The sequence below is a fragment of the Lissotriton vulgaris genome, chromosome 10 (genome assembly GCF_964263255.1).
Source record: "Lissotriton vulgaris chromosome 10, aLisVul1.2, whole genome shotgun sequence".
NCBI classification, from domain to species: domain Eukaryota; kingdom Metazoa; phylum Chordata; class Amphibia; order Caudata; family Salamandridae; genus Lissotriton; species Lissotriton vulgaris.
Genome location: NC_141698.1, coordinates 651731940 through 651804028, shown reverse-complemented (window position 1 = coordinate 651804028; position 72089 = coordinate 651731940). Strand labels below are relative to the sequence as shown.

Sequence of the window (72089 nt, the reverse complement as noted above, 5' to 3'; positions counted from 1 at the left end):
CTGCTACAACAGACCTTGATGGAGTTAAAAAATATGAAAATAGCCCAAGAAGATGTGCACAAGAAAACTGAATCACAGCTGTGTTCAATCCAATCTCCTATTCAACAGCTTGCATCATGTATCGGTGATGCAGAACAGCGGATTTCGCATCTTGAAGACAGCTTGCCAGGTCAAACAGTTCAGGTGACTAAACTACAAACTGAGCTGGCCGACCTCCAAAGTAAGGTCAACGATGTGGAAAACCGGCCACGAAGATCCAATCTTTGCATTGTAGGACTGCCTGAAGGGCGTGAAAATGGCCAATCGGTAGCTACTGTAGTATCAGATCTTATAATCAAATATGTTTGTCCCAAAGCAGCAACCCAGAAGATCAATTTTACAATTACATGGGATAATCGTGTTCCAGCAATCCAGTATCAAATGCCAAGTACCCTTGAACCATCATTGTAAACTTTGGTGACTTTAGAGTTAAGGAATGTAATTTGGCATGTGCTATTCAAGACAAGATATATCAGACGCCTGACAATTTCTCGTTTATACTATTTTCAGATATATCTGCATTGTCAGTGCTGCGCCGTAAAGAATTCAGAGGCATGATTAATTGTTTTCAGCAACTTGGTCCTCGGATGCTTGATTCCGTTCTGGGAAGGACATGGCTTTTGTAGTTCGGACTGGACTGTTCCCATGGGGCACAGGGTCAGAGCTGATTTGCATATCGCCATTGTCTAACCCAGGGTGGTGTGGAGTGCAAAAAAACGATGGATTTGGGCCCAGATCTTTGGACTGGGGTGAGTGTGTGACATTGATCCACATTCGGTCCATCACCTGTTGTGTTTGCATATTCCGCCCTAAGTGCGCTGGGGATGCCCAGACGTGGGTCCCAGGCACTCCACACCACTGGAGTCAAGCTAGCCGGGCTGATGAGAGGTGTTACCTCGAAATCGGTCCGGTCCTCGGATGCTTGATTCCGTTCTGGGAAGGACATGGCTTTTGTAGTTCGGACTGGACTGTTCCCATGGGGCACAGGGTCAGAGCTGATTTGCATATCGCCATTGTCTAACCCAGGGTGGTGTGGAGTGCAAAAAAACGATGGATTTGGGCCCAGATCTTTGGACTGGGGTGAGTGTGTGACATTGATCCACATTCGGTCCATCACCTGTTGTGTTTGCATATTCCGCCCTAAGTGCGCTGGGGATGCCCAGACGTGGGTCCCAGGCACTCCACACCACTGGAGTCAAGCTAGCCGGGCTGATGAGAGGTGTTACCTCGAAACCGGTCCGGTCCTCAGATGCTTGATTCCGTTCTGGGAAGGACATGGCTTTTGTAGTTCGAACTGGACTGTTCCCATGGGGCACAGGGTCAGAGCTGATTTGCATATCGCCATTGTCTAACCCAGGGTGGTGTGGAGTGCAAAAAAACGATGGATTTTGGCCCAGAACTTTGGACTGGGGTGAGTGTGTGACATTGATCCACATTCGGTCCATCACCTGTTGTGTTTGCATATTCCGCCCTAAGTGCGCTGGGGATGCCCAGACGTGGGTCCCAGGCACTCCACACCACTGGAGTCAAGCTAGCCAGGCTGATGAGAGGTATTACCTCGAAACCGGTCCAGTCCTCGGATGCTTGATTCCGTTCTGGGAAGGACATGGCTTTTGTAGTTCGGACTGGACTGTTCCCATGGGGCACAGGGTCAGAGCTGATTTGCATATCGCCATTGTCTAACCCAGGGTGGTGTGGAGCGCAAAAAAACGATGGATTTGGGCCCAGATCTTTGGACTGGGGTGAGTGTGTGACATTGATCCACATTCGGTCCATCACCTGTTGTGTTTGCGTAAAGAATTCAGAGGCATGATTAATTGTTTTCAGCAACTTGGTGCCCCAGCGGATGTTATCCAACAATCAAAGCTGGAAGTTTTATATAAGGGGACGGCACACATTTTCAGTCGATTGAATTGGCCCGGGAGTTTCTGCAGTCTCTGTAGCACTGGTGGGGGGCAGGGTTAGCACTGCCAAATAATACTTTAAGTTCCCTTTTTTTGTTTTTTTTTTCTTTTCTTTTTCTTCTCTCTTTTGTTTCATGAGTAATGCTGATCACGTAATGGTTGTTTTGCTAGTGTGGTCAATCAGCTGTATGGCTGCCAACCGCCCACTTAACTGCACTGGACGCCAAGTTACAGCACCCCTATTCAGGGTTGGGGGGTAGGGTTGGGGTGTGGCTTGAGTCGTAGGGGAAGGGTACTTGGGAGTAAGGGTGTGTACCTTCCAAGGAACCTCAGGCGGCGAGGGTTCCCTTGTTGGAGGAAGGTGGAGTGGGGTCATGGGGTGTATGAATAAGGGGCAGCGGTGGGTGATGGTTGGAGAGAACTAAAAAGGGGAAACAATCATCAGGATTGTTTAAGTCAAGCAGGATGGTTAAAACCTTGGGAACTGATGGAATTTCTTATTTAGTTTACGTCAGGGAGCGCCACGGAGGTCAGGGAGTAAATCTTAGCATTTTATAATGGAATAGATTAGAATAGCAGGGTCAGATTGAAGCTTCATGACCAAGTTATTCAATTGATCAGTTTCTACAGGCCAATTGGAGATAATGCAACATCATTAGACTAAGTCTAGACCATGTTGGTACCCCTCACGGGACGTATTCTTATAGAAGGAGATTTTCATCTTATTCAATGAGCGGGGTTGGACTGCTCTCACTCAAACAAACATGAGAATAAGCCAAAATCAGTTCAGGCTTTGGCTAGTCTTTTACGAGATTTCGCACTAATTGATCCTGGAGAGCCGTCTGCCCTGCCAGACAGAAATAGACCTGCTTCTCCAAACGTTTTAACTCTGCTTCACGTATCAACTATTTTTTAATATCTTATAATTGACAAAAAGTAGGGACTGGTATTTTGTCAAACCCCTTTTCGGATCACTCTGTATGATACGTCGATCTTAAAATATGTGACTCCTGTACAGTAAGGCCACGCTGGTCTTTTGACAAATTCTTACTGACACAAGAGGATTGAATTGCTACCATTCACATTGGACTGGTGGAGTTTGGGCAGTGGAATACTAACACTGCAGCCATTTACTCTATTTGGGGTGCTTGCAAATTATTTATTGGGTGGGAGGTCATATCTTACACTGCTCAGAGTAATAGAGCTAGACGCAAGGAAAATCTGGCTCTGCAATCTGAGCTTGTAGTGGCAAGGTGCTTAGATGCCAGGGTGTATACAAAGGCATTTAAGGATAGATTGGCTGAAACCCGCAAGAGGCTTCAGAATACTTCCTCTCTTAGGAGACAGTGAACCAGTGCACCTGTTTTCAAAATCACTATGAAGAGAACAAGCATACTTGTCACTTCATGGTCGTTAAATAAGAACCAAATTCAAGAACCATTAAAGAGATCTGGGATGGAGCTTCTAATTGTCAAGTTTTTGATTCCCACCAGACAGTAAAGGTGTTTGTGGAGCATTATGCCCAGCTCTATACCTTGGATTGCAACCCTTTGACTCATGCAATCGAGACCTTTATTCAATCTATTGTACTCCCCTCTCTTGAAAATGATACATAGATAATGATTAAAGCCTTCAATATACGGGAGGAAATTTTAGAATCTATAAAGCTGCTTCCAAGTGCTAAAGCTTGTGGCAGCATCTGCCTACCATCTGAGATTTATAAAATCTTTGCTCAACAGATTGTTGATTTTTTGGTGATGCTATTTAATGTTCTTTTAATTCGGGCGAGATCTCTGTGGAATTTACAGAGGCAGTGATTGTCAGCTTTCTAAAGAAAGATAAGCTATCAGAATAACCTGGGTCTTATCACCCGATAAGTCTTTTGAATTCTGACTGTAAACTATTTGCGGAGATAATCACATTAAGACTGGCCCCCGCCGCTTCATCAATAGTACATCAAGACCAAAAAATATTTTGCCGGGTAGAACTTTATCAACCAATACTAACTTTATAATAAAAGCAATAGACTATTATTCTAAGGTTGAAGCAGCAATAATTAGGATGGATGCCCAAAAGGCGTTCAACCGTGTGCAGTGGGACATCCTATTTATGATCCTCCAGTGTTTTCGGATTCCCTTCAAAATGGTCAAACCATTGAGGACTCTCTATTTAAAGGCCAAGGCAAAGATAATGGTAAATTCAATGCCAGCAGGTGTTATTTCCATCTCTCAGGACATGAGGCAAGGGTGCCCAATGTCACTCGTACTGTTTGCTCTTTTTGTTGAACCTTTAGCAGTGGCCCTTTGGCAGGATCCGGAGATTAGACCACCATTGCCAGATGCTCCAAATCTGAAGTTATTTGCTGAAGATATCATTTTGTACTTGGCTGGTAATAGCTGCAACATAGACGATGCCTTTCGTAGAATTCAATCGTTTTTGGAGATAGGGGGGTAAAAGATCAAGCAGGCTATGTCTGAGGTGCTTCTTCTCCTTGCCCCCCCCCCTACGATTCTTCCTATAGAAGTGCAGCAAATGTTCTTTTTCACTGTGGCAAGGCTGGCCCTGCTGTATGAAAGCACTGGACTACATTATTACATTTTATAATGTTTAACATTAGTCTGGATAAGAAGAACAATTGATTGACAGAATGCAGAATAATGTCATACATTCACCCCAGTACAGAGTTCTGGGCCTAACTCCATTGTTCTTTTGCTCTACATGCCATTCGAGTTTGGACCCAGCCATATGCAAATCAGTCTTGACCCTGCCCCCAATGGGAACAGTCCAGACTGCACTGCCAAGCCAGGTCCTCCCTGGACTGGAAAGAAGCATCCTAAGACCGGTTTCGGGATTTCACCACTCTTCAACCAGGATAGCTTGACTCCAGTGGCATGGAGAGCACGGGACCCACGTCAGGGCATACCTGTTCCACTCAGGGTGACAAATGCAAAAAGAACAGTTCTTCTTTTTTTCCATTTAGAAATGATTACTAATTTTTCTGGCACCACAATTATTATTATTTTTTTTCTCTTTATTGATATAGATTCCACATATCTTATATTTAATCATTGCTGCCCATTTTTAATGTGCTATTCGTAGCACTCTTCCATTGAGGAACCAGAATTCGATTTAGGCCTAGTAGAGCATGTAGTTACTTTTAGTAAATAGCGTGATGTACCTAGTAGGCTAATGTAGAGACACAAACACCAATACGCAAGCCATATGTAATAACATAGGATTAGTATACACTGTATTACACGTTTCCGCACCCAATTATACTCTGTACTGTTTGGCTTGACCGGCGCCATTTTGTGGCCTGGTTCACTCGAGAGATTAACGAAAACCTGGCATTGCATTCAGCTCAAGCCGTTCTCCTGAGAAACAGTACCACTGTAGCAACCTGCTGCTTCTGCACGTTAGGCCTGTCAAGGTTGTAGGTGGGGGTAGGCTGGATAAGCACATTCCGAGGGGTGCTGCGTTGACTCTCTTGGAGTTAACAGAAGGGAGTTACCCTCACGACCTTGCTATAATGAGATGAGCTAAACCAAGAGCGCTTTGTCTCCCATATATGGTCCTTCCCCTGCACCGACCTGTACCAACTTGTATTTTTTTCCTTCTTAGGTAACGGTTTCGAAATGTAACAGTATATATGTGATGGGTTGAAAATGTGGCAGCAGTCTTCTTGGCAGACCTCGTGGGGTTAGGTCGCAAGGAGCTCCTCTGGCAGAGTTTGTTTGTTATAATAAACGATTGGACCTTCAACACTGCCAACTGACTAATTATTGGTAATTGGTATTGGGCTATTTGTGAGTATGGCTCTAGGTGGGTTGTAATTTATTTTTCGGTACTTCACCATGTCTATGATGATGCCAGTCACATGACACGGAAGCCGCGCCGGCAGCTCTCATCATGTATTACGCCAATCATCATTGGCGTCCCCGCAGCCTCACGGCATTTAAAACCGCGATATTTTCGCTTGTCATTCTTTATCCCCATGAACACCAGACTGCCCTTATTCAAGGACAGTCCACAGCACGTACCATCATCATGAAAACAAGGTAAGCGCCAATAGCTCTGCATCTCAAATCGGGCAATAATACTCCAGTCATGTATCCTAGATGACTGTACTAGCCCCCTAGACAGAGCGTTTTGAAGGATGCATAGTACTGTAACAATAGACAGCACAGTTGATGTTGTTATGCCCTACGTAACAAGCTCATATCATCCTGTAGAGCTCTATATTATACCCTTTGTTAATATATACAGAGTATACCCTTCTGCCTCTGCATTAATGAGATCACACCTTTAAGATTCTTCTGGCACAACTTATACCAAAAGTTAACATATAGCTGTAAAACCTCCTAAAGATGTAGTAATAACTAGCCTGACATTGGATGTGCTGTCATTTTTTCAGGGCATCCATCCCTATATATGCATCGCATCTGCCAACCCATTGATTTTATATATCTACAAATGATGCTTTCACTGCATGATTGTCCATTTCCATAATAAGGTAAAGCATATACATCCTTAGCAACCCTAATAATAAATTTTTGTAAATATCCCTCTTGAAATAATATTCATTATCGTTATTATTTTCTTATTTATAGATTTTATTCTATACCTTCTGATACCTGTATCACACTAAGGACTATTTGATTCTACCATTGCTTCAGGACCAAATTATACATCGAGTAATTTGACATTAAAAATCGTCCTGAACCACCCTTATCTATATGACATAATAAGGTTTGTTACCATACGTATAAAATATAGTCTGCTTAATTCGTTGAAATCTGAGTTTCTCTATATAAACTAACGCTTAAATCTATTTATTACCCAATAATATTAGGTGTTATTTTATACAGAAGCATCCATATTTTAACATATATCCAGGCTTGCTGTATTAGTTATACAGGTACTACATATAATAGCCACCTTTATTTATACACTCTCTGCATGACACCGTTTATTCTGGGTCATTTGGGACTTATCTTTTTCCATCTATTGATCTACACCTAAGCTCTTTTAGTTGTTTATATAGGACCTATTACTTGATATTCATGAGAGAAGTATTGTTGATATATTTACTAAGATCAGCATATCATTGACTTACTCAGAAATCTATTTCTGTGTAAATATATTTCACTTTATCCCAGCTATCTTTATATCTATCGCTCTTCCATATTCTCTTATTCTATTTACACTAAGATGCTGTATTTTGCCATCTGTAACTGATAGAGCATTATATACCCCTATGGTCATCATAGTCATACAGGGAGTATAAAACTTCTATAAAATATATATACATCAATGATCTGTTGTTTCACTTTTTAAAGCATTTGTTACTTCGAAGGCATACTAAAAATCATCCCCTCTTTTTAAATATGTGTCCAATTTCATGATTGTTCTGTAATTAAAACTCAGACCTTATTAATTGTATTACTATGTCAAACATGTATAGGACTATTGACTTAAGTAATGTTTTTATGAATTTTAGGAATTTGTGGCCTTACTTCCTGACGAAGGCGTCTCTAAACGCCGAAACGTGCGTCAAATAATATACAGCTCAGCCACAGCACTAATTATTGGATCATATTCTTTTCAAATATAATTGTCATATACATGTTTTGTATTTTTAAACCTTTTTTAATAGTGAATATTATATGTTGAATGTTTATATTGTTTTTAGTCTCCAAATATTGAATAAAACCTAATAATTTGTCTTCCTATAAGATAGTTCCAATTTCATTGTTCATGTTTGTTTGACATTTTTTGTACATGATTTATGAGACACATATTTTGCATTTGTTTATGGTGATTTATTACTGTTTAGGAAGATACTTACATTGTGCAGAAAAATGTCATACATTCACCCCAGTACAGAGATCTGGGCCTAAGTCTATTGTTTTTTTGCTCACCATGCCATTACAGGTTGGACCCAGCCATATGCAAATCAGTCATGACCATGAGCCCAATTGAGAACAGTCCATTCTGAACTGCCAGGCAGGGTCCTTCATGGACTGGATACATGCAACCTAGGACAGGTTTCTGGGTTTCACCCCGATTCAGCCACGATAGCTCGACTCCAGTGGCATGGAGAGCACGGGTCTCACATCTGGGCATACTCGTCCCACTCGGGTGACAAATGCAAAAAGAACAATTGATGGACAGAATGCAGAACAATGTCATACATTCACCCCAGTATGCCCTATGTGGGTTGGTATGCCCAGACGTGTGTCCCTTGCTCACTGTGCCACTGGATTCAGGCTATCCTGGCTGATGAAGGGTGACATACCCTGAAGCCAGTCCCAGGATGCTTGTTTCCGGTCAAGGGAGGACCTGGTTTGGCAGTTCAGTCTCGACTTTTACCATGAGGCATAGGGTCAAGACTGATTTGCATATGGCTGGGTCTAAACTGGGGCGGCATGGTGAGCAACAGAAAAAAGGATTTAACCCAGATCTCTTGACTGGGGGGAATGTAGGATTCATTCAACATTCTGTCCATCATTTGCATAACTTCAGTTTGGGAGCAGCTACAACCATGATTCAAGGACTCAATTCCATAGTAATTTACAATCCAATGTAATGATACTTTTGGGAAGTTGTCATTTCTTTGCCTAAGCCAAATGTGTATTCTGCCAGTGTCCAGTGTCACCTGACTCTAACCCTGGCTCTGCTGTGGAATTGTGTGCATTGCTCCCAGACAGTGGACAAAAAGTTTGGATTGAGACTACTCTGTCACTGGCAGATGTAGCTCACACCTAGACCTTGCTTCCTTTGTCTTCCTAGTCGTTTTTACTCCAAACCCAGCGAGGGGGGGAGAAGGCTTTCCCAAAACTGGCTTAGAGCAAGCACAAGGAAGGGTCTACCCATTATCATAGCCTAAGGGTGGGCACAGGGAGCTTTGACCTAGGGAAGAAATGTTCTGTCATGTTGAATTTCCATAGAGAAGAGCACTGTGTTACAGTTTAAAGTCAAACGCACAGGAAGTGCTGTAAAAGTGGGTAGGGTCATCCGCTGAACTTTTACCCTGTTAGTTAGGGAGTGGCCAGGAGTTTCCCCCACCCACAGGCTGGCACAAGTCATAAATGTGGTGTCCCCAGTACCCTGCTCAGATCACTTCTGGACCTGTGGAAAAATAGGAGAGGACTGGACCTGCAGTCTGTGACCTGAGAAGAGACCTGAGGACTGGACTTCCACTTCTTCTTTTAACCCGCACAAAGAAGTGGACGTCAAGAGTCATAAGGCTGCCCCAGGGTTTGGGTTATAGGCACAACAAGCTTGAAGAGGTTGTTTCCTTCATTCCAGTCTGACCAGTTCCAACTGGACCTGCCCAAGACCCTGCTGGTGGCCTCTGTTAAAGATATTCTTTACCCCTAAATGCTGTCCACAAGGTCCTGGACCCTTGGCAGGTGTCATAGTGTACTCCTCTTATCCTTTCCTGACTGCTGGGACTAAGAAAGGTTTTGCCTACATTTTGCTCTGAGAACCAATGTGGGATCAGACCAACCTGCCACACCAAGCCAATGAAGGTGCATCACCACTGAGCCAAAGATCCAGATTGCTCATGCTATGTTCTTTGCAGCAGCAAATCTGATTTGGCAAGCCATGCAAAGGAGGTGTTCGCCCTTGTGGAGCCAGCTGTGGCTACAGCCTGCAAGCCTTGGCCTACTGTAAAAATCCAAGCTCCAAAAAAAGGAGTGACTATGTCCTAAGGTAGAAATCTTCCCCAGGCAAAGCTGAAAATAGTATCAGGCCAGAGAGGGAACTTCTCTGACTCAGAAATTCAAAGCAGGGTCTGGGCAGGTCCAGTTGGAACTGGTGAGCTGGACTCTTCAGTAAAATTAGCATCTTGGATCTTTTGTGTCCCTGTAGCTTAACTGGGTGTCAGTCAACAGACCCTTGGAGCCCACTTCTCTGTTCTGGGTACAAGTAGGAGCAGATCCAGCCCTGAGGGTTATCCTCAGAGGCCACAGTAGCAGGTGCAGTCCTTCTTCTGCCTTCCACGGGTCCAGGGGTACAGGGTGCCACATGTATCCCTACTGCCAGCCTCTGGTGAGGTAAATTACTTGCCTCAATACCGGAAGCTATCTTAAATCTCCTATTATGAAAAGCGAGGAGGAGAAGGCTCTTCTAGATTTGACCAACAACATAGTGTACAGGTACAGAATCAGATAGGTCTAGCAATGGTTTGCCCAGAATAATTTCTGAATACTTAATCTCACATCTGCTGACATTATTTACTCATAAATGGAATTCAGGAATATGTCTGGAAACTTTTAAAAAGGAGATGTATGCATTTTCCTAGAGCCACGTGAGAATCCAGTGAAGTATGGTTACTATCAACCCATCACAGTCCTTCACACAGATTATTAGATTTTATGAAGATCATAGCAAACCAGTTGCCGCCTGGTATTGAAGGTGCGTGGGCTTGGATTAAACTGGCTTCATATCAGGAGGATTGTTGCCACCCAGGCTCACTTTCTAACAGAAGCTATTTCTTATCTTTCAGATGAAGAGAGATAGGGTCTGATTGTCTTACATGGCACAGAGAAAGCCTTTGAACTGGTGAACTGGAAGTTTCTATGGTTTGCATTGTATAAGCAAGAAATTCCATCCTGGTTCACTGGTCCTATTTCGGGTTTATATATTCAGGTGATTTTGTCTACTCAATAACAAATGGGTTCAGAGGAGAGAAGCCTTTTGTTAGCCACAGCACAAGGCAGGGATGCCCACTGTCCCCTTTACATGTACATGGAACCCTTAGCTTTGAGATGCTTGGATCCCTGGTGATGTCATCCTCTCTCCTCAGGCAATTTTGCTGCAGTTTATTTTTTTGGCATTGCTTCCATTTATACCTATTATTGTTTAGTTGAGGTTTCCTATTTGTTAATTGGTCTACTTCAGAATGTGATTCTTTATGCTGTGATTTAGAATTGTTTGGGCTTTGTGCGATTGGGTAGGCATTACTTTTCTAATTGTTTCTGTTTTCAATTTTTTTTAATTTCTTTTTTATTTTTTTTATTTTTTTTATTATTCATCATCAGAGAGTACAATTCCACATGATTACAATCAATTATTTCATTCAAGATATACATTTCTTTTAGCAGATATGCATCATTGTGAACGAGAGATAAAGTTTAATTTCACAGGTCATATAAGTCTTTGCACATACGAGCTAAAGTTCATGAAAACAAGAAACAGATAGTAAGAATTGTTACAATATTATAAACTAACATTGTAGAATAGATTACCCCTCTATTCTTGATTTCCAAAGCTCCGCCGATGCCCAAATCCGTTTGCCTAATTGCATCGCTTTACGACCTTTTTTTTCATACAATGATCTCTCCAATGTATACATTGATAGCATTCTTATAAGCCATTGGTTAAATGACGGGGATTAGGATCCTTCCATAGGGTAGCTATACAAAGTCGGGATATAGCCATTGCAATGTATATAAATCCTTGATGGGGGATATCCTGCCCATCTCTCCCTACACCCAAAATCATAATCTCGTTTGTTAAGACAATTGATATCCTTAATTCATCCCTAAAAAATATTTCCATCGCCTTTTTGAAAGGATTTAATTTTGGACATGCCGAAAACATGTGGATGGTATCAGCTTGTGTGCTTTGACATCTGGGACAAGATATTCCACTAATTCCCCCCCATTGTGCTATTTTATGCGGCGTATAATATAATTCACGGAAGGTTTTATAGCATTGAGCTTGTAAATTTGCAACTTTAACAATAGAGTTAGCAAACTGCAGTGATTTTTCCCCCTCGTTTCCCGCTAAGTTTAGCTCCGTCCTCCATTTAGCGAAGATTTTAGTTCTATACATTCACTCAACACCCCATATAATTGTGAGATTGATCACCCCTTCTCGTTTTGAATATATTCCATCAAGTCCTCTCTTTTAAAATTATCTCCCCTAGGCAGTTTCCTTTGCAGCGACGGCTCGTGGAGGGAGTTACGGTGGGGCAGGAGGGCGGGGAGGGGGAGGGGCAAGGCGGAGTTTGCTAAAAACCGGCATATGGATAATTGCAGGTAAGTAAACAATTTAATTAATAAAACGAATTTCGTAGTGCGCCTTGCATCGCAAAATGCAATGCAGTGCGAGCTACGAAATTCGTTTTATTAATTAAATTGTTTACTTACCTGCAATTATCCATATGCCGGTTTTTAGCAACCTCCGCCTTGCCCCTCCCCCTCCCCGCCCTCCTGCCCCACCGTAACTCCCTCCACGAGCCGTCGCTGTTCCTTTGTATTACTGATCTGATCTGTAGGTATTTGAAAAAGTCTCTCCGATCTAACTTAAATATTTGACAAGCCCTTTCAAATGAGATTATGCCCCTATCATCTATAATATCTCCTATAGTGCAAACCCCAGCGCTATCCCATCTTTTCATAACTTGAGCATGGAACACTTCAGGGTGTAGCTTTTTATTATATAAAGGTGTATAGTAACTCATCCGTCCCAGCTTGATTTTTTTCCGGACCATAGACCATACCGATTTGGCTGCTGCAAATACCATAAACTTTGTTCTTTTGTAGTAGCTAAATTCTTTAAATGTAAGTAATCCTTTATTGGAATCTCTAACTAATAAATCATATGTGTCTGGTATATCAAATCCGTCCCGCCATCTGTCGTTAGTGTTCCCCCCAAGTAGTCTTCTAAGATACTGTAAAGATGCTGCCAGATAATATTCTTTAAAATCTGGAACTGCTAAACCTCCCTTTTCCTTAGATAGAGCCATCTTTTTTATGGACCTCCGAGTTTTACCATTTGCCCATATAAATCGATTACAGACCTTTTCAATATCCTTAAACCAATTATTATGAAATATTAAAGGGATAGTTCGCAGGAAATATAGCATTTTTGGAAGAAACAAAATCTTAATTACATTACAGCGTCCGATTATTGTAAGATGTAGATTATCCAACCTATCTAGATCTTGTTTAGCCTTTCTGATTGCCGGAGTGAGGTTTTCCTTACACTAGCTTGGGCAGGTTAGATGTTATAGTTATACCCAGGTAGACAGCCGAATCTGTTACTCTAGCATCGTCTATTATAGCAAATTGGTTAATAACTATCTGTGTTTTAGACTGGTTCAATTTGTACCCAGACCAATACCCATATTTTTTTGCCTCTTTTACTATTTCTACTAACGCTGTTGCTGGGGTAGATGACGTGATAGCTAGGTCATCTGCATAACCCAAAATTTTTGTCTCGTAGCCATTCAATACAATAGGACATATGAGCGTATTTCTTTTTTTTAATTTCTATTATAAATCATTCTGGAGAGTTAAGAATGCTTATATGTTATGTAATTTGATATGTTGTATCAATATTGTTGTGTACTATATGTTTGTTGTGGCTATTTTGACTATTTTCATTCATTTTAAGCATTCTCAATATTTGTATATCAATTTTGCTTAGACGATTATTATATATACACTACTGTTGTTGCTGATGTTGTTGTACTTTACATAGGGTCATACATAAACTGTTTTGAGAAAAGAACTAAATCTCCTTGAATATGGAATAGCCTCAGTTAATTACTGAAAAGGTTGTTTCTTTAAGTACAATTTCTGAGCCTATTCATGTCTGGAGTGCATACTTTTATTTATTTGGACTATTCTTTTAATCTTTTTATGATCAAAACACACCTAAGAAAACAAGCATTGGCAACACCAATAGGTCTGGCTTTAGTATGCCAAAGCAATAAAGGATGGGCATTTGCACAGTCTGTTTACATATGTTGCATGAACAAATGCTATTACCTCACCAGTAGGGTAATTTCACTTTGTTCAAAAACACACAAACGTTTATCGGAATGCAGAGCAAATCAAACATTCACCCCAGTCAACAGATTTGGGTTAAATCCATCCTTCTTTGCTCACCATGCCACCCAGGTTTTGACCCAACCATATGCAAATCATTCTTGACCCTGTTCCTCACTGGAACAGTCCAGCCCAAACTGCCAAGCTAAGCCCTCCCCGGACCAGAAACAGGCATCCTGGGACCGGTTTCAGGGTATTACGCCTCATCAGCCAGGCTAGCTTAAAATCAAGTGGCACAGTGAGCCCTAGACCCAAGTCTGGGCTTACCCAGCGCACTCAGGGCAAGAAAGCAAAAGACACACAAATGATGGACGGAATGCAGAGCAAATCAAACATTATCCCCAGTCAACAGATCTGGGTTAAATCCATCGTTATTTACTCACCATGCTGCCCCAGTTTAGACCCAGCCATTTGCAAATCAGTCTTGACCCTGTTAATCAAGTCCGGTCAAAGTGGAAAATGTGTGCAGACTGTTTCCCTACCAGTTTGACTTCTATAGAACTTTTCTATGCACAGTGTCAAAAGTATGCAGAACTGTCCAAGTTTACCTTTTGACACATACATTGTTACAAAACTCCTTATTTTTGAACAAATATATGCAGAATTTTTCTCTGCAAGTTTACCTTTTGCAACACGGTCTCAAAAGTCGTGAGGCTTTTTTTATATATATATATACATTTACAAGGCTGTATGTGTGGCTTTGGTTTTACTTTTAAGTCTGGCCTGGCCCGGTTTTTGCTTTTAAAAATCAGGTCACCCTAAACTTGGCCCTATTGTTTATTGCATCAGAGTTTACATCACCCCTGCTACGTCACTGTGGAACCCGACCGAAACTAGCAAGTGTGTCCACAGGCTTCTTGGCACTTGTTTTTTCTTCTCTGGGTGGATGCAACCATTTTTACGGGGGTGAATTTTTAGCTGGAGTGTGTTTACCAGTTAGACCTGATTCAGTGCTGCGTTTGCGCTTCATCCCCTGCTAATCTCCGGGTGACTGCGCTGTACATATGGTGGGGCCACTGTGCTGTTAATGAGAGGTCTGCCTCGGTTCGCGCCTCTAAACACCGCCAGTTGACTGGCTGCTTGTATCGATCAACTTCGGGGATCAGGACACAGCTAAAAGCTTTGCATTATCCCACACCATCAGGAGCATTTTTTTTTTATTCACTGACATTATTTAATCATCTGTTACATCAACGCGCGCTGTTCCCGGCGACCACATCAAACAGCGCAGCCTCTCGACGGGCCTGCGAGCTTCTTTGTAGCTGTAAGCTCACGCCAGAAAACTCGGCATAGTTGAAACTGTGACAGCCCGGCTCCTAACCGCTGGCGGGCCCCCTCTCCCAGGTGTGGTAACCCGGCAGGGGCTGCTCGCAGGGTGCGCTGAGTAATTTCGTGATTTGTTATGCCGTTCAATTTCAATCCAGCATTACTTCTGCGTCAACGCAACCTGTTTTTTTTGTATGTTGCACTTAAGTATTTCGTGGAAGAGGGGCTCTGAGCTTGGCGCAGAGTTCCTCAAAATAAGAACCGTTTGCCGCGATATGTATGTTTCCGCAAACATGTCCACTCGCAGTTACCAAATAGTTTTGTGGGGAGGTGCGTGTGCTCCAGACCCGTGGCGGACACTGACAGGGCACGGCACATTTACAAAGCCCGTGGCCCCCACCAGGGCACCCCCGTCAGCCAACCTGCCCTATCTTCCCCATCTCTGTCCGTCTCTCAACACCTTTGTCTGACGAGTGGCTTTTGCGAGGTCGGGCTAAAGAAGACATCATTTGCCACCACGCTGCACGAGGTAAACCATTAATGTACCTTTAATCACCCCCTCCTCCCCCGGGTCGATAGCTAGGCGAGCGTGCTGGCTGGCAGGGTGTTAAAAGTGTTAAATGCTACATACAAACGCATGTCATTTGACGGACCGCAAAAAAAGTGCGTCACTGCTGCAAATCCTGGCTCTGCCCACATCTTACCCTCACACAGTAGGCTATCTGTTTCTTTACAGCCATGGAACTGCCACACAACAGATATATCAGTAATTAAACGGTTTGATCTTCATATTATTTAAAGAACGGTTCATTTCCTGTAATTCAGGCTTTAATACGCAACTTTCTGAAGTTGTGTGAACGTTTGTGAAATATTTAAACACCTGGCTCCATTGTGTTTAGCGCGGGGGTGTAAAACAGCGGACACGTGTTTCGCTCCGGGCTGGTGGGCTGTGAGATTTATCAAGGAGTGATTCCTTCAGGAAGTACATTTTCTTGGTTGTATTAACGTGACGTCAGTTTCGGTAAAAAAAAAAGTCAAATATTTGTCAGGTAATGTTGAGAATGACTCTGGTCTAAGAGTTATGCAGTGTTCTCTGCCTAGAGAAGGCAGTCGCTGTCATTTCAGTTGAGTTAAATGGAACCATTTTGGACTCAGTGATTTCTTAATCAGTTTGGAATGAGTATTTGTTCCCCTATCACCATCCGCGATCATGACAGGGGAATTAGTCAGTTCTATTCAAACAAAGGTGTAAAAAGTTGCACCACATGCAGTTCAGATAGGTTTCCACTTTTTTTCCATAGAGTGGGGTGGGCAGGGACTTACACACAAAGCTGCTTAGCTGGAATTATGTTTTCAATTGGCAGATAGATTTTTTTTGCGGCTGGAAGGTTTGGTTGCAAGTTCGTTTGATGTTCGTCTGCTCTAAAGACAGGAGGTGGGGTGGGGGGGGGGCTGTCTTCCAAGTACCTCTGTATATTATTTCACAGCAGCAGCATCACAAAAATGTTACCATCTCTGCCAAGGTTTGAAGCCAGCAGCATGTCATTGATGTCATCCCAAGAAAGTGGCTCCTCCCAACAGTCCAGGTAAAAGCAAAAGAAGGGGGTGTCTTCAAAGATTCTGTTTTCTTTGTGGAGGGCTCATAAACATGGGAGATTTCCTTCGCCTGGGCCAATCAGATGGCTCGCCTTCCAGCTATAATATCGCTCTAAGTGAGCTCTCCTCTCACAAGCCTTTCTAGCTCGGTAGCGTCCATTAAAATCAGATCTCGTCTGCTTTTTTTTTTTTTTTTGTTCCCTGATCGCTGCCTTCACACCCAACTCCGATGTGTTCGGCTGCCAGCGCCCAGAGAGCCGGTCTTTTAAGCACCTGCGCGGATAGGGACCGGCGGATGGTGCAGCACTGAGCGGGCAGCGGGCAGGGGACCAGGTGGTACGCGCGAGGAGCCGGCAGCACCAGAGCGGGGGACCCCGGGTGGGGGGAGTTCGCGACCCCGGTATGGACGAGATGGCACTCCTGAGGCGAGTCCTGCTGGCGGGGTTCATCTGCGCCCTCCTGGTGCCCTCGGGGCTGAGCTGCGGGCCGGGCAGAGGCATTGGCACAAGGAAACGCTTCAAGAAGCTTACCCCACTGGCATACAAGCAGTTCACCCCCAACGTGCCCGAGAAGACCCTGGGGGCCAGTGGACGCTATGAGGGCAAGATCACGCGCAACTCGGAGCGCTTCAAGGAGCTAACCCCCAATTACAACCCCGACATTATTTTTAAGGACGAGGAGAACACGGGAGCGGACAGGCTGATGACCCAGGTAGAGCCAAACAAATTACAATTTTCTGATTTCTAAAGGGCATGGGTGTTTTATTTTATTTTATTTTTTACCCTAATCTCTGAACTAAGTATCGGGTTTAATGTGCGTAAAACCGGCCAATATCAGAATGATGCATTTTGAGTGTTCGAATTATTTTTCAATTAGGTATCATGGTTTTGTAAACATTGCTTGTGTTATAATTCATGTCTCTTTTGAGGAACATAAAAACGTAAAATGGGGTATGGGTTTCGCCTAACTTGGGTTAGAATCACTGTTTATTAATCCCTAAATTGCACTTTGTATTTTGTGTGGCTTTAAAAGTGAGCTGCTGCCTATCCGCCCTCCTCCCATCTGGCCAAGCAGACTTCGCTCGGATTCTTAAGTTTGATTTAACCATGTTCCAGTTTGGCCCTACACAGAGGGTAGCTGGGCAGAATCGACCCCTTCCCTCCTGAGCCGGTGGCCCTGGCTGGCTCGGCAGCCGCCTCTCTGGCTTTGCTGCGCACCGGAGCGTGAACGCATAAATGCGCCTTTAAGATGCTCTGGTCTTCCCTCCATCTGGGAGGGACCTGCGGTTATCGGCATTGCTTCACTTCTGCTTTAAATCAGATTAGCCGAGATGCGCGCGGATAAATATTGAATAAGGCAGGAGGAGAGAAGCAGGGGACCGTTTTTCCCTCCAGATACAGTGCGCGTTCTGCGCAATTGAGGTCAGGGGATGCGCACCGCGGCAGGCAGGCTCAGAGCCCCTTGAAGATGCGGGCTGAGCAAGCATCCTGCCGCTGGACTCGGTCAGCCGAATGATCTTCCCTGGTCCTGAATTTCTGTCCAGGTGGCATTAAAAAGGGGGAAGGGGGTGTCACCCGCAGGGTTCCTTGGCCAGAGCAGAGATTCCCATTGGATGCAACCGGGTGTGCCTCTGGGTGTCTGCTGAATTTGTAGCACTCTAGGGTTGCTAAGTAAGCCGTGGCTTGCTGGCTCCGCACCTCAGGTGGGAGCCGCTGCCCGGTCATCCCTTCACTGGGTGATGCCCAGGTGTGCCTCCTTACCCAGGCGAGACCGAGGCTTCCCTCTCCTGGAGGTGCCCGGCTGCCCTCCGTCCGCCCATGCACGTCCTTCCCCCACCCTGGTAGTTCCTGCGCGCCCCTGCTCACCTGCAGTGGGTCCCCTCTTCCGCTGTTAGCTGGGTGACGCACGCGGACCTCTCGTGGGTAACCCCGGGGCTCCTTCCCGAGGGTGAGGCCGGAGTTCCCCTCCCGCGCCTGATGTCGGAGCTGCGCCTCTCTGGGTGATGCGCGCGTTCCTCTACCAGGGGGATGCTTGCGCTCCGCTTCCTTTTGATATGCCGAGGGCCTCTCCCCTAATCGTGTCAGCCCAGGCACCCCCAGAGCCCTCTCTTCCCAAGCTCGCATCCTCTGCTCAGCTTTCAGCTTCCATCATATCGACCGGGCCGGCTGGACAGTCCAGCAGACGGAGGCTGGCACGAGAGGCGGGCTGGATACACCCCATCCGAGTGCAGCACCGAGGGTCTGCAGAGGATGTCTGTGCGGTACGAGCAGCGGGACGGACCGGAAGGCAAGCCTGGGCGGTGGGCTGATGCACCTGTCTCGTGCTGCCTCCTTACCCTTCCTGCAGCAGGGTCTCCAGGAGACATTTGCCTCGCAGCCATGCTGAGGGAGCGAGTAATTATCTCCCCTGCAGATCTGTCGTCCCTTCTGCATTCGTCCATCTCCGAGCCCAGGGCAGCAGAGCGATGATTGGATGCTGTGCGGTCTTTGCAGTTAGACCTCGGCATTCTCTCTCCTGCATCCCCTGGTCCCCAGGAAGGATGGAGCAAGTCTCCGCAGCCCGGGGCGATGGATGGATGGTGTACGGTTTGTCCCAGTCAGGCTTGTCCTCCCACCTTGCGCCCTGCACTCCTTTTCCAGCCTGGATGGACTGTACCTACCTCCATCAGAGACAAGCGCGCATCAGCCAGGGTGTGGAAGAAGCAGGCGCTCTGCGTCCTGTGGCATCTCCCGCTCCGATCCCTCCCCGCTCCCTCTATTCCCAGCCAGAAATGACAAGTGCGCGCCAGCTCGGGCGGCAGAGCTGCAAGTGCGCATCTTCCACCGAGATTTCTTGCACGCATGGCTTCCCCACATCGGTCTCACCATGCCTCCGCGAGGGGTAAGTGCAGCCCACGGCAGGAGAGCAGGCCCCATAGCTGGGGAGTGGGAGGGCGCCCCCCCCCCCCCCCCGAGCATTAATGCTCCCAGCTTGGATCACCTGCTGTCCTGGGGCAGTGAGGGCTCAGAACTGTCCAGCATGACCGAGAAGAGATACCTTCCGAGGGTGCTCGTTTTTACTCCTTCCGGGGAGGCAGCATGCTCAGTGAGTTAACTGTCAGCACTACTGAACTTGCAGGCGATGTTTGGAGTACTGCTTGACGGAAGACTCAGCCCCACCTTCCGTAAAATAAAACCAGCGACCTCAAATTGATTATCTGTAGGTTGCAGCGCATAGAAACGGTATGAAGCGCTTCGGAAAAGTCATGTTATCAGTAAACCTCCGTCCTTTGTCGCCCAACACTAACTAAATACGCCTAATTAATGGAGGTACCGAGGTGTGCGAGACCAGAGCTGAAAGTTCCCTTTCGTCGCGATGCCACCGTCGGTGCACGCACCGGGGCCCTCCTGCTAGAAGCAGGGCGTCGGGGCGCCTGGCCCCTGACGCGGCCTCCTCTCTGCCAGCCTGCGCTATCAACGGCTGAACTTGTGACCCCAGTCGTCCTTCTCCAGCCTAACGTCTGCGCACTTGCATTTTGCTCCCCCCTCCCCAATAACACTGTACTATACCCACCTGGGGGGGTGCCGCGCGAGCACCGGTACTTGTCAAGGGCGGCGCCTGGTACCACACGAGCGAACTTCCGAGAGGACTTTCCTCCTCAACGCACAACTTTTCCTACCGTTGCTGCCCTGCTATTAAAAGTAGAAAAAAGACTCGCGCCGAGTCCTAAGTGCCCGCTCGACTTTTATCATCCACTGCGCTCTTGTTCGCCAGAGTTCTTGGCAAGCGCCAGTACCTGCCTCACAGGTCTATCAACAGTGTAAAATCTCTGCTGAATGGAGCTGTTCGACTTTCAAAATATTTGTTGAATGCGTTAGCTACTCGTTAATATTAACTTAAGAGGGAAAACAAAGAGGGGCCGGTAGTTTGTTCCAAATTTAACAGGTGATAAGGGCGAGTATTTTTTTCTCTAAATAGCAGCTCTAGGCTGGCCCGGTGTGTGAACTAGATAAGAGGCGAAGGAGGGCCGGCTGCCGGGGCAAAGTTCTCTCGGCTGCAGAAGCGGTGAGAGTTAAGGCTGCAGTTTTATTCGCCTTGGGCTGCGGTGTGGGGCTGGGAGCCTGAGGGGTGGCCTGGTTTGCAGAGAGAGTGGCGGTATCCCCGGCAGGCCCCCCGAAAGGCCTCCCCGGGAAGACCCGAGTCTCCAGTGGGCCAGTCAGCTTTCTGCATAGCTCCCTTGTGGCCCCTTATCATATGGGCCACCACCTGTCACTTATGGATTTTCAGTCAAAGGCACTTTGCATGCTGGGGTTTTGCTGCCCCCAGTGAACATGTGAATGGAGCATACAGTGTGTGGCACACAGCTGGCTTATGACACACCCGACCCACGTCTTGGAAGCCCTCTCCCCATCTCCTCTGACACCCCCTTCTCCTCTGAAAACAGGGACCTCCCTTACACTAGGTCCTTAACATGAAAGGACCCCTGAATCAGCGACACTACCAATATGGAGCGCATCCCCGAATACTGTACCCTCTTGGACACCAAGAGGCAGCTGTGATCTGTTGGGTCCCCTAACACGGAGAACCCCCACACCCAGAGCTCTTGACACGACCCCCCCCCCCCCTCACTGACACTGGGAGGCTATGGGCCCCCTCCTCCCATGCCGAGAGCCCCTGATGCCAGAACTCCTGACCCCGAGAGTCCAGGGGAGTGACGCAGGCTCCCCCCCAACCCCTTCAAGGCTGGCCCCATGCAGCCAAAGACCGATGGATATCTGTGAGTTATGGGAGACTGGGGGGGGGGGGGGTCATCACAATCTGCAGGGGGCCCCTTCATGTTGTGTTACGTCACTGCGAGATTGCCTGACACCGAGTGCCCCTCGCACTGTCCGCGAGAGCCCTGTGATAGAGACATCCCATCACAGTGGCCCCCTCTGACACCGAGAGCCTCCCGGGGCCCACACTCCCTGGGCATAGAGGCTAAGGGCCCTCTAATACCAGAGCTCCTGCCGCCAAGAACCTTTCATCACACTGTCAAATTAGCGGCACCTGACACCGAGGGCCCCCTCACACCACGAGGTTACGGGCCCCTGACACTGAGGGCCTCGTCACATGCTGAGGTTACAGACCGCTGACACCGAGGGGCCCCTCACACCGCGAGGTTATGGGCCCATTATTCCGAGGGCTTCCTCACACGCTGAGGTTACGGGCCCCTGACACTGAGGGCCTCCTCACACACTGAGGGCCTCCTCACACCCTGAGGGCCTCCTCACACCCTGAGGTTATGGGCGACACTGAGGGGCTCCTCACACCCTGAGGTTACAGGCCCCTGACACTGAGGGCCTCCTCACACCCTGAGGTTATGGGCCCTTGACACTGAGGGGCTCCTCACACCCTGAGGTTTCAGGCCCATGACACTGAGGGCCTCCTCACACACTGAGGTTATGGGCGACACTGAGGGGCTCCTCACACACTGAGGTTACAGGCCCCTCACACTTAGGGCCTCCTCAACCCTGAGGTTACAGGCCCCTCACACTTAGGGCCTCCTCAACCCTGAGGTTACAGGCCCCTGGCACTGAGGGCCTCCTCACACCCTGAGGTTATGGGCCCTTGACACTGAGGGGCTCCTCACACCCTGAGGTTTCAGGCCCCTGACACTGAGGGCCTCCTCACACGCTGAGGTTACGGGCCCCTGACTCTGAGGGCCTCCTTAACCCTGAGGTTGCGGGCCCCTGACACTGAGGGCCTCCTCACACCCTGAGGTTACAGGCCCCTGACACTGAGGGCCTCCTCACACCCTGAGGTTATGGGCGACACTGAGGGGCTCCTCACACCCTGAGGTTACGGGCCCCTGACACTGAGGGCCTCCTCACACGCTGAGGTTACGGGCCCCTGACTCTGAGGGCCTCCTTAACCCTGAGGTTGCGGGCCCCTGACACTGAGGGCCTCCTCACACCCTGAGGTTACAGGCCCCTGACACTGAGGGCCTCCTCACACCCTGAGGTTACAGGCCCCTCACACTTAGGGCCTCCTCAACCCTGAGGTTACGGGCCCCTGACACTGAGGGCCTCCTCACACCCTGAGGTTACAGGCCCCTGACACTGAGGGCCTCCTCACACCCTAAGGTTACAGGCCCCTGACACTGAGGGCCTCCTCACACCCTGAGGTTATGGGCCCCTGACACTGAGGGGCTCCTCACACCCTGAGGTTACAGGCCCCTGACACTGAGGGCCTACTCACACCCTGAGGTTATGGGCCCCTGACACTGAGGGGCTCCTCACACCCTGAGGTTACAGGCCCCTGACACTGAGGGCCTCCTCACACCCTGAGGTTACAGGCCCCTCACACTTAGGGCCTCCTCAACCCTGAGGTTATGGGCCCCTGACACTGAGGGCCTCCTCACAGCCTGAGGTTACAGGCCCCTGACACTGAGGGCCTCTTCACACCCTGAGGTTACAGGCTCCTGACACTGAGGGCCTCCTCACACCCTGAGGTTATGGGCCTCGACACTGAGGGTCTCCTCACACCCTGAGGGTATAGGTCCCTGACACCAGGGCCTCCTCACACTCTGAGGTTACAGGCCCCTGACACCAGGGCCTCCTCACACCCTGAGGTTACGGGCCACTGACCCTGAGGGCCTCCTCACACCCTGAGGTTGCAAAATGACAACCCCCATCCCCAGAATGTGATGGGAGATCCCAGACTCTCATATCTCAGCCTTTGGCCGAATAGGCCCCGCCCCTCGAAGGTTTGGGGGCCTCGGAATGGATGCACCCCACTCCTGCTCCAGGGCAGCGGGGTCCTGCCTTACGCCCCCTCACTATGTGAAGCGCCCGGTTCCGCGCACCGTCTGCTCCTCCCTGTGGCCAGCCTGGCCTGGAGAGAGGGTCGGTCGCCGCCGCAGCCCGCAGAGGCACGCTGCGCTTCACGGTGGCTGAGCTCAGTCGGCTTGATTCGCGGCACACGACCCAATGAATTAATAAATAGTCAGGGCTTCACGGCTTTTAACTCTGACAATCCGGCTCAAGCTGCAATAAAAGACAGGCCACCCGCGAGACTCTAATCACACACTCACGGCTGCCTCGGCATTTCGGTGTCTCTCTCCCGCTCACTGGCTCGGGTCTGCGAGTCTCTCTCTCTCTCTCTGTCTGTATGTCTGTCTCTCACTCACTCTATCCACCCCTCTCTTTCTTCTCTTGAACCCGCCCTGGTCTACGCAGGTGCTCGCTCTCTCTTTTATACATAGAAACATTAGTTCCCTGTATCAATTGTCCTAAAACAGAAATATATAAAATAACCGAAGTCCCAGAAAAGTGAGAGGAAAGTCCTGGAGACTCATTCACTACCATGGGAGTGGCGTGGGCTGCAGCTATCATGAGTGCAGCAGGTGCAGTGGCAGCGAATTAACAGTTATTAGGAGTCTAGTGCACTGGAATTATGGGCCTCGCGGCCCATTTCCCAGCATGCATTAGGGCCCATGGTACCTTTGCTAGCAGTTGCAAAAGCATCTTCTTTAGAGTATCTCTTTAAAGCGCCATGAAGTAATTCATGTTGAGGTGGGCAGCACCAGCGGAGTAGGGCAAAGGCTTTGAGCAGAAATTATGTCGGTATAATTGAGTGCCAATGATTCCCGTGGCTCATTGGAAAGCATGTTATCGGACAGTCGTATATTTCACGTCATATGGTTTAAGGGTCGTACGAGTTCTCAAATTTACAAGTGTAGGAAATTGGACTTGGGTAAACAGCCATTCAGAGAGACTAGTAAGGTGAGGGAGAGAGGCAGACCGATCCATAGAAAAACAGACAGATAGACAGATAGACAGATATATATATATATATATATATATATATATATATATATATATATATATATATATATATATATATATATATATATATAAAAACATTTCTTTACTATACAGCTATCCAATCGCCCTAGTGCCCCACAGCAGTGTTAACGAATAAAGGCGCTTGGCGTGCAACGTTTAGTTATTCTTGTCACGTCCATTAACGTGCTATGAGGGAGGGCGCGAGCCCCCGCCCTCGTTGGCGCTCTAAAGGACCCATTGTGGCGCCTAACTTTACATGGCGGGATGTGTGTGGGTCAGGGGGAGTTGTCCTGGAGAAGGCCAAGCACGCGGACTGGTCGAGCAACAAAGGTTACAGAGTGCAGTTCACTGACCAGCCTTTCCCGGGCTCCCCAGCAGCCCCGTGCTGTCTGCGAGCTCCCAGTTCACCCCGGTGAGGGGCAGGAGTGACCCTTTATGAGACACCTGCACGTCACTTAGGATATGTGTGTCAAGAGACAAGGGCGAAGAGGATGACTTTGAACATGCACTCTGGCGAGTGACTGTGAAACCAGTCCTCAAACATATACTGTAGGGATTGAGTGTTAAACCACTACTACCAACATACACTCAAGGGAGTATTAGAGTATCACCTCAACATACACTCTAGGGAGTATCAATCCAGCACTCGTATAATGGACTCTATTCAGTGAGTATTAAACCACAACTCCCAGCATGAACTCTATGGATTATTAAACCAGAACGCTAAACATGCACTTCGTAATGAGTGACTATTAAACCACTACTCCCTACAAACACTCAAGGCAGTATTAGAGTATTACCTCAACATACACTCTAGGGAGTATCAATCCAGCACTCGTATAATGGACTCTATTCAGTGAGTATTAAACCACAACTCCCAGCATGCACTCTATGGATTATTAAACCAGAACGCTAAACATGCACTTCGTAATGAGTGACTATTAAACCTCTACTCCCTACAAACACTCAAGGCAGTATTAGAGTATTACCTCAACATACACTCAAGGGAGTATTAGAGTATTACCTCAACATGCACTCTAGGGGGTATTAGAGTATTACCTCAACATGCACTCTAGGGGGTATTAGAGTATTACCTCAACATGCACTCTAGGGGGTATTAGAGTATTACCTCAACATACACTCTAGGGAGTATTAATCCAGCACTCGTATAATGGACTCTATTCAGTGAGTATTAAACCAGCACTCCCAGCATGCACTCTATGGAATATTAAACCAGTACGCTAAACATGCACTTCAATGAGTGACTATTACACCACTACTCCCAACAATCACTCAAGGGAGCATTAGAGTATTACCTCAACATGCACTTTCGGGCGTCAGTATTGGCTAATAAACCAATACTCCTAACATGAATTATAGGGAGAAATTATTAAATCACTATTACTAGCATGCACTATTAGGAATATTAAACCGGTACTGCCAACATGCTTTGTAGGGAGTGAGCAATCAACCAGTACCCATAATGTTCACTCAAGGGAGTGAGTATTAAACCAGTATCACCAACATCCACTCTAGGGAGTATTAATCCAGCACTGATATAATTGCCTCTAGTCAGAGAGTATTAAACCAGTACTCCCAGCATGCACTCTATGGAATATTAAACCAGTACGCTAAACATGCACTTCAATGAGTGACTATTACACCACTACTCCCAACAATCACTCAAGGGAGCATTAGAGTATTACCTCAACATGCACTTTATGTAGTCAGTATTGGCTATTAAAGCAATACTCCTAACATGCATTATAGGGAGAAATTATTTAATCACTATTACTAGCATGCACTATTAGGAATATTAAACTGGTACTGCCAACATGCTTTGTAGGGAGTGAGCAATCAACCAGTACCCATAATGTTCACTCAAGGGAGTGAGTATTAAACCAGTATCACCAACATCCACTCTAGGGAGTATTAATCCAGCGCGCATACAATGAACTCTAGTCAGTGAGTACTAAACCAGTTTTCCTAAGATGTACTCCAGGGAGTCATTATTCAACCAGTGTTCCCAACATGCACTCCAATAAGTGAATATTAAACTAGTCCCTCAAACACACACTCTAGGGAGGAGTCAGTATAAAACTATTACTTCCAATATGCACTGTGGGGGGGGGGGGGGGGTGTTACATTTCTACACCCAACTTACACTCTGGGAAGTATTCAACTATTAGTAAAACCATGCACTGTAGGGACTGAGCATTAGTCTAGTACTCAGAATATGTATTCCAGCAAGTGAGTATTAAACCTGTACTCACACCATGCACTCAGTGCAATGTATATTTAACTAGTACTACTTACATGCATTATAGAGAGCCGTATTTAATCACTACTGATAACATGCACTATAAGGAGTACTAAACCAGTACTGACAACACGTTCTGTAGGGAGTGAGCAGTCAGCCAGTACTCAAAGCGTGCACTCAGGGAAGTGAGTATTAAGCTAGTGCTGCCAAAATGCACTCTATGGATTGGATATTCAACCAGTGCTCCCAACATACATTATAGAGAGTGAGTATTAAACTAGTACTCCTAACATGCACTAGAGGGAGTATTAAGCCAGTACCACCAACATGCACTCTAGGGAGTCAGAATTCAACCAATGCTCCCAAAATGCACTCTATGGAATGACATACACCAGTACTCCCAACATACATTATAGGGAGTCATTATTAAACTATTGCTCTCAAAAACACTATAGGGAATGAGTATTACTCCCAAGTGCTTTAAGTGGGATAAAAAGAGGTGGGAGGGTTCTCATTGGGGTGTGGCCTATGGAGCATCTTTAAAAAAGTAAGGGACTTGATGAGGCTTCATACTGCCTCAAAGCATACACAGACAACTCTTATGTGGCTAAGCGACAAACATTGGGCTACGTTTCTTGCAAACAGCGTTAAAATGAACTGCCGAAATCACCAATTCAAATTGAAAGGTTAGCATTTGACATTTTCCAGAATATCACCTGATATTCAAGATGCCAGATGCAATTGCCTGATAACAAGGAAGACAACAAAGGCATCATAACATACCTACTCAAGACGGCCGCCCATAGACACCTACTTTAGGACCAATTCTGGGCACCCGTCCATGGGGCACGATACCCATAACTGGCAATGTTCGAAACAAAAAGAGACAACTAGAGTGCAACTACTCCGCCCACCCTCACTCAACTTCTCTAATGTGACCAAAGAAAACAAGCAATTGCAATGCAAATGTCAAACATTTGCAACAGTTTAAGCTATTGGAATTGTAAATGACAATGCCTTTTATTTATGTGTTGCTTGGAAAGTGAAAGTGCGCATGGTGCGCTGAATGTTGCAGGAAAGCATGTCGTGGCTGCAGTTGGAGAAACTCATTAAAGAAAATAGTGCTTACACACTAAATAAGACGTACCGTGCAACAAACGAAATAAAAGGGCCAGTCCTCATGGGAGGTTACAATTGAAGACAAAGCGGTACTAAGGAGGGGCTAACAAGCCTATTAACAAATCAGAAGCAAGCATTTACGAAGGACAATGACACAAGCCAATGACAAATATGGGCGGAGAGTGGGCGGGGCTTCAAGCCCATACCCTAATACAGCATGCCTCACAGAGCAGCGCATGTGCTGCCCATTCTCGACCTAAAGAGATAAAAGGCAAATAGGATTGACATACAATTCCATTCCTACCCAGTACAAGAATAACCTCTCCCACCAAGTCAGAGAAGGGGCTTGGTGGGCGGGAGACAAAGTTCCTCCTGCAGCACTAGAAAGACTGGCTTCCTGCAGAAAGCCTTTATAGCCTGCACCTCAATCCCATGGAGCACGAAAAAATTCACACTAAGAACTTCCGGCCCACTGAGTGATGACCTGGAAAAAGTTGCTAGAGGGCGAAAGTGACCTACTAGCAGTGCTTTAAATGGGCCGGTACTCACCGGTACTGAGTACCGGCACTTCACATTTTTATCAAGCTGAGTACCGGCACTTCTCCACTGCCAAGGAGAGTACTGGTACAGAAGGGCGAATTGATAAGGTGAGCACCGGCCGGTGCCGAGGGCCAGCTGTGTTCCTGTTTTTAGCTGCATGTTTGCCATTTGCCTGCGTCATTCAGCTGTGACAAGCGGCACAATGGGGCCTGAGCAGTCTGCTGGAGGCCTGCTGCTGCGGCAAGAGAGCCTCTGCTCCCTCCCTCTCTCCCCACCCAGATGGAAGCTGTCATTGTCCTCAACAGCCCCCTGCCGAGCCTCCATGCTGGGACGTCTTGTTAGATGCTTTATGGGACATTTTCTACCTGGGGCACAGTGATGTGTGCAGACTGAAGGAGTGTGTGTGTGGAGGCGGGGCCTGCTCAGGTGTGGCTTCTTAGGAACCCAGGTAACAAGTGCCATTTTCACCCTTGGCCTCTCACTGGGGCCTGGCTGTCTTTCCCCTGACTCACTTGCCCCTGCGAATCCACTCCACCCCGCCCACCTGCTGTGACATTGAGTGTATAATGGGCGGGGATGAGATGGTGGGGATTATCTAGGTGGACTCCCTCGTATCCAGGTGAGGTGAGAAGCGATCTACTGACCTTCCCATCAGAGGCCAGTATTGTTCTGCCCCTGATCTCTTCCCTGCTGGACATTGCACATGGTCACGACCCTGCAGTGCTCACAGTCTGCCACTGAAAGCTTTCCGTCCGAGGGGCCTTCTGCTGAGGGGAGAGGACGGATAATGGGGTGAGAGAAGGTGAAGAGTGAAGGGACAGATATAGAAGAAGCAGAGAAGAGTTTAAAGGGGAAAAAGATAGACAGAAGGGGTAAGCGCAGATAGAGATGGGGAAGCAAATGAGAAAGCAATGGAAAGAGTGAGAGAGGCACAGAGAAATAGAGAGCATGATGGTAGAGACTGATAGGATACAATTAGGGTAAAGAGAGTGGGACAGAGTTAGATACAAATGGGAGAGAAGTTTGGGGGAGGGATCGAGAGGTTAGAGATGTGAAGACTGGTAGAGAGTGTTTGTCTGCTTCTTGTGTGTGTGAGGGAGAAATGAAATCAGAGTGGAAGAGAATTGGGACACTCAGGAGGTATTTGAAAAGAAATGTGTGGAATACTTGTTTTGTGTTTATGTTGTGCACTCTTGAATACAAAAGGATTGCGCCAAATGCAAGTAAGTAGGAACAGTATGACATTAAAAAGCTGCAACTATTATGAAACAAGGAAATATTAACATGTGGTGTTTTACATTCATTTTGTGTAATGAGTTAGCACATGTTGTTTATTTTCAGACATTTCTCTCGTGTTTTGGTATGTCCTGCAACTGGTGTAAATGCCTTTCTCTGCACATATGAAAAGTTTGAGACAACTATCAAGGGCAAAATGAATACTCAACAGAAGTGTTTTTGTATCAACATGTCTCACCCCGCCTCTAACCCCGCCCACTACCACGCCCCTAGCTCGATTTAATGAGTACCTGCACTTATTTTTTCCATTTAAAGCAAGCACTGCCTACTAGTCAATATGACCCAATTTCCACTGTTCCTGGGCAGTGCAGGGGTTCACTGCCAGGCTACTGGCTTATTATACAGCAGGATCCTGGTTTGTGAGCCTTCTGACAACCTCCACAAGAGTCACGTCCTGTGTAAATAAGGAAGCCTACTAATGTGAAGTACAAACCCCTGCTTCACACATTCCTAAATAGTGTTTTACTGGAAAAAGAAAAGCCAAAATCAGCAGGTGCTTAGATATTTCACAGTTTACTGAGCATAGTAACTTTATCTGGGGCTATAAGCCACAAAACACGCGACAATGTAACTTGGTTATTCATTTGGAAGAAATCTTTTCTCCACCCCTAAAACACCGATAGTAAATAAGTGTCCACTTCCCCACCCAGGGCTGTGTTGCAGTTCCGGCGTGTGACAGACAGTTAGGTACAGTTTCATTCCTCAGCTGTCGATGGACAGACATAAAGAATCACACAGCTCTGATTAAAAGTTTTTTTTTTTGCTTTGGCAGGGCCTCGCCCACCTAGGGCACGAGCACTCCCATATACACCCCCTCTCAGCACAATATAATGAAAATAAATATATTATCACTTCTGAATTTACTACTTTTGATGGATAAGTCAATCACATAGTTCCTCTGGCCACAAGCACCAATCTTTGTTTCCAGTGGACTAGTGTCTTCGAGCTACAAAGCGCCGCAAGGCGACCCAGTTTGTCCACTTGTTGGGATAAAAGCTCAAACATATCCAGGGCTCGAGTCGGGGTACCACGCGGGTGGACGGCATCCCCCCACTTATTTTACCGGGTGGACGCCGTCCCCCCTGGCAAACAGCTGGACTTTACTCTGGCCTCTCAGGGACGAGATCGGAGCTCACAGCTCCGAGGCAGCTCCAGGGATGAGGGGGGGGGACGCCATGTGTCTCGAGCGCGATGCTGGCACAGGCCTCCTGCTGCCTCGGAGACTCGACGGATGCTGGGCCGGTTTTGTTCAGCTGAGAAGTGGTACTCAGTGAAAAGGCAGCCGCAAAAAAAATGGAAAATATAAAATTAGCTTTCAGATTGAGGTGCCTTTTAAGATTGTACCCGATAACAGTACACATAAACGTCTAATAGCCCTGCACAGTCCACTCGTGATACCTTTGGATCTTGCTACTCAGATAGTGCATCATATTGTCTCATTTGCTTTTGAAGGTGCAAAGCATAAACACCACCTTTTGTGACGTCACTTCCTGTCGGGACGTCACGCTGGTGACAGCGTCCCCCCACTTCTTCTTTTACGACTTGTGCCCTGAACATATCTAGTGCACACAGCAGCACAAAGCAACCCTGCAGCACACAGTGAGAAAGGGCAGGAGGCGACAGGTGGGTGGATGGAGATAAGATGCATGTGCACAAGCAAATGCATTCAGAATGAAGAGCTGGGGTACTAGCACTGTTCCACCCAGTTTTATAGAGGACCTCAGAGGCAGATCTTCAAAAAGCGTCAGGCAGCCTAATGCAGACAGGTGCTAAAGGTGATGACAAAAAAGAGACCAACACCAAAAGGTGCATAGATTAGAATAATAATATTAGTGTTCCTGTAACTCCCGATTGTCATTCTATTACTAACAATTGTAATGTTATAGACGCTGAAACTACTCACCTTCACTGCCAAGGGAACTCTGGCTGTTACTATCAACAACAACAACAACAACAACAACAACAACAACAACAACAACAACAACAACAACAACAACAACAACAACAATAATAATAATAATAATAATAATAATAATAATAATAATAATAATAATAATAATAATAATTCTGCTCCTACTATGACTGCATGCCGGCACCAGCAAGTTTACTACTATACCTCCTACTAGTAAAACAAATAATATTAGTCCTACTGCTGCTGCTCCAACCTATCACTTCAGATAAGGCTACTCTCACTACTAGAATTACAACTACTACTACTATTAATAACAATAATACCACATTTAATATTATGTGTATGGGTGTTGCTGCTATTTCTACATGCCTTTACTTCTAAGGCAATTCCCACTACTCATTTGATTGCTAATAATACCATTATTATTGATAATAATATTGCATCTCTACTGTCTAGCACTTCTACTCTTACAACGGTTACCACTGCTACTGTTACTAAAAATAATTAGAACCAGCTTCCACTGCTACTATTAACTGTCTTACTACAAGTGCCCCAGAATGGGGACTGTAACAAAGTTCCTGACTCCATCAGGAATTTCAAGATCTGTGGAAACACCACAGACTTTTAAAGCATCCCCCAGAGATTGTGGTTGCTGAATTTCAGAATTCTGCTGCCAGGTGTGTTGCAAATATTTCCATAGAGCATTACCTTACTCCTACATTATGTAGGTTACATCAGCGGATGATAATGAAATGCATGATGTTTAAAGTGGCACCTTGATCTGTAAAGCAATCTGGGCTACTGGGTGTATGGTCGTAAAGGACGTAACAAAGTGCTATATGTCAAAGCAATATTTAAGATCTTCTAACTCCACCACAATTTTAAAACTCTACCTATGGTTACTTCTTGTCAATGGAGCCAATATAAGAGATATTCCTTCAGCAACATTGAGAAAGGAGAGAATTACTAGAGCACTGCTTCCCAAACTTGTTAGAGCCACAACCTAATTTTTAGAGCGACAAATGTTCATGACGCACCTAGCTTTAATGGAAGTGGGACGGGTGATTTTCTAATGCAACTAAAGTATTGTGTGGTAGACAGCTGTCATTTACAGACAGCACATTTCCCATTTATATGATCACTAAATTTGCACAGACATACAGATTTACTGATAAAACTATATTGCACACAAATGATAATATATGGAATTCAGGTTTCAGTGACTAGTTATCATTTGTGCATCACAAAGCAGTGTTTTGATCATATTAAAATCTATATTTCTGATACTCTCAGAATTTCGAATACAATGTGCTTCATTTTTGCCTTTCTAACTGCTGGATGTGTATAGTTCACTTACAGGTATTTACATTTTTTTTGTGCTACCCTATAACCTGTACCCCAGAAAGTTTGAAACATTACTCACTCAACTTTTGTTTCTCTGACTGCGAAGTGAGAGGAGTTTGTAAACACTAATCCCCATGTTAAAAAGCAGCAAATTGTCAGAAGACATAGTGACATATGTTCTCCTCTTTGAAGCGGAGCTAATGTGAAAAGATAAATACAGAATTAATAGGAATCCTTATTTATTGCTTGTACTTTCTCAACTCACCAAAACCTGCACACAACTCACCAGTGGGTCACGACCCATAGTTTAGGAAACACTGTACTAGAGTATTTTCCTCCTGTTAGTGCGACAGTTGCACAGAAGGCAAATACGTTTTTCGAGCAGGCGCTATGTTGTTTTGGGCCAGTTCTCTAATTTTTGAGGGGTTATTTACAATAATGCAAAAGACTCAGAAGGTCATTGTAGCCTCAGTGGGTGGATTGCCAGCCCTCCAGGTCAGAGGTGCCGGACCTCCTTGGTAGAGGACCGAGGACCATACCATGAAATCTATTTTGGTTTTTGGTTTGTTTCTGACAACAAAAAATGAATGGCCCGGGTGCAAAGGGCGTTTTCTTCTAGCATGCAGACATAATTTTTGTGTTTTCCTTTTAAGGACTTCGAGGCTTTTCCTCCTGGTATTGAACATAAAAAAATTGTTTGCTTGAAGTGCTTAATTTGAGCCGTGATTTCTGGTGCTCAGCACCTTCATTTAATTGTCAAAATCAGCGCTTGTGACAGTCTGCCACATGGTGGCAATGTTGGGCTAATTTAGAGGTGGTCATAACAACAGTCAATCATTGATTCAATATACAGTAAAAATTACTATTTCCTGCCGCCCAAGTCATCCTTACAGCTTGGGGGTGTGGAATAGTCCAAATTGTCACACTTGTGATGGTTAGTAGTTGTGTTGTTACTATCATTGGCAGCATGCAGGGGCAATGTGTGGGGCAAGCAGCAGTAGCCTCCTGACGAGAGCCCTGCCACCTATTTGTTTACAAATTAAGCACTGGCTGAAAGTATAGGCAATTAGGCCTACATAGGTCCGGCCTTCTGTCATACATTGACCGACAGCACTGTGGTGGATAGCCTGCCAGTCAAAACGCTCCAGTGGTGGAGGTAACTTAGGTTCCACTCCCAAAAACCTGGCACTTTTCCCACCTCCAAGTGAGATGGGTGAACTGTGAGTTTGGTGGGACAGGGACATGGCTGATTTACTCCTCCAGACTCTAAATGTGCCCCGTGCTTATCCAAGTAAGACATATGTATGGGGTCAAGTGCATGTAAAATAAAAAAAAGGTTATAGCTCTCTACAAATCTAAATAGCGACACAAATATAATTCATTATTGCTATCACTATTGCTTTATAGCAGTACTTCTGCTACTCCTTTTCTTAGTACTACTATTACCACTGCTAGTAATAATAATGTTATTAAGGCTGCATTAGCTATAGCTCATTCTTCTGGCACTATGACACCTCTAGTACTAATGTGCTTTACAAAAAAAGTTAACATAACATAAGCTGCAATCACAAATAATAATCACATTGCTGCTATTACTACTTATATGTACTACTATCTCTACTACTATACTTATACTACTACAACTCCTACTACTACTACTACTACTACTACTACTACTACTACTACTACTACTACTACTACTACTACTATACTACTACAACTACTACTACTACTACTACTACTACTAATACTAATAATAATAATAATAATAATAATGAACAATTGGTTTCGTTATTTGACATTGCACTAGCATGATCATACCACTTGTGCGGCTCAGTAGTGATCAAGCCTATCCGTTTTGTGGCATGCTGAAGCATGCAAGCGTTATTGTGGGTGTGCGATTGCATGAGCGTGCGCGCATGTGCACAGCGAAGTTTCATTCATGAGGTGCCATGCATGAGGTTCAGACCAGTGCTCTGGATTGCGCACATTGACGCTGCACTTGAACATGCATATGTTTGGAAGAGTGGGAAGGAAGAAAAGTGCATTCAGATGTACGTTCCTCTGGTGTGTTACTAAGGCCTACTACGTAGTCGTATTATGCATATTTCAGCCCTAAAAATATGTTTTCAATTAACTAAGCATCTCTTTGTCAATGAGGTGGTAGCATAATCTCAGACGTTCAGGATGAACCTATAGTACTGCTAGACTAAAACTGCAATAACTACTACTAATGTGTTTTCTATTTTCTTGTATGCCCCGCTTCTGGTTTTAATGCGGCCTACTGCTGCGGAGCGGCACTGTACTACCAGGCCTTTCTTTGTCCTAGCCTTAGTCTGTTTAAAGCCTTCAAGAAATAGCATATCTTTGGCTGCATTAATCTAATTTTATCTGAGGAGCTATTTAGCGCCATATTTACTATTTCAATGGAGGTCTGTTTTGCTGTCATTCTATTTGTTACTCCTCAGTGAAATCAATGTTTGAATATTGTCTACAGGAACTCTAAACGTGGAAGACAGAGAAGGGTGCTGGAAAAGAAATTAAGAGGCAGGGGTAAGCCTAACTCAGATTGGACAATAGTTAGGAGAGATTTACAACCTCATACGGTTATGGATTTACTAATTTTTGGGAATTTATAAATGTTTTCCCGGATATGCCTGGAAATCTCCAACTGTGCAGGCTTACAGGCCTTCTGGAGAGTTAGAATTTGCTTGCCGGCAGCCAAGCTCTGAGATCTCACAAACAAGTGTTACTGAATATTCCCCAGGGGTGATAAAGTGATGGATGTAAGGGGGCACAATTGTGGAATTCACGCACGGAAGAGAAAAGAAATATTTAATATATTGTTGAGTTTAATTGTCCCTGAAAACCTGGTTGTTCAGCAAGCTCAGCCATAAGACACACACAAACACCTGGACACCAATTTAGGTTTTGGCACTATACACTTCTGGACTTGACTCAACATAGTCCATTTTAACCTTGTATATGTATTGATTTTTATTATGAATGATGTATTAATCTACATCATAAATGTATTTACTACCGCTCCTGCTCATCCAAACTTTTTATGTGAATTATATTTTTCTCATGTACAAATAGGCAGGTGTATTTTTGCATAAGCGAAAAAATCCGAGCAAATGCAGATGGGTTTGCTAACTTTTTTCTATTTTTTCTACACTGGAAGAATGCTCACCTTTCCCACCCACAAACATATTTTGTGGCATTCTCTTCTGCTTTTGACCATGGAAAGGGATTACCCTTGACTGGGATAAATCTATGATATTTTAAATGGTTGGAGACAAAGTTGTGAATACCCACAAATGTGTAAGTTTGTAGGAGCGTGTTCACAAACATAAAGGGCCCTCCAATCATATGAAGCCGCTGCCTCACATTTTGCCAGGGGCGTAATACCAGATCCTGCAGCCTAGAACCCAACCCTTCAGGGGCCACACAATCCTTTAGGGAGGGGGGTCCTACTCTGCCCAGGGCCAATGAATCTCTGTGAGAAATGGGAGACTCAGGGGCCCCTCTTCCCATTCTGCAGGGGGGCATCCTTTTATGTTTCACCACTGCCTTTCCGCCCCACTACCTAGTCATAAATTTACTCACACAGATGACTTTGGGTAAGTAAATCAAGTTAGAAAAACCCAGCATGTTTCCCCAGAAGCTTGTGTGTGTGTCCACTGTCCTGCCAAGAAGTCTCGCTCACCTGCTTCACACTCCATTGGAAGCCCCACGTCTGTCCTGGGTTCACACAGATACAAGGTGGGGCGGGTTTCTTTAGCCTGAGAATGCGTACAGGAGCGTGCCAGGATGTGAGTGGCTGCCGCTCGGAGCTCCTGTGAATACCTGCCATTTTCTAAGCACGCTAGTGAGTGATGTGCCCTACCCGGGCTTCTCCCCGCCTCGAAAGCATTGAGCGTCTTTTCAACACAGACTTAAGGCGCAGAGACCCGGAGACATTCCGGGGGAAGCCTTCGTCTCGGATGCAGGGACCTGACACTCCCTGTCTTTCCGAAAACTTTTTATTCTGCCGCACGTGAGGGGGCTTTAAAGAGCTCGCCTCGGTCGTGTCAATAAAACGAACCATTTAAAGTCACTCTAGATTTCACCTGAAACTCAAACACGTTATGGGGTGGGGCAAAAACACCAACAAACCCAGTCTAGGGGCGGACCGGTCCTGCCAGGTGGAATTACAAAAATGTGTGATTTCTAGGCTCCGGGTGCTACACCATTCATAATCTTACAATCTCGGGCTTTTCGCTATCGTGCCCATTAACCATGTGTGCAGAGGGGGGCACCAGGGCAATTGCATCAATGCCAGCTGTCTTTTATTGTGTTTAACAGACTACTGCAAGTAAAAGCGCGCACAACGGATTAGCTATTACACAGGCCAACAGGTAAGTGGGTGGGTCCACTGCAGCTCCCAGACAGACAGATAATGGATGGATGGACGGACAAACGGACAGAAAGATAGCTATTCTCTCCGTTCCTGGCTTTCTGCTGCCACTGTCCTTCTTTTCCATCCTTCCACACACTTCAAGCACTCTGTGCTGAGCTCGAGCCTGCATACAGTTTTCTCAGAGAGGGAGGGAGGGAGGGAGGGAGGAAGGAAGGAAGGAAGGAAGGAAGGAAGGAAGGAAGGAAGGAAGGAAGGAAGGAAGGAAGGAAGGAAGGAAGGAAGGAAGGAAGGAAGGGAGGGAGGGAGGGAGGGAGGGAGGAAGGGAGGAAGGGAAGGGAAGGGAAGGGAAGGGGAGGGGAGGGGAGGGGAGGGGAGGGGAGGGGAGGGGGGGGAGGGGAGGGGAAGGGGAGGGAAGGGAAGGGAAGGGAAGGGAAGGGGGGAAGGGAAGGGAAGGGAAGGGAAGGGAAGGGAAGGGAAGGGAAGGAAGGAAGGAAGGAAGGATGGAAGGGAGGGAGGGAGGGAGGGAGGGAGGGAGGGTCAATGCTAGGGAAGTATTGTGATGTATGGGGAGGTAACAAAAAGATAGAGACCCCTGTTAATAGAGGTTCATCTCATGTATCCAGCCATAAATAAACTCATCATTTCCCAGCAGGCCATAGCCCTTGACGGAGCTGCCAACAATACCCCATGTTTCAGTGCTTGTCAGGATCCTGGCGCACTCACCATATTTTAACAGAAAGCTTTTCTTGTCTCTCCTTCTGCAGAGGTGTAAGGACAAGCTGAATGCCCTGGCCATCTCGGTGATGAACCAGTGGCCTGGAGTCAAGCTGCGGGTGACCGAGGGCTGGGACGAGGACGGCCACCACTTTGAGGAGTCCCTGCACTACGAGGGCCGGGCGGTGGACATCACCACCTCGGACCGGGACCGCAGCAAGTATGGCATGCTGGCCCGCCTGGCCGCGGAGGCTGGCTTCGACTGGGTCTACTTTGAGTCCAAAGCCCACATCCACTGCTCAGTGAAAGCAGGTAAGATGGAGTACCTTCCCTCAGAAGAGGCAAAACCCTGGCTGAACCAAACAAATACTATCTTTGTGAGAAATGCTGCACTATGAGCATGAGGACAGCACCCTGTAATGTTTTAGGTACTTTCAAGCAAGTGCATCAAACATGTAAAAGTGCAGCTTAGTTCCTGCGGTCTGCTTTATATACTACGCCAGTATCAAGGTGCCCGTGCAGTTAGCATTGGGTGTGAGAAAGAGATGGAGAGAGCGTGTGTGTATCTGTGCTTTACATTTGTGGTAGAGTGTGCATGTGCATGTATTGAGTAGGACTGTGGTTATGTGAGATAGTGACTGTGGCTGTGTGTGTGTGCGTTAGTGACACTGACTGTATGTGCCCAATTGTATGTGAGTAATTGAGTAACTGAAATTGACATGTCAGATTATCTATTAGTATGGAGGATGTGTGAGTTTGGATCGGTGAATGGCGTGTATACTTTATATGTGTAAGCACATGCATTTTATTTATTTATATGAATACATATAGGGTGCACAAATATCAGAAAATGTGCCCTGGTGCTAGGCACAAACAGAAACTGATAGGGTCATGCAAGATTTTAATGATAGAATAGCTAGGTTTTAAAGGGGCTGAAGCCAGGAGATTCTTTTGGGGTCAAATGTGTGACTGGAGAGAACGCCAATGACTTGCTCCCAAATAAGCAAGGAGTGACTACCTTGCATGGGCTTCTGAATTCGAGGGACTAATAGAATGTGAGCTGAAGAAAAAAGTGTCCGCGATGGAATATACCAAGAAAAAAAGTTGTTTGATGAAAACAGACTCTATGGCACAGATGCCCTGTGGCAGATGCAACTAATCGCAAACTGAAAGCGTTTGACAATAGGAAGCCATCGAAGAAAGACCAGGTGGTTTGAGACAGAAGGACTGCATGGAAGCCTGAGTAACAGACGAGCCCCAAAATCCTGTACAATCAGTAGCAATGCGTTAGGTGAGCAAGGCGGGTGTGGTAATGAGTGTTGCAGTAGCTCGCGCAAGGCTCAATTTCAGCCCTTCTGGACCACTGCATAGAGGAACAAAAACTGAAGGAGTCTTAAAACTGTCTTTAGCATTTTTAAGTGCTGAATCCAGTTTCCGAAGGTTTTGTTGGCTTGAAGGAGGATAAGGACTGATCCTCAATCAAGCTTAACTTGTGAACTGTGGCAAAGGAGTGGAAAAGTCCAACTCAGTGGGCCACCAAGGACAGGTCCAGATAGAAAGACTGGTTCCAACAATGAGTGCCCTCACAGAGTGTAATATGCTGTTTATCCTTGCTGAGTGTGCAAAGGAGCCATGACAGCGTTCACACGATACAAAGCCACCAGTCAAAAATTGCAATAGTTTGCATATTGCACTCTGCACATCTACATATGTGGTTTATGCCCTGCAATTTTCTCGGGTATTTGGTTTAAAAATGTATATAAACGAAACTCAAATGTAGGTGATTACATTTGTGCAGAGAGGTAAAATTACACAGCTTTAAGATTTTGAGAATATTAGCAGAGTTGTTTCCTTGTATAATGCCATAGTAAAATGCAATGTGTGAGGCAGTAAACAGTACTTTTCTGACATCAATTTCGCTGTACTGTGATAATAATATAGAATCTGACCTTTCCAATGTAGTCACAAATGAGCGAATGTTTGTTTAATAGTACAGTTCCTCTTAATTATGTCTCAATGTATGTGCTATGTATGCGGTGTGTGTATGTGTGTGTGTGTGTGTGTTTATTTGGATATATCAATGCACTTGCATATGTATCTTTAGTTTAAGTTTAGTTCCCTGAAGTTAGTATCTTCAACGTTATGTGCAAGAACGAGAAGGTTTAATGGAAAGGAAAAATGAAGAAACGTAAGATAGAAGAATGAAGAATCGTGAGGAGAAAGAATGAAGTGAGAACCAACTATGAAGGAATAAAAAAGTATATCTGGAGGGGCAGGTCACCTGTATACTTTTGCTCCACCAGTCACACACTGCAGGTGTCTTGCTTCGGTGTGCCATGAATATGTGTCACTCAGACGAAAGCTCGCCTCACAGATTGGTTAATGCAGTGGAGCAAGCGTTGGCCTGACTCCTTGGGCCGGTATGTCACTGAGTCCGGGTCACGTGCTTAGGGCTTCACCCAACAACCTCTGCTCTGAGTGAGAATGGTATTGGGTGCATAGAGCTTCATATGCTAGCCAAAGATTTAAATATGGTTTCCTCACAGGAAGGTGAGACCCCACAGACACAGGCAGGGCTGGAATTTGCCCACAAAGCACCCCGGGTTACGCCCTCTCACCTCATGGAAAAATACCACACACACCCTGTGCTTTTGATGAAGGTGACTCTCATACAGGGTCCTTCCTTCGCGCTTTACCTGTATCACCCAAAAGGCGAGCTCTAGAAATGATAAAAACGGACAACTCTCTGATGGACAGCGTGTTACAACAAAAACATTCTTTCAAAGAAAAACTGTGGGTGAGATAGTTGTCTTCAAAAGAAATGAAAGTGTGCATTTTCTTTTTCAGACATCCACTTTTAATATTGTAGACAGTGTGCCATGCTCAGCTAACACTGCCCTGGCCTTTAAATTAGGTACCTTTGCCTCAGACTAACCCTGGGGACCCTTCCTTGCATTTACAGGTGGAAGACCATAGCAAGACCAGTCAGGTCACTCAGATCAGTCAAAGGAGACATTGTACAGTACCCGACATGCACAATTGACGAATACTCACTGTCATTCTTGTGTTAGAGAAGATAGCATTCCCAAGCCGTTTTCAAAAACAGCATAAAAACGACATAACAACTACTTACCACTTTTTATATTAAGTGTTTACATAATTTGTAAAAATGTAGTTTCTTAGCATGGACACAGCTAATGCATGAAATTCCATTCATTTTCTCAAAGCAGCCATGGTTGATCACCCCTCAGGTCCCATGTGAAATCAACCCATTCAGTTGTCTTGGGGCCGGGAAAGAACCCAGCAGGTCCCTCCATAAGCTGTCCTTTACAAGGCGAACCCAAGTGACCCCTCCCTATAGAGGGAGCTTGGTCCAGCAATAAAACTGGACCCTCAAACAACCATGCCAGAGCAACCCCATAACTGGAAACCCACTGGAATCCCTTGGGAGATGGGCCTGGGAAATCAGGTTATACTCTGGTCCCCTGGCACAGCCAGGCACGATCCCTAGAATCTCTGGATCCATGTAATTCAGTAAGTTGGAAGGATAGGGGCAATCCCTGTTGCGGACATCGCCAGCTCTTCATAATGTCCATACCCCTTCCAGGCTTGAGTTAAGGCTTAACACCAATTCCATTTTCAAATTGCCTGCACTAATCTTCCTGATGCCAATGCTGTTTACCTGTTTTTGTGGACAAACGCAACTCCTCCTTGCCCAATTAACACTTCTCCAAGTTATACTAATTACAGTGATGGGAGGGTGGGGAAAGAAGCAACCTTGGTTGAAAAAAATCCAGAGAGGATGCGTTGGTGGTCTTCATGGGCAACCAGGAAGCAACCTGATTCTGTGATAATTTCTCAACTATTTATCTTGGCTGGTGCCCCTACCAGTCATCCAGTCAACTCCGCCCGCCTCCCCCCCCCCCTCACCTCCAGCAACCCATGGTTACACTAGTAACCCATGGTTACAAACCTCGGGTCAGCCAGTGAAATTGGAACAATACAGCCACCATTGTCCACCTCAATTGACCGGTCCTATCCAGCTGGCACCTCTCTCCGTGGACTGCAATCTTGTGTCATGGCAACATGTCCATTTGTAACCACTTATCCTCCATTGTATTGTCATAAAATGTGAGGCAGTGTATTTTGTTTGGCCCTCCTCAACCTTTATAAAGTGCACTCAATAAAGTGGGATGAAGCAATAGGGATTAGGAGAGTTAAAGAGCAGGTGAACACATGTACCAGCTGCCAGCAGAAATGATTAACCCCTTCCCTTCTCACGACGAGCTCAGCTCGTCATGCAGTACACTGGTCGTGTGCTCATGACGAGCTCAGCTCATCATAAACAATGGGATTTTTGAAAGAGCAGCATCCAGGAGGATTAGCTGTAGCATTCAAGGTGTTAAACACACTTTTTAGAGATAAGTCTGAGGGAGACTGCTACATGACATATGCAAACCTCTCTATGCATCCCTCTGAATGTTGGTGCCCAAGTGTGGGCCCACCTCATTCAGTCTTGGGCACAGATGTGTGTAACTCCAGCTCATGAACAGAGGGACGGAAGGACCATCTTACACAGATAAGCAAAGAGAGCATCCTCACACAGTGTATTAAGCGCGTACCCATTAACACATGTAAGCAGGTGATAACCCGCACATTCAGAGATGCCACTTATATCGGAGAAGCGGTGTTGACTTCATTTACTGGGACAGACACAAACCCACACAAGTGAGATTGGACTTATAGGCAGACACTGGGAAGATCCCACTTACAAGGACAGGAAGGTGAGACCTTATGGCTACATAATATGTGATATGATCTCCAGAGTGGAACTTAACGTCTGCAGAAGAAACCCTACTAGTGTGCTCAGAAACATAAGAATTGATGCTTGTACTAAATCACTGCTTATTGGTTTACAGAATTCACATGTCTATCTCTTTATAGTGAGAAATATCAAAGCCCATATTTGAAACTGGCAACTTAATAAAATGTCATCAAACTTCACACAGTTATAGCCCTACAGGCAGGTTCAGGTTAAATACCCTTTGCTACAACTTATAAACAGTAACAATCGGTACAGCATAAGTCATATATGCAGATCTGCATAGAGTAATATGCTATTTATTACCATTGTGGATGGAGATTGGGTGTATTTTTCAACCTTCAATAGCTTTTGTTCCATTTAACAAAACGCAATGAACGGTTTCTATAGTTTTATTCATCCACATTGGCTCTCACAGTGAGTGTTTTGAGAAGATCCGTGAAGAGGGGAATCAGTTATAGACAGGGACCCAATAATGTAACATCTCCTGGTAATTGCCACATGGAAAAACATTGCAACAGCAAAAAGCAGGGCAGATTTTCTCCAAACTTGGATGAGGTGAAGTGGCTTAGTCAACCTTGCAACTCTTAGGAGGTGTGGAGAAAAGTCATTCAGTGGTGTTTGCAAAAAAGTAAAAACATATCGGGCCCAAGAAGGACAGAAATGTTAAAATGTGTGCATAGATCTTTGGTATGTTCAATCTATCAAACAGAATTTGAAAAATAAGTAAATCTGATTGGACGAGTGATATTTTTTCCTGTAGTCCAATGAAGATTTGCCAATCTCTAGATCCCTACAATCTAATAGGTTGGCCACAACTTAAATATTGTACATGCTGCGACTTTATGTGGTGCGAGTGTTTGCACGGAATCAGCATTGTGAAAAAATATATGGGGAGTATAAAGGTGCAGAAGAAGCATTCCCTCAATCCTAGGGTGGGTGTGGTTAGGGGATCATGAAGGGAGGGGTAGAGCCCACCCTAGGTAAAAAAACAGAATACCATTTACTCACCATGGGATCTGCAACTATTGCCATGATTCCAGGAGTTTAGAATCTGTATTTTCCTATTTATGTATGCTGTGGATGTTAGCCAAATTCTTGGATCCCAGGGTGACATTAACAGCTGGGGATCCTCTGCTCAATATTGAATCGGTGGATCCCAATATGTGAAACATAGAAAAATAATTAAAAGAAAATTCACTGTGCAAATGTGCATGGCTAGAGAATTCTGTGGAAATGTGGACTGAGTGCAGACCTTCGTCAAAGGCAAAGTTCTGTATGTCAAAGTTGAGGCTATGAGGCCCGTGCATGACCTGCACAAATGTCAGATTATGTGTTCAACTGTTCATAGTCGATGGGTTATCTTCACTAGCAGGATTGTCAAAGTGCCTGGCTGAAATGCTGACAGTAGGCCCAAACTCAGGGTCACCCAGGCCCTGATCTCCACACCCACTGTCCACAATGCCTTATTTTCACAAGGGGCATTGGTGTAGGGCCTGGCGAACTCAAAAATTACCGCCCCATTTCGCTCCTTCCATTCCCGGCCAAAGTAATCGAGAAAGCTGTCAACAACCAGCTCGCCGCTTTCCTCGAAGCCAACAAATCCCTCGACTCCTCACAATCTGGCTTCCGAGCAAAACACAGCACTGAGACCGCCCTCATCGCAGCAACAGACGACATTCGAACTCTACTGGACAAGGGAGACACAGTCGCCCTCATCCTCCTCGACCTCTCTGCAGCCTTCGACACAGTCTGCCACAGCACCCTTTTACAACGCCTCAGAAACATCGGAATCCAAGGAAAAGCACTTGAATGGATCACCTCGTTCCTCACCGGAAGAACTCAGAGAGTCCGCCTTCCACCATTCAAGTCCGAGGCCACTGAAGTCATCTGTGGCGTACCACAAGGATCTTCACTCAGCCCCACCCTCTTCAACGTATACATGAGCCCCCTCGCGGCCATCGCCCGCCAACACAACCTCAACATCATCTCTTACGCGGATGACACTCAACTGATCCTTTCTCTCACCAATGACCCCAGCACCGCCAAAACTAACCTACACGAAGGAATGAAAGAAGTTGCCGAATGGATGAAGCACAGCCGTCTGAAACTGAACTCAGATAAAACAGAAGTCCTCATCTTAGGTACATCCCCCTCTGCATGGGACGACTCTTGGTGGCCGGAAGCCCTTGGAAAAGCACCCATCCCGACAGACCACGCACGGAACCTAGGCGTTATCCTGGACTCTTCACTCTCAATGAACAGACAAGGCAGCGCCGTATCCTCATCCTGCTTCAACATTCTTCGCATGCTCAAAAAAACATTTCGCTGGATCCCTACCGAAACCAGAAAAACAGTCACCCATGCTCTGGTCACGAGCCGACTGGACTACGGAAACACCCTCTACGCAGGTACTACCGCTAAACTCCAGAAGAAACTCCAACGAATCCAAAACGCCTCAGCCAGGATCATATTAGACATCCCACGCAACGAACACATTTCTGGTCACCTGAAAGACCTCCACTGGCTACCCGTCAATAAGAGGATCACTTTCCGACTGCTAACCCACGCACACAAATCACTCTACGACATCGGACCAGAATGCCTCAACTCACGCCTGTCCTTCTACTCCCCCTCCCGCCAACTACGTTCTTCCAACCAAGCCCTCGCCACTGTACCTCGCATCAACAAGACCACCATGGGAGGAAGATCCTTCTCATACCTGGCTGCTAAAACATGGAACTCACTCCCCACTTACCTTCGCCTTACCCAGAACCACCTAGCATTCAGAAAGCAACTTAAAACGTGGATATTTGACAAGTAATCCTCCTCCCCTCCCTAAGCGCCTTGAGACCCTCTGGGTATGTAGTGCGCTATATAAATTTCTTTGACTTGACTTGACTTGACTAGTCCTCACTTGTGCGCCCTTCGCCTTCTGTGAAAGGCCAAAGGCAAAGCACTGTTTGTTTTTGGAATGGGAGATGAGCACAGGGCTTGTCCATTGGCCAAGCCCTGTGCCCAAAGCCAAGTGTACATGGCTCGTTTGAGTGAGATTGGGCTTGGTGCAGTATATCATATAAAATAAATAAAAACATTAAAATATTTGAAAAATATAAGTTATAGTTACCTTTACTTGGATGATATAAAAATGTATTTCTATAATCCTCCGAAATTCCAGTTAAAATTACAGTGACATTACAATGTAAATCCTAAACAAAACTCTAAATTACCTAGTTATAGTATGCAACTTGTTGGAAATTGCCCTTTTTGCAGAGTTATCCAAAAAAATTTAGCTTCTTCCTCCTATTTTTTCCTGACTTGTTTGTGTTGGTTTTAGGACTCTGGGCACTTTACCACTGCTAATCAGTGCTAAAGTGCATATGCTCTCTGTGTAAATTGTGTTATGGATTGGTGTTTCCATTATTGGGTATTTGATTTACTTCTTAGTCCCTAGTAAAGTGCACTGAGTGTGCCAGGGCCTGTGAATCAAATGCTACTAGTGGGCCTGCAGCACTGATTGTGCCATCCACGTGAGTCGGCCTAAAAAGGTAACTCAGACCTGCCATTGCAGAGTCTGCACGCGGTTGGTAACTGCCATGGGGACTTGGCCAGTGCACACACTTGCCAGTCCCTAACCTTCCCTTTTCTTACATGTCCGGCATCCCGAAGATATGGCCATGATACCCATGTGGGCAGGGTGCAGTGCATGTGAAAGGTAGGACATGCCTTGGTGTGTGTGTAGCACATTCTGATAGTGAATTACAGCCAATTTAATTTTTCACTATTGCAAGGCTATCTGTTCCCCATAGGACAGAATAGGAAGTTTGTTTATAACATCTTATACACATAACTGGGGGCCTGGTCTGCCTCTGACAATGCCGTCTTCACCTCCTGCCAGGAAATACCATCAGAGAAGGCAGAACTGGTTCTGGCTGGGCACAGACACCGTCTGTCTAGAGGATCAAAGGTATTTTAGATACAAATACTGGGGCCCAGACCCCTGAACTTTAGAACTCTTTTGGATCAAGAAGACTGCCAAGAAGAGGAGCTGGAGAAGCTGTGAGGACTACCACTTTGCTGTGTGATTTGCTGTGTTGGCCTGCAGTGGCTGCTTCTGTCTTAGGCAGTTAAAGGACTGGACTGAACTTTCTGCAATCTACTTTGTGAGTTTCTCCAAGGGCTTGAGGTAGAGTTTGCCCCCTGTTCAAGAAGTCTCAGGAACACCAAAGACTTCAAGATCTTCTGCCCTCAGTACTGGGGACTGTGTGTTTTATACTACAACAAAGAAAAGCAACCCAATGACGTCTATGACACCGCTGCCGACTCAGTGTCCTGAAGGTACCGTAGAGGGCACCGCCGCAATGCAGCCCTGGTTGCACCAAGATGCTTGCTGATGCCGCCATCGAGCCGCTGCTCACACCGCGATCTGTGGGCACCACACTCTGCACCGCCTTGCTTCACGATGATGCCTTGGTATACCCATCGACGCTGCTCCATGCCAAAATCAACGCTGCTGTTTGCACCGTGGTTCGAGAGCCCCGCTCGTAAAGTTACACGGCGCACCGCCCTCATCCAGCCTACCAACGCCGGCACCATCGACTCCAGTTCATCAGCCGACAACAGCGCTTCAGCAACGACGACGTCACTGCTTGCACCAAGACCTGCCAGCAGCGTGACGAGCACCGCCTTCATCTCGCACCGCAACCCTGGTCTCACCGATAACGCCATCTGGCGCTGCCACCGAGCCACTGCTGGCACCGCGACCTGAGGGCACTACCAGCCGCACCGCTGCATTTTGCACCGCAGCACACAATGCCGCCGATGCCAGCGCTCCTGACTCCATCAGAGAGGAGATCGACCTGCAACGCGTGTGACTTCGAGGGCCCAGACGACTCCTGCACCGACCTCCGGAACCGACACCTGCGGACGCCGTGTTTTCGGAAGCTCAACAAGAGGTCATCAACGCCCTGCATTTCTGAAAGGTACTGTTTGCGGGTCTTTCCGACACCGTAGCTGGCCCGCGATGCCGTGGTCAGCCAGAACTGTTTGGATTTGTTTGCTCACATCACCGTGATAGCCCCGGACAGAGCTATTGGCATTAAGGAACTGTGTTTTTTCAAGCATATTTTGATAATTGTAGATTTTTATCGTTTTTGGTCTTGTATATAAAACTATTGGCTATTTTTCTAAACTGGTGTGGTGTCCTTTTGTAGTGCTTACACTGTCTTGCTGTTGGTTATGTGCAGATGCTTTGCACACTGCCTCTAAGATAAGCCTTACTGCTTGTGCCAAGCTACCAAGGGGGTGAGCAGTGGTGATTTTAGGAGTGTAACTCCCTCATCCGGACTAGAGTGATGGTTTCTGCCTGGCTTTGGCACATGCCCTAGCCTGCCAAAAATCCAATTTCTAACACTACTCAAATCACAACTCTTGGCCAGGACAGTGAGCTCTGTGGACTTGCAGCTGGATCTTGAGCATGGCCAAAGATCTTCTGCAGGGGGTTTTGTCAACATGAGGATTTGGCACACAGTTCGGCTGGAGGACTAGCCCTGCCCTCAAACCAACACTGCACGTAACCAAAGGCCTTGCATTGTTGTTTATGTCCTGTGTCCTACTAAGTATATGTGAGACAGCCATACCCTGTGTTAATTTAAGGTGTTGTAAGTGGTGGCATGTGGGAGGCATGAGTTGCATATTAGATTCATAAGTTTTAGTTTGCACAACTTTACATAATATGTGTGAGTGCATCTGTGTGTGGTGCGATGGATGGATGGATGGATGGATGGATGGATGGATGGATGGATGGATGGATGGATGGATGGATGGATGGATGGATGGATGGATGGATGGATGGATGGATGGATGAACGGGCGGAGGGACGGATACAGATAGAAAACAAATGTCGAATCTGTACAGAGCACAAGTTATGATAAAGTAATGTCAAGGCTAAAATGCAGTTTCCTTGCCTTACACATTTGTAGGGTATTAAATCTACCATTGTAAACCATACTTACTTTTGGAAATACATATATTTTATGTGTATAATATAGGAGAATTTAATTACGTTGGTTGCGCATTTAAAAAACACATTCTATGTGTAGCTCTTGGGCGGAGAACTTAGGAGCAAGGGGTCAAAAAAAGAAAAAAAAAGAAGAAATGGAACATCTGTACATATACATGTTTAGAGGATATAGGAGAGAAAGCTAATCTATCTGAATATGGACACATTGCACCGTTATCAACAAGTTTACATTTCACTTTCCAAAGGAAATATGAAATCCAGTTTTGACCCATAACTTTGGTAGTCTTAGACTAAAATTATCCAAATAGGCATAGGGATCAGAATGCTGCCATGACAACACATGTAACTTTTGCCAAACATTGGTCAAGGATTTCATACTTTAAAGCAAGTTTTCCAAAGTCAGATATGATTAACTATGAGCTTCAATCAGAAACCCTTTCATGAGCCACTTCAAAAATGTTTGCATCAAACATGACATACACATTGGGCTGATTCACAAAGGCATCTAACAGTACCTAAACTAGTATTCCTGTAGGACTCCATTACATACTCTTACAAGCCCTTGTGACTTGGCCCTAATACATATACAATGAGAAAACTCAGGGAATATTCATAAAAAATTAGTAAAAATAGAAAGGATTGAGCGTTTTTGCACTTTTACTAATAGGAATTTGGTCGTTTTCAGGCCAATTCACAAAAGCATTTGCGAGTACATAAACTACTGCGCCTGCAGTAAAACTTTGCATACTTTTACAAGCGCTTGCCCCAAAACATATAAAATGTGAAAAGTCAGTGAATATCCATAAAAAGAGTTAAAATAGAAAGGATTGTGCTTACTTTTTACTTTGACTAGCAGGGCACTGGACATTTTGGGCTGATCCACTAAAACATGTACTAGCACTTAAAAGAGTACTCCTGTAAAACGACTTCCTTTACATATAAAGGCTTTTGTGAATTGCCCCACATAATTCATGTCAAGATGTATCTAGAATTTTGGCATGGACAGAAGAAACTCAGTTTCATTAAATACCTGGAGTATGTGAACATGTACAATACTCAACAAAGGCATTACCGATTCATGTTTGGTTACTATCTATATATAATGATAAATGACGTTTTTAGCAAAAAACAATAACATCTGATTTTGTTTTCTGTGTATATATGTCACACCAAAATGATGACTATAGATCCCATCAATATCCCTGCACTGTGACGTGCATATGCCTATTAAACCTGTAGAAAATAAATGTTTACATTATGCATTAATACCGTAATGTGCAATACATAGTGAAGGATGAGTAAATCTATATATGTACACTTTCCATGCACATTGACATTCACAGCAGTAGATGGCCCTTAAACTAACATATTTTTCAGGACCAGTACATGATCAAACTGTTGATTACAAAGTAATTGTTGAAAGAATCCTCAATTGTATGTTACAGAGATATACATTATTTTACTAACGATACATAGTGCCATGGACAGTACTCAGTGGAGCATAAACAACCCCATATTAATTCTTCTTGAACATACATTTAAAGCTTGCATGAACACAGTGGAAGAACAATGGAAAAACCCCATATGATCCATAAAACAATCATTATGTTAAATACATTGAAGAGTACTGATCCAATATAAGGATTACCAATAGTCACATACCAGCAAGTATTACACTTTTTTCAAAGTCATAGCAGAAATATTGTTTCTGACACTTACTACCGCAAACCTCTCTCAGCAGCAAAAGACATTTGGAGTCAGCAGAGTTACTTCCAGAAACTAACAGAAGGGATACAGTATTGACAGCACACCCCTGGTTGAGCAATAGAAATGCTTATGATGGTGCAGAGAGAAAATATGACTGATACCTCAATTATGGGACATGCATGTCTCCCTTTCAACCTAATTACCGGGAAGTTTGCAATGAGGTGGATTGATATACAAAATACAACACAAATATAAAGAATACTAAATGGTTGATGCAATCACTAGTCTTATCTTTTTGACATTAGACAGTTGTGCATAAATCCAAACTATGTGCTACTTAACTCTACTCAGTGGCCATCATTCACTTAAGAAAACAAAGCAATTCATTGAATAGAAAAGGGCTCAGGATGAGTTAGGTGCTGACAAAACAATTATAACTGACGAAGTGTCAAAATAGTGAAATATGTGTGTTATAGAAAGTACTATTAAAGTCTCAAACGTCAGGAATGTTAGATTCTAAGGTGCCAAGTTAATGCTCTGAAGTGGGCACAAGGTAGTGTCATAGCTCCCTATATGACATCAAAATTAAATAATACAGAAATCCAACGTTAACTCATTCAGAGCAATGCCTTAGGGTAGCAGGTTGTGCTGCTGTGGGTATTGATTGGTAACAGTAAACTTAGGTTTCATTTATTAGTTATGTACATATTTATTCTGGTGTTACACATTACACACTTTTTATATCAGATCTTTATTTTTGTACTGTTACACATGGCTGGGTTTTGAGGCGTTGGACCCTTTCAAATAAATTGTTCACCAGTTTCTAGGGGGGCATATTCTGGGATGGAGAGTTTTTAAAATGTGTAGCTTCAGCTGCAGACAGCCTGGCACTGGTCAGCAAATGCACTGTCTCCCACCCAAGGTCCCCACAGTGTTATAGTAGCTGAGGGGTTATTTTCATGCTTTTTGTTGTCTTTATTTTAGTGGTATATTAAACCATGGACATCCTCAGTTACAATATGGGCTGACATGTTGCAGGCAGGGGACCCCAAGTGTCAATTTAAAATGGGCCCACTTAGTCAGCCGGGCCTGCGCTTCTCATTGAAAAGGTGATTTTTTTAAATAAACAATGAAACGATTATTCAGTATGATACTGCTTTATACTATTTAACTAGTTTGCTATACATTAAACTGTATTTAAGAAGGTCAACTGTGTTTATAAGTAATGGGTTTCGGAGCTGCTCTCTGCCATGTTCAGCTAACAAATGACGGTGACTGCTACCAGAATGTTCAAATTGTGTCTACCTTTTCTGAAGATAATCCTAATTAAAAGAGGCAGTGATGAAGCCGAACAGTGTCTATTGACACTTTCGGTGTCCAAAATGATTGCCATACTTAGAGACTAAATAGGTCAGAAGGAGCTCATTGTAAGACTAAGCGTTTTCATTTGATAAAATAATCCATAATATGGATATTATTGCATTTATGTAAATGTTGGGAAATCATTGACTGTATAAGATCACCCCCGTGATATATGGGTTTTGAAAAAAACAGCAGTGTGCAATAGAAGCAGAAAAGCAAGTAAAGTGTGTGTGTCTCATTACACTTGCCAATATGCTCTACAAAGGCAGGCCCACAGATGCAAGGCAGAGAAATTCTACAGTAGTAAAGGATCAAACATCACCTCCCTGAGATATCACAGGCCTCTTATAAAAGACGCGGAGCTGACCGTAAAAGGAACATGTTTTCAATTTGGACCACTTCCTTTTGATGATAACTTAACACTCATATAACAGTTAATTAAAATATCGCTGGGTCTGTTAAATTATATCTGCAAAATTAGTTTGTCCCGGCGGGGGCATGGGGTGGGCTGCTCAACATGCAGGATGAATGGGCCTCGTCCCTATCCTGGGAGGAAGAGGCAGGTCCCATCCGCTGAGAGGCCGACGGCTCATGGTTTGCATCACTTCGGACCTGCGGAAGGCGAGCAATATTGTCAAACGTATATTTATTTCATTTTTTAATTTGGAAGCTGACCGCAAGCTTTATTGGCCTGCCTCGCTAGTAAATGAGTCAGGGGGCGGCTGCCCCCGCGCGATGCCTCGCTCCGTCAGGGCTCTGATTAGCCGAGATGTGTAGTTTGACTTTACAAGGGGAAGCCCTGCCCTGCCACCACAATTACCGCGGTCTGGCGAAAACTAATTTCCACTGCGGCCGAGGCGAGCGCATTGTTTCAGTCCCTCAAACGTCCGAACTGCTCAAGACGAGTGGCTGATTCATTTATGGGCCCGGTTTCATTAATTTCCATCAGGACCCGGCCGGGCCTGCGCGTTTTTTTTTTGTCTAAATTGCATATAAAAACATGTAAATGGCCGTCAAAATATGAGCGGCCTTTCATCTCTGCCGTCTGGACAGACATCCTTGTTTGTCTGTCGAGTGTCTGCTCGCTGTCACGGCTCTTGGGCCTGGAAGTGGCGGCCGGCGCACGCGCCCTGTTCAAGTCTGAGCTCCACGTGCGACTTCCGAAAAATGTAGTTAAGTCCGGGGTTACTGAAAAAGTGCATTTTTGTTAAATGCTTGCTTAATTTGAGTGTTTGAGAAAAAACACGTGTGGAAAACTTCAAACATGCAACACAACTCTTTATCTGCATAGGTGATGAGTTTCTAGTGTTGTATTTGCACAAGTGGTATTGTGTGGTGCAATGTGTGGTGTGCTCTGTGACGTTATGCAGTGGTATGGTAGGTATGTTATGGTATAATGAGACGAGGCATAGCTTTACATGACATTGTGTGCTGTGTTGTAGTACATAATCCAACACTGCTAAAGTTCGTCTAGCTTTGATTCATACAAGTACCTTATACATACACAAATATAGCAAGACAATCATGGTATGGTACGGCATGGTATGGTATGCTATGGTATGGTAAGGTATGTAGTACGGAACGGTTTGGTAGGTATGGTATGGCATGGCATGATATGGTATGCTACGGCAGGGCATGGCTTAACTTGGTATGGTATGGCATGCAATGGTATGGTATGTGGTACGGTATGGTATGTCATGCTATGGCAGGGTATGACTTGGTATGGTATGCTATGGTATGTGGCACGGAACGGTTTGGTAGGTATGGTATAGCATTGCATGGTATGGAATTGTATGGTATGCCATGGCAAGTTATGCTATGGCAGGCCATGGCTTGACTTGGTATGGTATGGTATGGTATGGTATGGTATGCACTGGTATGGGGTAGGGAATGGTATGGTATGGTATGGTATAGTATGATGGTATTGTACAGTATGGTAGCAGGGCGGGAATGGAAACCAAAATAAGTTCAGACAAAATGTTCAAACAAGCCCCACACGGAAGGAGATTACGACTAGAATGTACCCACAGGGGCATGGATGGGCTACCACAGCACATCCTCCTCTAAACTCAGCCTCCTAGCTAGCAGCCTACTGTGGAAAAAACAAAGTTAAAGGGTGGCCAGTCCAGTCCTATATTTTAGTTTATGGTATGGTATGTTGTGGCATAGTATGATAAAAACATACCTTTAAATGTGATGGGATGTATAGTATGGTATGGTGCACTATGGTTTCGTAAATGTTTTTGTTGTAATTTACAATAAAACACTATGCTGCCTTTCAGGTAGGTTTGCACTGTACACATATCACATATACATCTAGTATGGTATGGCAGGGCATGGCTTGACTTAGTATGGTATGGTATGGGTAGTGTGGGGTGGGGTGGTTTGTGGTGTGGTGTGGTGTGATGTGGTGTGGAATGACATCAGAGACCCGTGAAAATACGGGGGCCCTCATGAAGAGAGAGGGGAGACCTGTGAGGACACTGTAAAGACGCTGTTGAGTTTTAGACACAAGAAGACAGTGCGGAGTTAAACAAATAGGAAATACATTGGCACTGGTACACATAAGACACTGGGAGACATTAATTCTGGGAGACACTTACTCTAAGAGATATGATAGCCAACAGACACTGGAAGACACAGACATTTTGTAGATTCAGAGACAAGGAGATACAAGAGACACATGGAGACATGAACTGAGGAAGACACCCAGAGACAGTGAAAGACTCTGGGGAGCGAGAGACAGTTGAGACACTAACAGTGGGAGATATAGGCACTGAGATACATGGTCACTGCTAGACACACATATTAAAAGATGTTCTAAAGTCAGAAACACTACGAGTCACAGACAGTTGTGCATGTGGTGGGCACTAGCAACTATGTTTGAGGACCATAACCTACTTTTCATCATCAGACTGGCCTAGAGCAACATAGAGAAAGGCACAAACAAAATAAAGAAGAAGGGAGAGATATGCTAAAAAGAAACAACCAACAGGGACAGCAGAGATAAAAAAACAAAAACAAATCACAAAAGTGAGATAAAAAGATAGAAAGCCAAGGGTTTTGAAAAGGGAGGTATGAGGAGGACTCACGGCTAAGTAGGTTTGGTATTCTGCAACGCTAGCATGCGGCAGCACCAACAGAAGGTCAATAAGGAAAACTCTGGGGTCCTGTACATATTGTTTTACAAATCAAGCAATGGGCACAGGGAGAGATGGACATCAGGAAATATGGAAGATGCTAGGGTGCCAGTGACCCTTGGACAGGGTGGGACTGGAGAACCAAAAGCAGCCTTGGCATAAATGCTGAAACCTGCCCAGCTCATTTTGTCTTCTCGCTCAAATTCTTTCTTTCTATCCATTCTCAGTCTCTCCTTCTATCCTCTCTGATCACTTTCTCTCTTTCCTCCCACTGCGATCCTCTCCTTCTCTCTCGCTTGAATCCTTCTCTTGCCTGATGCAATCAACCCCAGGTGCTGGGTACTATGACAGAGGCATCAATAGCAGCTCTGCACTTTAATAACCAGCGTCCAAGGGGTTCAGCCCACTGGAGAAGTGTCCAGTGGAATAAAAGGCATTCGCCCCTGCCCTTCAAGACACAGACTCGTAGTGGCACAGAAATATAGGGACAAGGAGAAACACCGGAATGCATAGGGGATATGTTCATCTGACTATGGTCTGCTGGAAGCTACACACATAAGCAGAAAGTCACCTTCCAGAAAACATGCAGCCGGTTAGGTCATGACAACGGCAGAAGTGTGCTGTGCAAACACAAAGTAACAGGTGATTGCAGGACAACAGAAAGTGGTCTTTTTTCTCAGTAGCTAAATGACTAAGGAACCTGGATTTCAATTTCCCCCTTCACTCGGTCTTTTATCTCAGGTCCACTGGGTAGTCTCCAGTTGAACATCTGACAGAAATTATCTAAAAAAAATCCCTTTTCGCCTTTGAAAGTAAGGAAGTTATCAGTCTTAGCATTACTTGGTTCACAATTGGACTATGTAAATTCCTTGTATATTGGCGTAACCAAATTCCAAATAAAATGCCATCTGACAAAAACCAGTAAGGCCAGCTTCTAATGGACGCTCCTAGGTTTTCAGAGGCCAAATCTCTGCTGTCAACAATATATTGGCATCCTCAAAAAAAATACACCCGTCAATTTATCTATCTATCCATTTATCTATCTGTCTATATCCACATATAGGTCTGTCTATCATCCATTACTGTGCTTTTATACAAAGTAACAAACTTTCAAGTGTCATGAATGGTGGACACTAAGGTGCTAAAGTAGTGTTCTGGTGGCCACAAGGCAGCATCAGGGCTCACTATAAAACATCTAACTAAAATACAGAAACACAACTTAAAGTCACTATATTTTGCATGTTGTGCTGCTGCGGGTTTGGGTTGCTAACAGTGGGCTTAGGTTTTATTTCTATGTTATTTATTTTGGGTTTTGAGAGCTCATTCATGTAACCCTCTTTAGAGTGTTAATTTGGCTGCTTAATTTGTTCAGTTCATCTATACTAATCAAACATACACTCACTGCTCCCTCTTTCATTTGCTCTCTCTCTCCCTCTCCCAATTTCCCTAGATAGATAGATAGATAGATAGATAGATAGATAGATAGATAGATAGATAGATAGATAGATAGATAGATAGATAGATAGATAGATAGATAGATAGATAGATAGATAGATAGATAGATAGATAGATACTGTGCTCAGAACCTCTTGGTGGAATTATCGGACCAATATAAACAGTTACAAATTATACACCCTCTCTTTCATCTGTGTATGCGTGTTTATGTGTGTTGTGCGTGTAGATGTGTACAAAGTTAAAAGATACATAATGGGTACCTCTGCAGTATAGTGAGTTAATGCTATTGATTGCTTCTGGTGCCAGGCTAGTAAATGCCAACAGAACTATAAGGTGGCTTTGCTGGACCAAGGAACACATTACACATTTGTATATTATGCATAGTTGATTTTTTTGTAAACAATAACATTTTAATTGAAAAATGTATTTTGCTTGTACTTTAAATGTATATGTGTCTACCTTCCAGTTAGCCAGCCATTCTCATCAATCTAGCTCTGCCTGCAGGCCTATCAGCAATGCCTCTCTCTGTCTAAATTTTAAACATGGGATATGTACCATTTGTGAAGCAGTGTGTAAATTAATCCATCCATGCACTCACCTACCTGGCACCTCATAAGTTCAGCTAAGCCGTATCTGTGCATGTACCTGATTCAGACATGTATTCCCAGTGGTAAAGACGGTCCTAGGTTGTCACTAATTATGAATCTCGCGAGGTCTCACCGCCCAAAAGAACATCTTAATCCGCCTCCGCGTTATTTCGCTGCGGGATCTAAATCTCCTGTTTAGCATTCTAGACAGGCCGAGCCACGGAGGGCAATATTAAGGTGTCGTGCGGGGTCGTGTGACTGTACTCCAGGGGGTGGAGGGGGCTCGGCCGGCACCCCGCTGCCTCAGTCTGATGAGAATTGTCCAGACCTCGTGTCATGACGGGGAATCTGATGAGGAGATTAAAAGGGGGCAGTTCTGAGGCGAGCAGAGTCTTCCCTGCACATCTCTGTTTGCAGAAAGTGAAGTCCTGTAGCCTGGAATGCAAAGACAGGGTCCCCCCAAAGGCCTGAATTATTGTCTCCGAGATGGGGATGAGAGACGGGGGGCCCGGAGGGCAGACTGATGGGGGCTTCAACAAGTATTTGGAAACAAGCTCTTGCATTTAAAATTCAAATACTCGTCTGAAGTGACTTGGAAATGCGGCCCTGCTGTGCAAACAGGGATTGTGGGGCTCAGGGGTTTGGAGGGGATGTGTGTGAATTGGCACTTTGGGGCTGTGCACCTGAGCAAACAGGAGTTAGGGGGAGAAAGAAAATGGGAGAGTGAAAATGGAAGTGGCCCCTCTCTTCCAAGAGTGTCTCCATTTATTGCATGAGCCTGTGACGACAATGGCAACCCTTTATTGGGTTTTAATTAGGGGCGCCCACACAAGGGCTGCTCGGAGCGGCAGATTTTCACACCTCTGCCAATTCACTGGCATGTTTGGAGAGTTGCTGCACTACTTGATGTATTCATCGCGCCCAGAATGTGCAAACAAAGCGCTAGCGGGGCCGGACTCGAGGGGGCAGCGCCGCCCAGGGGTGCTGTTTGCTCGCCAGGACCCCTCTGCACACAAGGCGCAGAGCTTGTTTGTTGCCATGTATTTCCCAGGAGCTCCCTCTGATCTGTTTAACTTACTAAGCAGGTGCGATAAAGCCGTTAGCGAATCAATAAAATCCAATTTCGCCCTCTTGTCTTTCCCTGGGACGTCATTAGTGTTGTTGCAAACGAGTTAACGCTCCGTGTGTTTATCTAACAGATACACCCATCAGCTGAGCTCTGCGTTATATGCTCATCCGTGTCTGAGAGTGCATGTAATCGCTACGGCTAATTGTTTTCGCACATGTATTACACCAATGGGGAACTTTAAATATTAAATGCATTTGTAAAGTGTAATGATGTACGATAAGGCACGAATAACATAGAATTCCTGCCTAAGTATATGCCTTTTGCAACTAGTCCGAGCTACTTATGACACCGCCTGAGCGTGTCTGTCTCTTTCTCTCACTATCAATTTCTCCCTGTCTTTGCGTTTCACTCCTCTGTATATCTATTTCTCTAACTGTGATCCCTTGCCTGTGTATCTGTCTTCCTATGTCACGTTGTCACTGGGTCTCTTATCTGCTTATCTCCTGTGCTATCTCTATTTGTCGTCTCCATCTACATCTTACTGTCTTTGAGGCAACCTCTATTTCTCTCTCGCTTTCTCTCTTTTTCTTCCAGCGTTCCCTATCTCTCTACACATTTTTATTTGTATACCCGCTCCTCTCTGCATTTCTGCATGTCACCATGTTCTATATCACTCTGACTCTTTCCTGTGTTATCTCTTTCCTTGGCTTTCCTTTATCTATATATAGTCCCACATGTGCCGGTGTGTGTGGGCTATAGTTAAAATAACAAGGCAGATGCGCTCTGTTAATAAACAATGAACAGGTGTTAACTCACATTTTAGGTGAAACAATTTTAATAAAAGGCGTTTATTTTGTCTTTTTTTTACAGAGAACTCTGTAGCTGCAAAATCGGGAGGCTGCTTTCCAGGCTCTGCCACGGTGACCTTGGAGCAAGGGGCGAGGATTCCCGTGAAGAACCTGCGGCCGGGGGACAGGGTACTCGCCGCGGATGTCCAGGGCAAGCTGGTCTACAGCGACTTCCTTTTGTTCATGGATAAGGAGGAGACGGTCAGGAAAGTCTTCTACGTGATAGAGACCTCTCGGCCTCGGGAGAGGCTCCGTCTGACCGCCGCTCACCTCCTCTTTGTAGCCCAGGCGCACCCAGGAAATGACAGCGGGGGCGACTTCCGGTCCACGTTCGGCAGCTTCCGCTCCACGTTCGCCAGCAGCGTGCGGCCGGGGTACCGGGTGCTGACAGTGGACCGGGAAGGCCGGGGGCTAAGGGAAGCCACGGTGGAGCGAGTGTACCTGGAGGAGGCCACGGGGGCCTACGCTCCCGTCACTGCACACGGGACCGTGGTCATAGACAGGGTGCTGGCCTCCTGCTACGCGGTCATAGAGGACCACAGCTGGGCGCACTGGGCCTTCGCCCCTCTGAGAGTGGGCTTAGGGGTCTTGTCTTTCTTCTCCCCCCAAGACTACTCCAGCCATTCCCCGCCAGCGCCCTCTCAGGCAGAGGGAGTGCACTGGTACTCGGAGATCCTCTACCGGTTAGGGACATGGGTGTTACAGGAGGACACTATCCACCCTTTGGGAATGGCAGCAAAGGCCAGCTGAAAACCAGCCTGGGAGCCAGTTTAAAGACTTTCAGAACAATAAAAAAGTAGGACTGTCCAAAGTAGACATTACGGAAACAAAGACCCCGGAAGTTTGTTTTTCTTTGTTATGTTTTATACCTTTATTGTTGCAGTCTTTATTTGTTCCGTTGTTCCCTTGCCTGTTGGATATTTATTTCTTCGAGAATGCCAGATGAGCCCAGCTGAAAGCCAATTTCTTCAAAGCGCTAACATAATAGAAATAAAAGCGGGACACTCCAAACAGACGTCAAGTAAACAAGTACGGCAGACGATTTCATTTTGTGTTGTGTTTTAGGCCTATTTTTTTGGTTTATTTTTCACGTTTTCCGTACACCCTAGATATTTATTTGTTTGTTATTTTAATTGATGTTTTTAATGATATGAATGGGACCTTCCAGAGCCTTTAATTCTTTGTGTCGATAATTTATTGTCAAGTTATGCTTTGTTTCTTCTGGCCGCACTTGGAAACACACAAAGGAAGTGGGTTGCGAGGCCAGGAAAAAATTCCCAGAGTCTATTTTTCTATGTGTCATTCATGTCCTGAAACTTTCAGCTGAACAAAAATACCGTGCATTTATCTACATATATCTTGTCGGTTAAAGAAACGTATTAAAATACATATTTCTCGAGGGTCCATAAATTATATTTTTATACACAGAATTGTAAATTAGATTTTTTTGAGAGATCATTACTTACCGAATCACATTTCGTTTTTGAAATAGTGTAAAATATGAGAATATATTATTTTAATTTAAAAACATAGTTTTGAAAACGTAACTACATCTCTTATATATATATTTTTTTCTTATTTGTGTTTTAATATTTTCCTCTCAAAACGTTCTGGCCACTTCCTGCAAAGTTAAGACTGTTACAAAACTTGTTATTTGCCGACAGTAACTGTTATTTTTAACTTCAGAGAGAGTTTATTAGAAGATAATATTTTTAAAAAGCGCGCACATATCGTGACGAATTCCTAAGGATGAAGACTGTAGTTTGTACAGAGGGATTAAAAATACGTTTTGCATAAAACATATTGAGGAATAACTGCTGTAAATTTACTAAAATGTATTTTTGAATATTTTGTAATAGTTTTATAGTAATAAAATGTGCCATGCACAAACTGGTTAGAATATAATAACTACGAAATCCCGTTGTTTCCTGATTTATTACCCGTTGTTGAATTCACTTGCAATGATTTGTTCTGAGCGTTTCATTCTCGAGGGTCTCGCGGATTGTGCCAACGTTTGACCCGACAATATTTTCGAAAACACCTGTTTTCCAAGGGCACTTTACTTTATAATTTCCCTTTTACTTTATCTAAATTCATTTTGTTTAGAGGTCCAGGTTTCTCTTTTCATGAAAATAAAAGTGTGTCCCGCCTCTTTGTGAGAACGCGAGCTGACCAGCTTCACCTTTTCACTGTTTGGTACTTTGTATATCATGTTGGGCTTCGTTATGCAGCGAGAAGAGGGATTTCTTAAGTTATGTTGAAAAACGTGTCGCCATTATTGCACCAATACAGTAGTTATTGAATTCGTGTCTCGCAAGGGGATGGCAGAAATGCAGCCAGAGGTCCGAAAACTACAACTACAACTCTTTCTAGGTACACATAGTGCCCATCTGGGCTGCAAGCCCCTTAGGCGCCCTGTAGTGCATCTGCATCGTGCAAATACTCCAAAGTCCTTCTGTGTATACGCAAGTTGCTACCGGAAAGTACTATTAGGAGTCACCCGAACTTTTCAGCTCACCGTCTTTCTACATTTGCCATGATTGCACAAGGAATCGCAGTTCTGCCCTGCTTAGCGGGTTTCCCCTTCATCGAAACTCCCCTCTGCTGTAAGCAGGTGGGGATGACAGGCGTGGCAAGCAGCGTAGCACTGGGTTATGGGTGGTGGACGTCTGAACCAGGGAGCTGTGAGGCATGCACGCATGTGTAGGGAGTACCTCTGCCAGTCCGGGTATTTTACTTTGCATTATGGGAGTTGACGTCTCGATTTTCCCATTATGAAACCACGACTAAAAGTCCCAGAATGCACAGCCTGAACTGGATTAGGTACTGGCTGATGAGGTTGGGAAATCTGAGAGCTTTTTGCCGCATGCCATCGGGGTCACCATGCAGGGCAAGACAGCACTGTGTAACGCAAGGCATATACACTCAGTTCATACCCAATAGGTAACCTAGTGAATCACAGCTTCCTGCATTTGAACCCCGGCCCTCTGTAATAGCAGGTGAAGGAATCGGAGGTATTTTCTCGCATGTAACCTGCTTATAGCTAGCATCTATACACTTGCATTAACCACATGTTTATCTGTTTGACTGCCTTTGCAACCAAGCTGTGGTATTCGGAGATGATGTACATCCTCTGTCCAGTTGTACGTACTTGCAAACTACTACCAAGAGTAATTAAGAAAATGGCGTCTAAAATCTACCCCCTCAGACTTTTAGTAAACACATTTTCATGCGCCTGTCCCTTAACACCAGGGCAAACATTTCCATTTTTTCACGTAACACAGCATAGCAATTTGCTGCGCTGCATTGCACAAGTGGGAAACACAGGAGAGAGCCATGCCTACCAAAAGTGGCTTGCTGCAGCTGTCATCCCCTGCACTGGCAGTCTAGCAAGGCTTCGTTGCACTATGCAGAGCCTTGCACCATAGTACAGGTGTGTGTGTACTTAAAGTGTTCCCTCCAGTATAGATTCTTCTGTCTTGATAAATCAAGAAGGTTCCCCCACATTGGATGAGTGCTATGCACTACAGCACACATGTAACTGATATATACATAATTACATTTAAACATTTCCTATTGCTAACACCTGCTTCGACTAGGCATTATTTTTGATGCACCACCCGTTCTGTCTCTCTTAGTAGATCATGCGTCAAAGCTTATGCATGTTTGCACTAATACGCCCCAGTAATGGCCCCTTGATGCGAGGCAGCACAAGGTAGTCTTTGCCCTGAAAAGGGGAGCCTTTTCAGCCCAAAACACCCTTTGTGCTGAATAATAAATACAATTGGAAGCATTGTGTTGGTTTTCAACAGTGCAAAGCCTTAGTAAATGTGGGACCCAGTTCCCATTGACAACATGTGCCACTTAGCATTTCCTAGGGGAGAATAGAGTCAGCCAATTCGAAAATGGTTTCTTTTGGCTACAGTTGCAACAAATATGTTACTGATTTTGAACTTCTACTTTGGAAACCGCAGTGGCACCTGATGGCCAAATTAAAATACCAAGTGAAAGCAAATAACACGATTGGACACCATTGAGAAGCTAATGCCATTATAAGCCAATTCTAATCACCTTGAATTTACACCAGGGTGCCTATATTTAACTGTTTTAATGTCTGCTATTATTTAGTTCCCTCTTTTTCTCTTACCAGTTGTACTCAAAATAGCATTTAAAGTTTCTGTGAATCCCTTAGAAAACTATTAGGCTAGAAAGGCTTTCCATGGGTGAGTCGTGCACTGGCTGCCCTGTAATATGTCCTTTGCTGATATTGGATTGGGCTGGAAAGGGGGACATGATGATTGGAATGCTAGTAAAGTCCTAGAGGAGTATAAAACAAGTGGGAAGGTCTCAACAATTTATAGATTATTTTTATTTATTAGGTTTTAAAGAACTCCCAATACTACTGCCTCCATCCCGTGGGCCAGCGTGATAAATATAGACCAAGCAAACAATAACATAAAACTACTTCTCCCTCTCGCCACTCATTTCGGGTCACTCATAGCACTTATATAGCAAATTAGTCTATACCTGCACTCCCTATGTGTGAGATCAATGGTAAGGGAACGTCTATGTCGTAGATTATGGGCTGCAGCAGCTTCTAATAAGGGTTGTTAGTTGTATCCACCTGTGGGTCACGGGTTTGTGCAAAATAATTTGAATAATTTGGGGCAAATCGTCTTGTGGAATTCCGATTAAAGGAAAAAAATTAAAGGGGCCCAGACCGCTCTGAAAGTATCCAATTTGTGTTCCACAGTGAGGGACAGCTTCCCCGCCACTTATATGTTCTAGATTTTATGGAGCCAGTTAATTTGAACTGCTGTATGATCAGAGCTCCAAAAGGAAAGAATGACTTGGGTTGCCACATCCAGCATTATGGCGATTTACTGGCTCCTCAATGACTTCAGATGGAATATCAGTCGATTGGGTAGGTGGAGCATTATGAAGTGATGTTGGTTAAGCTTCACCACAATACTCTTACAATACCCCAAAGATGGTCTTTGGATACACAATAATAAATCCATAGCTCAGTCCTGGTAGAAGACCAGTCAGGCTTTACTAGAGAAATATGTGTTAAGCATTTCAGAGTACCAACATGGACGTTAAGTAATTGAGATGACTCAAAAGAAATCCAACACCAATTTCTGAAATTAAAGCACATTTTTATATAAATTTAGACACCAAAATCAAAGTCAATCAGATAAGTATAAATTAAGATATGGATTTTAGAAGCAAAATTAAATCGATGCAAAACCAAACTGCAAAACTTTTCCATTGCAGTCAATAGTAAAAACAATAGTGGCAATCACAGTTATAGGCTAATTGCACTCATCAACGTAGAACAGAAGTATAGGTGTCATGGGTCAACAAAAAAAACCTGATTCCAAAAACCCAAATAGAGTTCAGCCCAGGCATGGGGACGATCACAAACTTAACAGCACTTGCCATCTTAGCTGAAAAAGCGAAACAGCGCAAAACCCGACTGTTCACATGTTTCTTTGACCACAATTCGGCCTTTGACCGAGTCCAGCGTGGCCATTTTGGGCAAAACTGGCAGACTGGGGCATCCCAATTTATTTGTTAAGAGCAATCAATTTGTTGTATGAAGAGACTTGGGCTCAGGTCAAAATAGGAGACGGCAGCAGAGTCATGAAAAAATAGATACTATGAGCAGCCTGAAACAGGGATGCATTTAGCCCCAATTCTGTTTAATTTGTACCTAGCTGACTTTGAAAGCCATCTTCCACAAGAGAAAAGTCATCCCCCAACCATGGCAACACAGAAAATCATATGCCTGCAGTAGGCCGACAACATTGTCGTCTTTAGCCAAACGCCAATTGGTCTGCAACATAATATGAACGCACTAAAAGCCTACATGAACCAGCACGACTTAGAGTTGAATTTAAATAAAAGCAAAGTGGTCTGTCTGGTCGGCACTAAGTATAAGACATTTACCTGGCTCATTGAGGACAAAAGACACAGGTTGTAACCACATATAAGTATTTGGAAATCAATATGGAACATCAAATGTCCTTTAAACACCACCTAGCTGCCATACAGGCAAAAGCACACTCGCTAATATTTGGGTTTAAATTACTAATAAAGAAATTCAGTTGCCTTTCACTCATTCACCTACTAACCATAATGGCAGCCCAATTCATTCCAACAGTGGCATACGGTATGAAAATTATGCATGGCAGGTAAACGGAAATGCTCAACAAGCTCCAACCAAAAGCCCATAAATCTGTCTTTTCCACTGCAAAAGCAGCATCTCCAGCTCAGGTCGACTTGAATTTGGCTTAAAAAATCAAAAGCTACAAAGAATGAACACCATCATCAAATTGCAGAGCTTTGAGATATGCTCCTTAAACAACCTATGTTAGATGGAAATTGAGGCTCAGCCAGTGTTTAATTTGAGACAGTGGTTTCTGGTGCTCAGCACAGGTACTTAATGATCTACACTGGCGCTTGAGCTCTAAGGACACATTAATTTTTGGTGGGCCCAGGTAGATTAAGTGATCCTCCCAGAATCACAGGGTGTTTAGTCGACGCTGAGACTTGAGCCTGGTTCCCCAGCTCCAAGGTCGGCAGCTCTGGCTATTACGCTACATCCCCTCTCCACTTGAAGGTTTCGTTGGTTCTGTGTTAGGCAGCACTAACAGAGGAAATGGGGTGGTGCAGCAGAGGAACAAACACAATCTTTCTTGGGGAGCATATCTAGGACAGGCAATAGACAAACTAGGTATCTGAGATGCATGGATCAGTAGCATGGAAAAAGCCACCTTTTGTCGATTAACCAATTCTTCCACCAGATATCTGTCTCATATAAATGATAAGATTTTCTTTGCAAAAAGACAGCAGTAAGTAACTATGAAAGCTTAAGACGACATGAGTACATGTCAGTCCATTTTTCACCAGCCTTAAAACATCAGTTCATGCTATACCGCTTTGGGAATATAGACACCAAAGACTTAATCCCATCCTGGAAGGGCCTGCCGTCAAATGCCTGCTGACGGTTGTGCAGATACAAACAAGAGACAATAGTACCCCTCGTTTGTATATGCCTGGCATTCATGGCCTAAAGGAAAACGTTACTAAAGCCAACATTTTTAAAAACATCACATTCACACCTGCAGACAAGCCATTATCACTTAAAAGAGTGGAGTCTCTATCCCCTTAGCTTGCCAGGGAATACAATGTTAAAAACTGGTATTTAAGAAACTCTGTGACATTGGGCTAGAGAATAGACATTGTCAGCAAGCATTTTAAAAACAGGGAATAGGCACGGTTGGCACGCACTACAAAAATTCCTTGCATAATACACACACACTTTACAGTCAAAAACAAGGCAGAAAAAGAAGCATTTAGTACACCAGGGAACAATATTTGAAGCTCAGTATTTGAAGAAACGTAGGGCCCTAAAACGATCTCGCTAGGAAACCCCTCTGTACGACTCTGATCCAGAGGGCTTTCCAACCGAATCGCGCTGTGCGAGTCCGAACAAACGAGTACAATGCAGACGTATGCTGACGGACTTGGTTTGCTCGGACTCCCATTGAACTCTATTGGAGCCAGTGTACCGACGCGTACACAGGCTCCCTTAGCAAAAAGGGGTGGGTGGGGAAAAGTGTCCACCCTGTGGCGGCACCCCATGTTGCCCGCCACACTGTGCATGCATCGATCGAGGGGACCCATGCGCACCTCCTCCATGACCGATTTGAAGGGCTCCAGGGAAGGGGGGCCTGCTACGACCCCCCAAAGTCCTATTCCAACAGCCGTTTCATCTCACTGACACCGAGGAGATACAGCTGACCGAATTGTGCATCATACTCGCTCGGTCGGAATCTGACACCATTGTGCGGCATGGTTCGTCTGCTAATGAGTCGGTCGGACATGATTGGGTTCCGGAAATGATTCTGTCGGAGCAAACAAAATCTTCGAATCATACTTGGTCGTTCCGAGCGGGTGATGACTAGGTTGGAAACATAGGGTCCGAATCAGATTGACACGTTCGGTACCCATCTGGAGGCCTTCCTAACGAGATCGTAATCTGGCCCACACTGGCGTTGTGACAGAGCATGGACACGGTCAGCAAGCACTTCAAAAACAGAGACTGAATCTGGACAGTATGCACTTTAAATACTCCTTGCATAATGCACATGCATTTTACAATAAAAACAAGGGGCAAAAAGAAGTTCTGCGTGGTTTATTATTGAGGCACCCCTCGCCCCAAGTAAAAGGTACAAAGGTGTGGGTCTCCAATGTGCAAAAACAAAAATACATGTACATTCCCTAGAAATGGGGATAAAAACATCCCTTTGCACAATACGAGGATGGGCCCATAATGAGTATAACAAGAACCGAGACGTACAATGACATTAATGGACCTAATTAGGCAACAAAAAATATATTTGACATTTTATGTACATATGAAACCAGTCCATTTCATGTGTATTTATTATTTTACTTGTATGTTATCGGCCAATATTGCAAAAAACGCTATTGTTATTCGCTGTATGCAATGGTTTTTATTAATTATGCAAAATAAACGTACTTGTAGGATGCAAGCTGGGAAGAGCAGGATCTGCATACCAAAGGGTTTGTTTGATGTCACCCAGAGCTCTTTCCCAATATTTCAGTTAGGGACAGTTCCATAGTAAATTGAGCATAGTCCCAGTGCCACTGCAGCCTCCCCCCAGCTTTTCCTTTGTCTTTCTGGATACTGCTTATCTAGTTGTGCCTATGTAAGATGCCAATATGTGACTATTTTAGTCATAGATTGCCTGCCAGAGGCATTTCGAGCTGTGTGATATGCGCAATAACAGCTCTCTTCCCGTTCTTCAAATGTAAGTGTTCTCCCTATTTTGGTTTCCCACTGTTTTTGTCCTGATTTTTTCTCACTTGCAGAGGGTTGTAATCATAGCGCATATAATTAAGTAATTAGGCTTTATTCTTTATCTTTCAGAAAAATCAATTTCTAAAAAGACATAAGGCGCCGTCCTGCATTTGACTTGATGGATGAATGTGAGAATTAGGACGTTATCTGTAGGTATTGCATACGATCTGCCTCTTACAGTCCATAATCGGTCCTCAGCCTTTTGAAGGAGGTGATCCCCTCTTATCAAAGAGGCTGCTAATCTTTGTACTGCCAGAGTGATGCCAAGCTGAGATGTATGTCGACTGGAGGCCCGGGATAAAATCAGAGGGGCACATTTACAAGCCCCTTGCACCACCTTTGCGCCACTTTTACCATGTTAAAAATGACGCAAAAGTGGAGCAAGGGGCGTGTAAATCTGCCCCAGGGTTGTTAGTGAGGAGCGTCATTGGTGAAGTGAACATCATCAATCCTTTCTTCACAGCAACCCTGTCCCAGACCGCAAGAGTAGATCTACCCATTAAGGATGAGTATAGGCCGCATGGCCTATGCTTCCGAGGTAGCCAAAGAGGCCTTCTAGAAGTGTGTTCCGGTGACTGAAAGGTCCATGAAACACCAATGGTTTTCAGATCCCGTCCTTCCCCAACCAACCATATTTCACAACTGAGCTGCCTGATAGTACTGTATTATGTTTGGGAGGCCAAGTTTCCCCTCTATAGTAGGTCTATAGGCCAATTTGTTGTTCCTGAGTTTTTTTTCTCAGATCCACATACATTTATTGAGGTCAGCTTGTAATGCCATTAAGGCATTGGGGGTTGACTGTAGAGGGAGGGTCTGAAACAAAAATAGTATTTTAGGCAAGGTTTTCCATCATTAGGGTGGCAGTTCTTCCTAGTAGAGAAAGCTTGTACCGCTGCCAAAGCGAGAGTTCTCTACTCACCTGGTGGAGAATTTGCAATAGTTATTCTCAGTTGTGGCAAGGGGTGTTGCAGCGATCTCTAAGCCTAGGTGTGGGATTGATGTTTCTGCCCAGTCGATCACAAAGTGGGCCCACAGGTTGTGTTGGTACACTGGGTAGATGGTGAGGCCAAGAATCTGAGATTTCTGCAAGTTAATTTTGAACCCTGACACATCTCTGAAGCATTGGAGAGCATTGTTTAGAGCAGGCAGTAAGTAAGTACTGGCTCAGTGAGTGCCACTATCAATAATTGGTGTATAAGCTTATGGTGAAGGCCCCCTCCACCCCAAATCTCATGATAATGCGATTGGTTCCATTGTATTTGGTCATTGGTTCCATAAAGAGAACACAAAGGAGTATAAAGAGTGGGCACCTTTGTCTTGTTCATCTTTGTATGGGGAATGGTTTAAAGGAAACCCCATTTATCCACACAGTAGCCCTGGGGGAGCTGAAGCCTCAGAGTTTCCAGCGACAAAGCTTGTCTCCAAAGTATCTCAGGGTGTGCAATAAATAAGGTCAGTGGACCCTATCAAAAGTTTTTGGAATGTCACTTGTAAGTAATAGGGTATCTTTTTGGAATTTGTGCATTTTGCCAATAAGATGGAGTATACATTTAGTGGTGTCTTCACTGTTCCTACTTAAGATAAACCAGGGTTGGGCTGGGTCCACCTGGTAAGGCATATAGGGGTTTTACCGAGCAGCTAAGATACCAGTGAAGGGATTAGCCACTATATTAATCACTGCAATGGGTACATGCGAAACACAGACCTGACCATCCTTCTTGAGTTTGGGAATAGCTGTTATGGAGGCCTCCATCATAGATGGAGTTAGCCACAAACTTTCAGCAAATGATTTAAAGAACTCATTGAGTATAGGGGCCTGGGTCTGTGTTGGACCATGCCATTTTGCAGGGTTGTTGTCTTCTGTTGCTGAACCTGTTTCATTGGGATTAGGACTCTTGCACTTTTTCCATGCTAACCAATGGTGACATGCTTGTATTTTCTCACTAAAACATGCTACAATTGGCATCTACCCGAATGGTACATTTCATTTACTTTTACATCCCTAGTGTATGGTACTACTTGAATGACTGGCCTGTAAATTAAATGCTACCAATGGGCCCGCAGCTCTCATTGTGTCACCCACTAAAGTAGCCTTTTAAAACATGTTTCAGGCCTGCCACTGTAGCCTGTGATGCAATTTTTAAACTGCCACTTCGACCTGTTAAAAAAATCTTTTGCCAGGTCTATACATTCCTTTTTAATTCCAGTAAGTCACCCCTAAGGTACGCCCTACAGGCTCATAGGGCAGGGTACATTGTATTTAAAAATAGGAAATGGATGTATACGTTTACAAGTCCTGGCAGGGAAAAACTCCTAATTTCGTTTTTCACCGTTGTAAGGCCTAACTCTCCCACTGACTAGCACTGGGGTACCTTATTACATTTAATAAGCGATAACTTTGAATTGGGAGCAGATAGAGATATGCTGTTTACACTCAAATTAATTGTTATTAAAATCCTCTTTAATTGTAAAGTCAGATTTTAAGTCACAATTCTAAAAAATAACACTTTTAGAAAGTTGCCATTTTCTTGTTCCAACCATTTGTGCCTTCGGCCAGTGACTTGGGTCACATAACTGTGACTAGCCTTGCTGCTGGGGTGTGCAAATGGACATGGCCCCACAAGATTCACAACACGCAAAATGGCAGTTGCGATGCACAGCCAGTAGAAAACCCAGTGATGGAATCCATTATTAGAGTGAACAATCGTTTGGGCCTGTGGGCAGCTTGTTGAACAGGTTTTTTGCTCCTAATGTTTGTGGCAGAATACTAACCTCGACCCATTGGTTGGTTACAGGGCACACAAGGGGCCCTCCAGAGAATGACTGCTCCTCTGCCTGCCCTAGGCCATGACACATAGCCCGTGGGACTGAGAAGGTACCCCTTTGAAAACACAGGGCTGGTGCTCCTCCTGCTTCCATAGCTACGCCGTGTACTGAAGCCGTCCTTAATATTCAAGTGGAGTGTAGGACATACCGGATTGTGGTGACTATATCTGCTGGGAAGGTACGCCAATTTCCAGGCCATATTTGATCTCAGGGTGTGCAATGGACCACCAAGTTGTTCACATTGCTGAGACTTACCAGCCGAGCACTTAAACGCTGTGGTGGAAAAATTAGGTCAAGGAGGCAAAAATCAATACATCCACCAGTTACATTGACAGGGCAGTCACAAGAAAAGCTGAAAAAAGAAAAATACTACTTTGGCATCTCCTTTGCATTTTGCCCTGGAAAAGAGGTTTTCAGAATCAAATCAAAATTTAGGAACCCAGCAGAATGCTGAAGTGACAAAACTACCTCACAAATACTCTGTGATGCTCTTGCCTCTAATTTTGTCGAAAAAAATAAAAACTACAAAGGCCTTGATTACAATGCAATTCATTGCACCTGATAAATAACAATACCACAGGGTAAGCATGGGCGAATTTTCCGAATCTCGCGTTCGCGAATTTTGCGGATTTGCGAACTCGCAATCCGCAAAATCCGCGAATTCTCGCGAATTTGCGGATTTTTTTTTTGTGTTCGCGCGGGTTTCTGCCAGTTCGCAAGGGTTTTGTACAATTTCGCAAACGCGAACTTACCTGTCGGGTCGCAAGTTTTGCGAACTTGTTGTTTCTACGTGTCCAGCCTGTTTGGGACACTCTTCTTCATCACTGCCACTCTCTGTCACCACTGCCACTCTCTGACTACTCATGCCACCCTCTGGCCCACCCATGCCACCCTCTGTTTCATCACAGCACCCTCTGGTTGTCCAGTGTACATTATTGTGGCAAAGCAAAGCACACCTTCCCTGCCTCAAGTGACCTGAATTAATTTGGGGCTGATTAATGTGTCACAGAATATTTTTTTAGCTGGCACCTGCTTCCTTAGTGCTTCCTGATTAGTGATCTTTTGCACTTGCTAAGTGCTTTCATTGTTGCAAAATTAGTTACAACACCTGCCCTGCCCCAACTGACAATAATGAATTAGGGGCTGATTAATGTGTCACTGGATTTGAACTTCCAGCCTGGCTCCTGCTTGTCTCCCTTAGCTGTAATTCAGGACCTTTGTGGCATATGTGTAACTATTCTGAGGGTCAGAGCAGGGTCACATAATAGTTGCAAGTACGCAACTGAACTCTGGAGGGGCCCCTCAGGAA

At 44.9% G+C, this 72089-nt stretch overlaps 1 protein-coding gene across 1 annotated transcript; it reads left to right on the top strand.

Moving 5' to 3' along the window:
* Nucleotides 1–16700: 16700 nt before the first annotated feature.
* SHH (sonic hedgehog signaling molecule) lies at nucleotides 16701–60977 on the top strand. Its single transcript, XM_086941485.1, has 3 exons — nucleotides 16701–17365; nucleotides 38100–38361; nucleotides 59084–60977. Exons 1-3 carry the CDS (start codon nucleotides 17057–17059, stop codon nucleotides 59809–59811), a joined length of 1299 nt encoding a protein of 432 aa, XP_086797611.1. The 5' UTR covers nucleotides 16701–17056; the 3' UTR covers nucleotides 59812–60977.
* Nucleotides 60978–72089: the final 11112 nt, after the last annotated feature.

Bases quoted from the DNA above. Each gene is read 5' to 3' on its own strand.
- SHH (XM_086941485.1), top strand. From the start codon at position 17,057: ATGGACGAGATGGCACTCCTGAGGCGAGTCCTGCTGGCGGGGTTCATC. The intron at 17,366-38,099 runs GTAGAGCCAAAC...CTCCTTCTGCAG, and splicing joins CGGACAGGCTGATGACCCAG to AGGTGTAAGGACAAGCTGAA. The intron at 38,362-59,083 runs GTAAGATGGAGT...TTTTTTTTACAG, and splicing joins CCACTGCTCAGTGAAAGCAG to AGAACTCTGTAGCTGCAAAA.